Genomic DNA, 72,089 nt, shown 5'->3' with positions numbered 1-72,089 from the left:
CAAGGCCCCGGGAGTAGACAACATTCCATTAGAACTACTGATGGCCTTGGGAGAGCCAGTCATGACAAAACTCTACCATCTGGTGAGCAAGATGTATGAGACAGGCGAAATACCCTCAGACTTCAAGAAGAATATAATAATTCCAGTCCCAAAGAAAGCAGGTGTTGACAGATGTGAAAATTACCGAACTATCAGTTTAATAAGTCACAGCTGCAAAATACTAACGCGAATTCTTTACAGACGAATGGAAAAACTGGTAGAAGCGGACCTCGGGGAAGATCAGTTTGGATTCCGTAGAAATGTTGGAACACGTGAGGCAATACTAACCTTACGACTTATCTTAGAAGAAAAATTAAGAAAAGGCAAACCTACGTTTCTAGCATTTGTAGACTTAGAGAAAGCTTTTGACAACGTTAACTGGAATACTCTCTTTCAAATTCTGAAGGTGGCAGGGGTAAAATACAGGGAGCGAAAGGCTATTTACAATTTGTACAGAAACCAGATGGCAGTTATAAGAGTCGAGGGGCATGAAAGGGAAGCAGTGGTTGGGAAAGGAGTGAGACAGGGTTGTAGCCTCTCCCCGATGTTATTCAATCTGTATATTGAGCAAGCAGTAAAGGAAACAAAAGAAAAATTCGGAGTAGGTATTAAAATCCATGGAGAAGAAATAAAAACTTTGAGGTTTGCCGATGACATTGTAATTCTGTCAGAGACAGCCAAGGACTTGGAAGAGCAGTTGAACGGAATGGACAGTGTCTTGAAAGGAGGATATAAGATGAACATCAACAAAAGCAAAACGAGGATAATGGAATGTAGTCAAATTAAATCGGGTGATGCTGAGGGGATTAGATTAGGAAATGAGACACTTAAAGTAGTAAAGGAGTTTTGCTATTTAGGGAGTAAAATAACTGATGATGGTCGAAGTGGAGAGGATATAAAATGTAGACTGGCAATGGCATGGAAATCGTTTCTGAAGAAGAGAAATTTGTTAACATCGAGTATAGATGTAAGTGTCAGGAAGTCGTTTCTGAAAGTATTTGTATGGATTGTAGCCATGTATGGAAGTGAAACATGGACGATAACCAGTTTGGACAAGAAGAGAATAGAAGCTTTCGAAATGTGGTGCTACAGAAGAATGCTGAAGATGAGGTGGGTAGATCACGTAACTAATGAGGAGGTATTGAATAGGATTGGGGAGAAAAGAAGTTTGTGGCACAACTTGACTAGAAGAAGGGATCGGTTGGTAGGACATGTTTTGAGGCATCAAGGGATCACAAATTTAGCATTGGAGGGCAGCGTGGAGGGTAAAAATCGTAGAGGGAGACCAAGAGATCAATACACTAAGCAGATTCAGAAGGATGTAGGTTGCAGTAGGTACTGGGAGATGAAGAAGCTTGCACAGGATAGAGTAGCATGGAGAGCTGCATCAAACCAGTCTCAGGACTGAAGACCACAACAACAACAACAAGAGTTGAAAGGTATCTACAACGTTAAACTCACTAAGTAACAACGAAGGATTAGATTTTATGTAATATTTTAGTATCTGTATCCATTTTAATTTAAATCACAGGTATATATAGCATGCGGGAGGAGAGAAAAAGCTACTCTCTATAATAAACAGTAATTTACTTACTGCACGTACTCTGGCTTTCGTGTCGGCGAAAGGGCTCTGTGGGCCCTTGTTCAGGACGACCAATGACAGTCAAGCTGACCAAAATCTGTGACCTCTAGTCAAGTGGTATATCTTAGTCGCAAGTAAAAGGACTTAGTGAAAGTGGGTGGACAAACGCCCGCTGACACACACTGGGCAGAAACTCGTGAGCCCACTCAGGTCGTGGACGCTGCGTGTGGTAGATATGACTGCCGTCGATGTCGAAGTACTTGGGGGTGGTATGATGCTGGCTGGCATGAGAGACCGAGAATCAATTTTTCCTTTGAGTCATTACCTACCTCCTCTCAGTTTTATTAATGAAATTTCTCTTTAAAATCTTTCCAGTGATGTTTATTAAAGGTACTCAGCGACTAGTCAGCTTTAATAATGCCTTCTTCGTTTATTTCATCAATGTTTTGCCCTGCAGTGTTCAATGTGTTTCTGTAAATGCAATGTTTCGTAATTTTGCTTTGGAACACGTTACTCAGAGTTCTGTGTCAAGTCACTCTGTGTGAGTTCACATTCTTTTATTGTGATCACTTCTCGTCCGCGTATTTTGGAACTATTAGAGACTTTTTTATACTAAAATCTGTAATTTGCTGGTAACTACCTAGAACGAAAATTTTTGGTAACTTCGAGATTTTTCGTGCAACGTGGTGGTCAGTCAGCTCCAGGTATTTTGCATTTTTGGGTAGTGGTTTATAACTCCAAAACTCGTGCAGCTTTTAAAAGATAAAGATACTTTTCATTTGACACCCGAAGTTTTTGTTATCTGGTCAGCTTCAAGGCAATTTTATTTTGTAAATGTGGGGAAACGGAGACCTGTGTGGCGTGTACACACAGACCAGCCAGTACAATATGACCATGTCACTAATAGGTGGCATGTCTACTTTTGGCACGGATAACAGAGGCGACGCATGGTGGCATAGAAGCAATGAGTTAGTGGTAGGTTGCTGGAGAAAACTGGCACCACATCGGCACACACGAGTCACTTAGCTCACGTAAATTCCAGAGAGGGGAAGATGAGCTCTGACGCCACGTTCAATCACATTCCAGATATGTTCGATCGGGTTTAGCTCTACCTAGCTAGAGAGACAGCACATCATTTAGAACTCGCCGCTGTGTTCCTCGAACTACTTCATCACACTCCTGGCCTTGTGAAATGGCCCATTATCTTGTTGAAAAATGCAAATGCCGACGGGAAATGTGATCGTCATGAAGAGGTGTATGTGGCCTGCAACTAGCGTACGGTACTATTTGACCGTCATGGTGCCTTGCACCAGCTCCACCCGACCCCAAAACATAATGGAGACGCCGGCAGCTTGTCTTTACCCCACCGTACAAAAGGACCTGTTACACTGGAAGATACGGATTCGCGCATTCCCATCGGCATGATGAAAAAGGTGTCGGGATTGATGAGACTGCGCCAACGTCCAGTGCCGGTGGTCACTTGCCCATTTCAGTTGTAGCTGCCGATGTCGCGGTGTTAACGTAGGCATATGCATGTGTGTTCAAACACACTTTTAATCTGCCCAGCATTAAAGTCTAATGTTAGTTCCGCCAGATTTTGGCACCTATCATGCTTTACCAGTGTGCTCAGCCTTCGGCGATCTCCATCTGTAACGAGGGACAGCTGTCGAATCCCACGACGCCTGGACGTGGTTTCACCTTAGTTTCGCCACGTGTGGAAGACATTCACCACAACACTCCTCGAACACCTGACAAGTCATTCGGTCTCGTGAATGCTCGAGCCGAGCCTCTGGGCCATCTCAATCTGCCTTCGGCCGAACTGACAGACTGCGCGTCATCCCAGTTCTACATATAGACAGCACGTTCACTGGTAGTGCATGCGCCGTGCATGTTTCTGACTAGCAGTCTTTCCTCACCAGGTGACGTCGCTATCGGCTGGACGTTGGTAGGTCGGTGATCATTGTATGTAGAATGGGACAGTGTCTGTAGGGTTACCTTATAATATTATGAGTACGTTTTGTATCGTGTAATTTCTGTTCTTAATTCGTCATTTTGAACACACAACTCCATGATAATTTTCTATGTGAGTTTTGGTTAGAGATTTCCATTTCTCCTGAATGCTGTCTTTGCCTTGTAGCCCTCAGTGTGCGAGATGTGATGAACACGTTTGCTTTTAGTTTAAACTTAATCGAATAAAAAATTTGCTACATACAACTTACACGGTTTTCTTAGTTTTATTAGCCAATACTGAAGATTTTAAACAGTCAGCGTAAGAAAACCCTTACTCCATCCAAGAGTTTAATAAGTGTTATACTGCTCACGTTATTTGTTTTTAATATGTAACACATATTGGTGATGATTACTTCCTGCTTAATGCTGAATACAGTCTGTACTATGCAAAGTTTTCTGTCTTATGTATGTTCTTGTCGTCGTATTTAACCAAACATATAATGTGCAATAGCTCAAAATACGCTCTTATGGGTAAAACTTTCGTCCACTAAGTTCAGAGGGTGTATAGAAAGTTTAGAGCTTCGCTGGATGCAGAACAATAGAACAGATGGTGAACGGTTATCAACGCATTTGAAACGTCATTTTTGTGTCTATTTGTGTTTAAATAACAGATAATTAATGTCGTTTCTCTTAGTTAATCATTACAATCAGGTGCAGACTCATTATCAGTCACTTCTAAATTTCTATTCAGGTCATTGCGTTAGTATATTCAAGATTAATTTTAGTCAGATGTGCTTCACAGTCAGTATGATTTACATGCATTCCTAATTTCTTCTCGTAGCAGTTTACGAACAATTAAACCTCGCAGTGAGTGCGATATGACGAGCGTGGGTTGTGGATGGCGGTTTCGATGGCATTGCTGACAAGAGGATCAACTTGGCGGTCAACGGGTCGCAGTCTGTCAGGGACTGTAATCGCATAATTTTTTTCGACCGTCAGTCGTACTCAGAATGCGAGAGATTTATCCACGCGGCACATGTATAAGTACGACATTTCCATTTCTGAATACACAGAAACTTTAATGCTGTTTAAAGATTTCTCGTGTTCATTCAATAAATTAAGGCAGTACCCTACAGTCTAGCAATATTACCTCTACAATAATTAAAGGCTATGTCATCTGTGAATGGTGCCCCTATCGCGCTGGTTATACCTACCGCCCTTCTGTGCAGCATTTAATTACTTCACAACGCATTGCAGCAAAATGTTGCATTGCAGACGTTCCCTAGCGGAACAGCGGATACCAGGAACACAAACATACGTTAACGATATTAGTTTAACAGACTCCCGTGTTTATTAACGTGGTTGTAGTTGCTCGAAGTATAACAAGCAATATCAGGCGTTTCTGGCTTTCATCATGCTTACCGGTGTGAACTCAAGAGTAATTAAAGTCAATATTTAAAAATATCCCTGCTTTTCTCGGTGTGAGAAATGTTTTAAAACATACAGATGATGTTGTAAGTACGCCTCTAGATGTCGTGTTCCACTGCCTGTAAACTCAAAGCGTTCTTATTGAGTGTGTTTCTCAGGTGAAAATTATTCATGTGCTCTTCTTGTTTTGTTTACTCATGTGATTGGTGATGTCTCGTAAATTTCACATACTTGACCAGCGTCTACTATTACTCACACTTTCTATTTTACTTTAATGAATAATATTTCGATTTGTAATTTAATTGTTAATTGTTGAAGATAAAATGTTAATAATTCTTGTATAAATGTTTATATCATGAAATGAAATTACAATGAAATAATACAGAGAACATTTCGTGCCAATGTAAAACACAACTTGCCCATCAGATCACCCAAGTCGAGCACTGTCGCGCTGAGCTATTACTTCAATGGGTGACCGTCCGGTCTTACGAGTGCTGTTGGCGAGCGGGGTGCACTAAGCCTTTATGAGGCAAACTGAAGGTCTACCTGACGGGAAGTCACGGCTTAGATCACGAAAACTGACAATGGCCGGGTGAGCGGTGTGCTGACCACACGCCCCTCCATCTCTGTATCCAATGACGCCTCTGGGCTGGGGACGACACGGCTGCCAGTCGGTACCGTTGGACCTTCATGGCTTATTCGTCCGATGTATTGAATTCCACGGTACACTCGTAATGTGAGAAGCGTTGTGGTGTCACTCCAGTTAGCCGCCCTGTTACTTGGCGTGGACAGAACCTGCAATGAGCACACCTAATTACTCAGTAGTCTGAGGAGATGGACTAATCAGGTACAAATGAGAGTACGTACAATCAAACTCTCGTGGCTGACAGCGCGGGCTGAAACGTGACCACCACAGTGATTGAGGTAATATGGCGCCTCCGTACTACTTTCAGTACAGCGATTAGATTCGGATAATAAACATCGCCCCCCCATGAACCATGGACCTTGCCGTTGGTGGGGAGGCTTGCGTGCCTCAGCGATACAGATAGCCGTACCGTAGGTGCAACCACAACGGAGGGGTATCTGTTGAGAGGCCAGACAAACGTGTGGTTCCTGAAGAGGGGCAGCAGCCTTTTCAGTAGTTGCAAGGGCAACAGTCTGGATGATTGACTGATCTGGCCTTGTAACAATAACCAATACGGCCTTGCTGTGCTGGTACTGCGAACGGCTGAAAGCAAGGGGAAACTACAGCCGTAATTTTTCCCGAGGGCATGCAGCTTTACTGTATGATTACATGATGATGGCGTCCTCTTGGGTAAAATATTCCGGAGGTAAAATAGTCCCCCATTCGGATCTCCGGGCGGGGACTACTCAAGAGGATGTCGTTATCAGGAGAAAGAAAACTGGCGTTCTACGGATCGGAGCGTGGAATGTCAGATCCCTTAATCGGGCAGGTAGGTTAGAAAATTTAAAAAGGGAAATGGATAGGTTGAAGTTAGATATAGTGGGAATTAGTGAAATTCGGTGGCAGGAGGAACAAGACTTCTGGTCAGGTGACTACAGGGTTATAAACACAAAATCAAATAGGGGTAATGCAGGAGTAGGTTTAATAATGAATAGGAAAATAGGAATGCGGGTAAGCTACTACAAACAGCATAGTGAACGCATTATTGTGGCCAAGATAGATACGAAGCCCACGCCTACTACAGTAGTACAAGTTTATATGCCAACTAGCTCTGCAGATGACGAAGAAATTGAAGAAATGTATGATGAAATAAAAGAAATTATTCAGATTGTGAAGGGAGACGAAAATTTAATAGTCATGGGTGACTGGAATTCGAGTGTAGGAAAAGGGAGAGAAGGAAACATAGTAGGTGAATATGGATTGGGGGACAGAAATGAAAGAGGAAGCCGCCTGGTCGAATTTTGCACAGAGCACAACATAATCATAACTAACACTTGGTTTAAGAATCATGAAAGAAGGTTGTATACATGGAAGAACCCTGGAGATACTAAAAGGTATCAGATAGATTATATAATGGTAAGACAGAGATTTAGGAACCAGGTTTTAAATTGTAAGACATTTCCAGGGGCAGATGTGGACTCTGACCACAATCTATTGGTTATGACCTGTAGATTAAAACTGAAGAAACTGCAAAAAGGTGGGAATTTACGGAGATGGGACCTGGATAAACTAAAAGAACCAGAGGTTGTACAGAGATTCAGGGAGAGCATAAGGGAGCAATTGACAGGAATGGGGGAAATAAATACAGTAGAAGAAGAATGGGTAGCTTTGAGGGATGAAGTAGTGAAGGCAGCAGAGGATCAAGTAGGTAAAAAGACGAGGGCTAGTAGAAATCCTTGGGTAACAGAAGAAATATTGAATTTAATTGAGGAAAGGAGAAAATATAAAAATGCAGTAAGTGAAACAGGCAAAAAGGAATACAAACGTCTCAAAAATGAGATCGACAGGAAGTGCAAAATGACTAAGCAGGGATGGCTAGAGGACAAATGTAAGGATGTAGAGGCCTATCTCACTAGGGGTAAGATAGATACCGCCTACAGGAAAATTAAAGAGACCTTTGGAGATAAGAGAACGACTTGTATGAATATCAAGAGCTCAGATGGAAACCCAGTTCTAAGCAAAGAAGCGAAAGCAGAAAGGTGGAAGGAGTATATAGAGGGTCTATACAAGGGCGATGTACTTGAGGACAATATTATGGAAATGGAAGAGGATGTAGATGAAGATGAAATGGGAGATATGATACTGCGTGAAGAGTTTGACAGAGCACTGAAAGACCTGAGTCGAAACAAGGCTCCCGGAGTAGACAATATTCCATTGGAACTACTGACGGCCGTGGGAGAGCCAGTCCTGACAAAACTCTACCATCTGGTGAGCAAGATGTATGAAACAGGCGAAATACCCTCAGACTTCAAGAAGAATATAATAATTCCAATCCCAAAGAAAGCAGGTGTTGACAGATGTGAAAATTACCGAACTATCGGCTTAATAAGTCACAGCTGCAAAATACTAACACGAATTCTTTACAGACGAATGGAAAAACTAGTAGAAGCCAACCTCGGGGAAGATCAGTTTGGATTCCGTAGAAACACTGGAACACGTGAGGCAATACTGACCTTACGACTTATCTTAGAAGAAAGATTAAGGAAAGGCAAACCTACGTTTCTAGCATTTGTAGACTTAGAGAAAGCTTTTGACAATGTTGACTGGAATACTCTCTTTCAAATTCTAAAGGTGGCAGGGGTAAAATACAGGGAGCGAAAGGCTATTTACAATTTGTACAGAAACCAGATGGCAGTTATAAGAGTCAAGGGACATGAAAGGGAAGTAGTGGTTGGGAAGGGAGTAAGACAGGGTTGTAGCCTCTCCCCGATGTTGTTCAATCTGTATATTGAGCAAGCAGTAAAGGAAACAAAAGAAAAATTCGGAGTAGGTATTAAAATTCATGGAGAAGAAATAAAAACTTTGAGGTTCGCCGATGACATTGTAATTCTGTCAGAGACAGCAAAGGACTTGGAAGAGCAGTTGAATGGAATGGATAGTGTCTTGAAAGGAGGATATAAGATGAACATCAACAAAAGCAAAACAAGGATAATGAAATGTAGTCTAATTAATTCGGGTGATGCTGAGGGAATTAGATTAGGAAATGAGGCACTTAAAGTAGTAAAGGAGTTTTGCTATTTGGGGAGCAAAATAACTGATGATGGTCGAAGTAGAGAGGATATAAAATGTAGGCTGGCAATGGCAAGGAAAGCGTTTCTGAAGAAGAGAAATTTGTTAACATCCAGTATAGATTTAAGTGTCAGGAAGTCATTTCTGAAAGTATTCGTATGGAGTGTAGCCATGTATGGAAGTGAAACATGGACGATAAATAGTTTGGACAAGAAGAGAATAGAAGCTTTCGAAATGTGGTGCTACAGAAGAATGCTGAAGATTAGATGGGTAGATCACATAACTAATGAGGAAGTATTGAATAGGATTGGGGAGAAGAGAAGTTTGTGGCACAACTTGAGCAGAAGAAGGGATCGGTTGGTAGGACATGTTCTGAGGCATCAAGGGATCACCAATTTAGTATTGGAGGGCAGCGTGGAGGGTAAAAATCGTAGAGGGAGACCAAGAGATGAATACACTAAGCAGATTCTGAAGGATGTAGGTTGCAGTAGGTACTGGGAGATGAAAAAGCTTGCACAGGATAGAGTAGCATGGAGAGCTGCATCAAACCAGTCTCAGGACTGAAGACCACAACAACAATAAACATCGTTAGCCGTTTCGTTTATGTAGACTAAACGTAATATATAAGGTATGTTTTTGAAAAATTAGAGTGATTTACCATCTGCAAGAGTTCGTCTGCCGTGAAGAATAATTTTAAAATTTACAGCTGCTACAAAAGGTTACCAGACGTATTAGTAAAAGTTACAGTACTACTAAAAACAGTTTGACCAACCATGTAGCTAGGCACTGGGTCTGCAAAACTTTAATGTCACTGCTCGTTACTGAAATATTTGATGTTATATTCTTCGTTTTCAGATTTAGTTGCCATATATGTTTCATTATGAATTACGTGTAACTGTGCTGATACATAGAGAGACATACCATATTTGCTGATGACATGGTATTAGAGGCAGAAAGTGAGCGGGCAGTGAATAACATGCTGAAAGATATGAATGAGGCTTGTGTGGAATATGGGATTCAAATAAAAACAGCAAAATCAAAGTGTATGGTCATCAGTACAAGATGCTGACTGTCCAATATTAAAATAAGAAATTTCTACCATTAGCCAAGTAAGTGCATTTAAATATCTTGGGAGCACAATAAGTGAAGACTTGAGATGTCACCAGGAGGTGAAAGATCGAATTGCCATAGTGAAGGAGGCTTTCAACAGAAAGAGGAAACTGTTATGTGGCCAATTAGATAAAGACCTAAGGAAAAGACGTGGCAATTGTTTTGTCTGGAGCGTGGCACTGTATAGAGCAGAAACATGGACGCTGAGACGAGAAGATTAAAAAAGATTAGAAGCATTTGAGAAGTGGATGTGGAGGAGAATGGAGAGCATAAGCTGGATAGGGAGAGTGAGTAATGGAAGAGTATTGGAAAGGTTTGGTGAGAGAAGATGTCTGCAAAAGGTTATAAAATATACGAAAAACAACTGGTTGGGAAATTCATTGAGAAGGGAGTGCTTGCTAGCAGATGCTTTTGAAGGACTGGTTTGTGGGAGAAGACAGAGAGGAAGAAGGAGATACAAGATGATAGACGACATAAAGGGAAGAGGATGGCAGAAGACCGGACAGCCTGGAGAGCTACCACGTGAAAACCTGCCTTTTGGCAGAAAATGATGATGATGATGTGCTGACACGATTCCTTGATTGAACGTCCCACGTTCCTATATATTTGTCAATTTCATTTCTTGAAGTATAAGTGGATTCGACAGTCTTGCTTCGATATACGGCGATGTGTCCAGTAATCACATCTACATTAAAGATGAGATGCATAGTTGACATTGAAAGTTTTAGTCGTGTTGTCATAGTTAATTTGGTATTACTTTTGTGGAAGTCTAAATGTACATATGATATACTATATTACGTACATACTAATAATGTTGCGAAATAATGTCGGCAATTTCAGCTGTACAGGGATAAACCGAACAGCACCTACAAACATTCAGATGTTGTTCGGTGATACGTTCTGAGTTCTTTGGTACAAGGAACACACGGTCTCTGGTGGCTCGTCCCATTTAGCTTGTAAATGCGTCATAGTCAGCTCGGTCAAAGGATATGACAGCAACAGGCTTCTTCTTCTGGTGCCATGTGAAGAGCCTAGTGTGATGTCGATAGATATTTCCACGATCGATACTCGCAAGGACGTGTTCGCTAGGATTATTACAACCGCAGAAGTAGTACATCAAAGTCATGGAATTCTTGAGCGTGTAAAGAGGTCGATGGTGCTTGATGTACATTTTTTTGCAGCCATGTTTCCTGAAATCTGTAACAATACCTGTAAAGGAAAATGACGGATCCAAAACACTGTAACAAAAGTGTTTTTCATGTGATGATTGTTGCATTATTGCACGTACTGTCGAGAAGGCATCTTCACACAAACAAGAGTAGTGATTGCAGCTAAACAGCCGAATAGTTCACAACTGAAAGCGTTGGTGCAATAACCAAGTAAGTCAAATTTACATAATTTCGAGTAAAACAGAAAAAAGCTGTCCACTATTCATTAAGCACATTTATCAGTATATCCTTTCCCAATCTTTATTTAGGCCGCCAGCAAACAGCATTAGTTTATTAAACAAAACTTTACTATGATTTATAGTATTTTAAAGGAACTGACTTCTCTCTTTTACCAAACAACTTTATCTTATGAATATGATGTAAAATTAATAAACAAGCAAAAAAGAAAGTTGCAGAATATTATGAGGTATCTGAAACTTACAAAAGAAGGCTGTTTTAATAATTCATAGCTGTGCAGGGTTAATTTCATTGTCCGTCTCCTTCTGGTGAACTGGATGATGTATCCGCAACTGCTGTATCGGAACTGTTATGAAATTCCATGTCTGGGACTGGCACATATTTATTGGCAAGCTTCATGACATCTTTATAATTCTCAGCCTTAACTGGCAGGCGTAGTTTATATAGTTTTTCTCACGAAAACTCAACGTAATTGCTTTGTTAACGACGAAATCATATACATTACTGATCATTAAAATTGCTACACAAAGAAGAAATGCAGATGATAAACAGGTATTCATTGGACAAGTATATTATACTAGAACTGACATGTAATTACATTTTCACGCATTTTAGGTGCATAGATCCTGAGAAATCAGTACCCAGAACAACCACCTCTGGCCGTAATAACGGCCTTGATACGCCTTGGAATTGAGTCAAACAGAGTTTGGATGGCGTGTACAGGTACAGCTGGCCATGCAGCTTCAACACGATGCCACAGTTCATCAAGAGTAGTGACTGGCGTATTGTGACGAGCCAGTTGCTCGGCCATCATTGACCAGACGTTTTCAATTGGTGTGAAATCTGGAGAATGTGCTGGCCAGGGAAGCAGTCGAACATTTTCTGTATCCATAAAGGCCCGTAGAGGACCTGCAACATTCGGTCGTGCATTATCCTGCTGAAATGTAGGGTTTCGCAGGGATCGAATGAAGGGTAGAGCCACGCGTCGTAACACATCTCAAATGTAACGTCCATTGTTCAAAGTGCCGCCAATGCGAACAAGAGGTGACCGAGACGTGTAACCAATGGCACCCCATACCATCACGCCGGGTGATACGCCAATATGGCGATGACGAATACACGCTTCCAATGTGCGTTCACCGCGATGTCACCAAACACGGATGCGACCATCACGATTCTGTAAACAGAACGTGGATTCATCCGAAAAAATGACGTTTTGCCCTTCGCGCACCCGGGTTCGTCGTTGAGTACACCATCGCAGGCGCTCCTGTCTGTGATGCAGCGTCAAGGGTAACCGCAGCCATGGTCTCCGAGCTGATAGTCCATGCTGCTGCAAACGTCGTCGAACATTTCTTGCAGATGGTTGTTGTCTTGCAAACGTCCTCATCTGTTGACTCAGGGATCGAGACGTGGCTGCACGATTGGTTACAGCCATGCGGATAAGATGCCTGTCATCTCGACTGATGGGGCCGTTGGGATCCAGCACGGCGTTCCGTATTACGCTCCTGAACCCATCGATTCCATATTCTGCTAACAGTCATTGGATCTCGACCAAAGCGAGTAGCAATGTCGTGATACGAGAAACTGCTATCGGGGTAGGCTACAATCCGACCTTTATCAAAGTCGGAAACGTGATGGTACGCATTTATCCTCCTTACACGAGGCATCACAATAACGTTTCAGCAGGGTACCCCTGTTAACTGCTGTTTGTGTATGAGAAATCGGTTGGAAACTTTCCTAATGTCAGCACGTTGTAGGTGTCACCACCGGTGCCAACATTGTGTGAATGCTCTGAAAAGCTAATCATTTGCATATCACAGCATCTTCTTCCTGTTGATTAAATTTCGCGTCTGTAGCACGGCATCTTCGTGGTGAAGCAATTTTAAAGGCCAGTGGTATTGTAGATAAGTTGTGATAACGAAGCGCTCCTGCGAATGTTCAACAATGTGTGTGAAATCTTATGGGACTCAACTGCTAAGGTCATCAGTCCCTAAGCTTACACACTACTTAACCTAAATTATCCTAAGGACAAACACACACACCTATGCCCGATGGAGGACTCGAACTTCCGCCGTGGCAAGCCGCACAGACCATGACTGCAGTGCCTCAGACCGCTCGGCTAATCCCTCGCGGCTGCTGCTACGAAGTGCATGTTAATATTCAGTGGAGTACTCAAAACCTCGTATTACGAAGTAGTAAACTTCTCTCATTATTAGCCGTCTTAATGGTTCCTGTAAATAACTGTTTTAGGTGGGACGAAAATTCTGAAAATATTCTAACATCAGTCGCAGTGAACTTCTTGTGTGTATTTTAGATATGTTGTTTCCAGTCACTGCGTATTTATAACTGCTTGTGGCAAAGAAGTTCCCAGATATGTCTGGTTCTTGCACTAAACTACCAACGTTGAAAAGTACAATGAGTATATTACCCCGAATTTGTCCTACAGATAAGCCTTATTCTTGTATTATGTGGTCGGGCAATTTTAAACTATGCAATGGTAGTAACATCTCATTTTAGGTCAAAAGTGCATGTATCTGGTAATTGCATCAGTGTCTTCAGTTACGCCGGCTGGAGTGGCCGAGCGGTTCTAGACGCTTCAATCTGGAACCGCATGACCGCTACGGATATCCTTAGGGTAGTTAGATTTAAGTAGTTCTAAGTTCTGGGGGACTTATGACCACAGCTGTTAAGTCCCATAGTGCTCAGAGCCATTTGAACCATTTGGACCTTCAGTTACATTATTGCTCTGTAGAGAACCACCAGGGACCAAGGTTCTTTTACACAAAATTAATCACGAGGTGTGAAAGTTTCATTTCTTGGTGGAATTCTGATTCGCCCAGTTTGTGCAAATCGCCTGTGACGTTCTACAATTGCCCATGGACGTCGGTTGCCCCTTTGTGAGTCTCCCGTAATTGTGTCATAGTAATTTCACTTGCAGATATTCATAAATACAAGCGTTCAAGGTGTGTTGGATTGGAAGCCAAAGCAAATGGATTGATTTTACTGATTTGTTCATAAACGCTATCAAACGATGGGCGTTGAATAAGTAATGCAATACTTTTCTGTGTGAAAGGAGGCAGGCCTTATTCAGGATTCCAATACATCATATTATTCAGCACTCTTCTGGCTACAAAACACTTCTCTTAAGATAATTTCTGTTCAATGCGGCGGCCTTCGCCCCCATTCTGGGAGGGCTTCTACGCTCGCACGGTACCATTCCACTGATCGATGTCGGAGCCAACGTCTTGCACCATCAATAACCTCCCATCATGAGCGTACTGCTTCCAGCGCGGTGTATTTTTCATTAGACTGAACTGATCGAATTCGGAAGGTGCGCGATCTGGGCTTCAGAGTGGATGAGGAAGAACGGTACACTGAAGTTTTGTGAGCTTATCTCGGGTGCGCAGACTCGCGTAAGGCGTTGCGTTGTCACGGCGGGGAAGTTCGTTTGCATTTCTCTGGCTACCAACACGCTGAAGTCGTTTCCTCAGTTTCCTGAGAGTAACACAGTGCACTTCAGAGAGACTGTTCTACCGTGTGGGAAGACATCAAATAGAATAAGCCCTTTAGAGCCCCGACAGTCGCCATAACTGTGTGCTTCCTGCCGGCGCGCGGGAGATCGGACAGGTTTGCGCGACCTTATTGCGATGATGGCAGACGCCTCGTCCAACAAGTCACGGAGCTTTTGTTCACTGCCAGATGGCCATAGACATTCTGACATTACCTATGAAAATCTGCGATGTTCTTATTTTCCGCCAAAAGAAACTCAGTGACACCTCCTGTCATTAGAACGCACCTCTGTTACAGGTGCACATTTGAAGACTACGTAGACAGCCACCTCCTATCGGAACTTCATGAAACTATAAGGGCTGAAGCGGGTAAATTCGAAGAGGTCAAGCAAAAAAGTCCGCAATTTTTCTATCGAAATTGGCCGAGAAAAAACAATGTGTTGCATTGTTCAGTCCCAAGAAAAAAATTTAATAAGCAATAGTTGTAATACTTGTCAGATCAAATGAAAGGAGACTTTGCTAAGAGGCACAAGCCCTGACGCTAAAGGAAGTTTTCCAGTATACGTAAGTGGTTACATCGAGTGGAAACATGTAAGAGAAATCGCACATTAAAGTGTTTTCGTGTCGAAGGAGCCAGCTGATGGAAATATCCCGAACGGCTATAATAGAAGGTCAGTCTCTACTTAAAACGGTATACAAGCAAGGGATTCTGAGAGAGGACTCAGAGGAAGAGCAGTAGTGGCCGCTTTGAGGAGCCAACGTGTAGCTACGCCAGGCAGCAGCAGAAGGATGCAGAAGTAATATTCTCAGCGAGAAGTCGGTGACCAGATCTGGTGACACCCACATCAACTGCAAGATAATTAATCATTATCGATTCTGGGGAATAGCTTTGAACATAGACTGTCTGTCATTGCCTCAAGGAATAGATAGCATTTGTAGTTTTGTAATTAACAAGAACAATTTACATAATAGTAATTGTCTATTGCAAGCTTAGGCGATTGGCCAGTCGATAAGAATAAATTGAGTCTGACATTTATTAAACACGGGGTTAGGAACTGGCACCTCTTTTATAAGTTATCATAGAGATAATAAATGAATTACTTAAGTAAATACTGAACGCTTCAGCATACCGATCCTGCCATTAATCCTAACAGATTACCACTGGAACCAATAACTACAGTCCTATCTCGGAGAGCTTTCTCCCTCTGATCTCCGACAACAAAGGTTGACAACCCAACAACCCTCAGATTGTCCACAACGTTCCTATTGCACTACAAAACTGTGCTGGGGAATAAGTACTCGTAGAATAAACCATTCCCGTCTGGTGTGTGTGTGTGTGTGTGTGTGTGTGTGTGTGTGTGTGTGTGTGTGTGTGACAGCATCGTCTTGTTGTTTCTCAAACATACGTTTACATAAAGATCTACCAACTATTGTGTCGCAAATGCACTTCGTCACCAACGTGTTTTGACAACAGTATCAGGGTGACACTGACGTCAATGTAAACAGGGGCGCTACTCCCAACCAAACATGAATACACATAGCTATAAGACAATTACTGAAATAACGGTAATTCTATTTCTAAAGCACGATGACATAAATACCCAACTTCAAGAGACATTTCTGCAACACGCCTAGTGCGTAACAGTCCTCCTCTAAGTCCAGTTGGTGCACAATACAGTCCTCTATCTGTAATAGGCACTGCTGCGGCGGACCGTGCGTCGCCGAAGGATGGCGAACCCTTCTTAGAGAAGGTGAGCAATGATGAAACTGTTGTGGATGAGGTGGTGGTCACTGGCGCTGGAACTCCTCCGATTGGCTCTAGCTGTAACTCTGGGAGGAACCCCTACCGAACACACCCTGCCGGCTGAGCGACGAAGCGCGACTTGTGTCCTGGCGTGCGCTGATACCAGGCACCGCGCTGCTAGTTCCACCTGAAGCGTGACGTGAAACATAGTTCCGCTCTACTAGCGGCCACAGCGACAAGCCGCTAGAATTAGCTGGTGAACTTGCTTCGCCGTTCGAGTTAGCCATCCAGTGTAGCTTGCGTTCTTTGACAGATGCCTAGCTTGCTGAAGTTGCAACGCACAGTAAGAACACATTGGGTCGGTGCCTATTCAGAGCTGATTTACTTTAATTTCATTCTTCACGTTAAGCCTGTTTGTCAGGTAAAATATTAAATCCTATTTCAATATAAAGAACAGATTGGGGAGGTGCCGACTGACAATGTTGCCTGACAGTAGCTTTTATTTCATAAAACGTTTATTAGCGAATCTGTCACCATTTGCAGTACTTACACTGCCGGAAAAAAGTTCACCTGGAAAGACGACGTCGATTTTGATGCGTTGACGTCATATGCCACCTGGGGGATAGTAGATGATCTCAATGTCGTTTGCCAACAGATAAATTAATTGCAGAGCTACGAGAGCGCCATCTGTACCTGCACTTTAATAGGGGATGCTCACAAACAGAAGGCTGGTGCAAATGTCTGAAGTAACCAGGAAAACATGCCATGGAGACGCACTCGTGCTTCCTAGAGCCGACTGAGGGAGTTTGAAAGGGTCTTACGATTGGCGGATTCTCCTTTAGAGAACTACCACAGAAGTTTGTCGTTTTGTAAGGACAGCAATGGCAGATCGTGCAGCTACCACAGTAGAGAATAAGAGGGCTCTTAAGTCCAGACGTGTCAACACGAACTGTTGCGTACAGATTATTAGCGGTGGCACTAGGGGCATGTACACCCCTAGCCCGTCTTTGACTCATGCCACACGTCGTCTGCACGTACGACGTAGCCATCGTGAGAGCTGTTTCGTAGAGTGCATTCGTCCAAGACACATTGGCACCCCCTAGGCCACATGGTCTTGACTGCGATAAGCTACAGCTCTCATTCACCTTAGTTGTTTATGAAGGGGACGTTAACCACCGTCCGGTCCGTGACAACGTAGGTAGACCCTTTCCTTTGCCTTTCTACACTACTGGCCATTAAAATTGCTAAACCAAGAAGAAATGCAGATGATAAACGGGTATTAAGTGGACAATTATATTATACTAGAACTGACATGTGATTACATTTTCACGCAATTTGGGTGCATAGATCCTGAGAAATCAGTATCCAGAACAACCACCCCTGTCAGGAATAACGGCCTTGATAGGTCTGGGCATTGAGTCAAACAGACCTTGGATGGCGTGTACAGGTATAGCTGCTCATGCAGCTTTAACACGATACCACAGTTCATCAAGAGTAGTGGCTGGCGTATCGTGACGAGCCAGTTGCTCGGCCACCATTGATCAGACGTTTTCAGTTGGTGAGAGATCTGGAGAATGTGCTGGCCAGGGCAGCAGGGAACATTTTCTGTATCCAGAAACACCCGTAAAGGACCTGCAACATGCGGTCGTGCATTATCCTGCTGAAATGAAGGGGTTTCGCAGGGATCTAATGATGGGTAGAGCCACGGGTCGTAACACATCTGAAATGTAACATCCATTGTTCACAGTGCCGTCAATGCGAACAAGAGGTGACCGAGACGTGTAACCAGTGGCACCCCATACCGTCACGCTAGGTGCTACCCCGGTATGACGATGACGAATACACGCTTCCAATGTGCGTTCACCGCGATGTCGCCAGACGCGGATGCGACGATCATGATGCTGTAAACAGAACCTGGAAAAAATGACGTTTAGCAGTTTGTGCTCCCAGGTTCGTCGTTGAGAACACCATCGCAGGCGCCCTGTCTGTGATGCAGCGTCAAGGGTAACCGCAGCCATGGTCTCCGAGCTGACAGTCCATGCAGCTGAAAACGTCGTCGAACAGTTCGTGCAGATCGTTGTTGTCTTGTAAACATCCATATCTGTTGACTCAGGAATCGAGACGTGGCTGCACGATCCGTTACAGCCGTGCGGATAAGATGCCTGTCATCTCGGCTGCTAGTGATACGAGGCCGTTGTCATCCAGCACGGCATTGCAAACCCTCCTGAACCCACCGATTCCATATTCTGCTAACAGTCATTGGATCTCGACCAACGCGAACGCGAGCAGCAATGTCGCGATACGCTAAACCGCAGTCGTGATAGGCTACAATCCGACCTTTATCAAAGTCGGAAACTTGATGGTACGCATTTCTCCTCCTTACACGAGGCATCACAACAACGTTTCACCAGCCAACGGCGGTCGACTACTGTTTGTGTATGAGAAATCGGTTGGAAACTTTCCTCATGTCAGCACGTTGTAGGTGACGCCACCGGCGCCAGCCTTGTGTGAATGCTCTGAAAGCTTATCATTTGCATATCACAGCATCTTCTTCGTGTCGGTTAAATTTCGCGTATGTAGCACGTCATCGTCGTAGTGTAGCAATTTTAATAGCTATTGTTCCAGTAGGATAATGATAGTCCACCCGCCGCCCGTGCAAGTCAACGTGCTCTACAAGACGTACAGCAACTTTCTGGCTAGCACGTTTTCCGGACTCGTATCCAATCGAGCATGTGTAGGATATGATGAGACGAGAAGTCACTTGTGCGACTCGTCAACCAACTACTTTTACAGAATTTCGCGAACAGGTCAAGCAGGTATGGTATAACGTATCCCGGCACAGTTTTCGTTATCTGTACACTGAGGGGACCTTAACAGGCTCTCGGTAAGTGAAGAATGTTGTTAGACCAGTTCCTTTGCCTTTCTCGCAATAGGAAAAAAATGGTTCAAATGGCTCTATAGGACTTAACTTCTGAGGTCATCAGTCCCCTTGAACCTAGAACTACTGAAACCTAACCAACCTATGGACATCACACACACCCAGGCCCGAGGCAGGATTCGAACCTGCGACCGTAGCAGCAGCGCAGTTCCGAACTGAAGCGGATAGAACCGCTCGGCCACACTGGTCAGCGACAGATTAGTTAACAAAGGTTTTATGAATTACTAAAGTTTCTGGTTCCCGGTCAACAAAAAGTTGAAACTGAACGAAAGCTTTTACTTTCATTCCTTTTCGCTTGTGCCGGCGATTGAGGGGAAATGCAATACAGTGATGTGGTATTTTGCTCCCGTGGTGCTCGGTGGCAGTCTGAGCAACTGCACGGGTTACTTGCCTTCGGCCGCTATGTCTATGCCACACTCGACATGAAAGGGGAAGGCTTTCGAACGGTATCAACCCGCGTACGGCTACTGATTACAGTTAAGACGATAGGAGACTGTACGTACTCGTCGTCACGATTCACGTAAGTAGGTTGATTCGCAGTTTCAATGGTCTCTAGTTTCAGTATGTTAAATATAAATGGCTGACAAGCTAGTACTTGAGCTTCCTACAACTATATTCTTTTGCCGCCCTCATCACGTTACTCTCCCACTGCTGACTTACTGGGTTGTCTGACCCACATGACCACATGTGCCACTCGTAACCGGTTAGGCATGGGCGAATAGGGCTCCCCTTACGTATATATTTCCGCACTTCATAGGGCTCCCCTTACGTACATATTTCCGTACTTGCTTCTGACTTCGTACACTTCAGGAGTGTGTAGCTTGAAGATGCCTTCCTTCGCTGAGGATAATACATACAACGTATTCCGCTCGTTCACTGACTCCCTGCAGATGAAGTAGGAGATCGACGTGCTTTTTTACCTCATCATTTTCCACTTCATTTTTATTTTGCGGTGCCAAACTGTTAAGTATTGTTCTGCTGTCGTAACCATTGTCTCCGCAACCTAGATCTCAGTTTCTGCAGTACCTCCACCAACTGTCTAGAAGTACCCTCTTATTTGTACACGGAGTTCCCTTGCTCTGAGTGGTAGTAGCAGGCAGCTTGCAATTGTCTGTCAGTATTTACAAGACTTCTGTTTACTACGTGGCCAAGTGAGCCATCAGGCACTGTACATTCTCCAATTGTGGGTTAAGCAAGGACGCCATTCTTCCAATTTCCTTTGTGTATTAGAAACCGACCTGCTCTTGACTAATTGTTGTTGTTTGTTTAGAGCGCTCAACATCGTGGATACCAATGCTTGGCTGTACGTGAACCTGGTGAGGGAGGTTCTGCAGTTCCTCTTCAGTGGAAGAGGCGACTATTGGGAAGACGGAAGAAGAGATGGTACAGTGTCAGGAGGTACTTTCCCGGTTTCCTCCTTGCCATGTCTATGGAGAATGGTGGTGACCTGTTGTTGCTGGTAAGCGGAGTGAAAGAAGGTTCATAATCAGTTATTTATTTCCATAATCCAAAGACAGTGCCTTGACTCGCTGTAGACATCGGCTGTCGATGCCCGTCGAAGATTCGCGTCGTAGGCGGCATCCAGCTCGCTCAAGTTAGCTGACACCGAATTCGCCGTTCCTGGCCGAATACTGTTATGGTGGTTTGTCGCCAGCGGTAGGTTAGCCACTGACCCTACCGCGATACCGCGCCAGTAAGTGAAGGTGGTGCGTGTGTTCTACTTAAAAACGACTATCTGGGAGGTGCTCTGTACCGTCCCGCTCACCGCTGCTCTTTTTCATGTGTTGAATCGCGATCACGGTTGCCATGTAGACGTGCGGCACGACGATCTTGGGTTGACGTTCAGACAGCCCTTGGTAAGTTCCCGAAGTATCAAGAAGGCTGACGTCCTGACCTGGGACGATAGGGCAGACCCCCACGACCAAGCATCTGCGACAGCAGCAGAGTGTGGTGCTCAATTCAGCGACTGGAGATAATGGCGAGGTAGCCATTTCTCTTAGTAGGTGCTGTCTTTGCTCAGCATCGTGCAGAAAATCTACAACAGACCTGTGCCAGTCGTTACTTTACTCAAATCAGGGAGTGGTGTGCGAACTTTATGCACATCATCGATCTGTCTGGCAGATTGCAATACGACCTGAAATGCTATGGTATTTATGAAGCGAAGTTGTGACTAATATTTAGCCGACGTCAGATGTCTTGGCCACATAGGTCAGTGTGTTTCCAATCTTACTTACTGTTTGTAAATCACTTCATTGTTGCACTCCTTACTTCTGAACTAGGAGAAACTGGACGACTTTAGGCTGCTGTTAATACTTTGTGTCTAACCACACTGATAATAATAATAACAATAATAATAATAACACTGTGTTCAGCACTATAGTAGCCCTTATGTATCTACCGCTGTGTTGTGTTTAGAATGAGAAATGAAGCAATCTGTGGACTATTAAAAGTGCTGTCTACAACTTAACACATTTTCTTGAGACAGTTAACATTTGTTAGGTATATGTCTCACTTATCAGCAGAGATGTACCGAAAAAAGCACAGCATATGTGTATAGTGGGTGAACTATGTGAGGAACCTGTAATGTCTACCGCATTAATTCCGCTAATTGAGAGAAAGTAATTATTGATAACTTATACAATCAATATCGAGTCGCACAAAATTGGTTATAGTAAGGGTCTTCCGAAAATAATTTAGTTTCGTGAGTGAAACAAAGTCGAATCATTTAGTTTTCACCCTCAGTGGGTAATTACCTCCAGGTAGTGAACTACTAACGTAGGTCTTGCTACTACGAAGGTGTCGGCGATTCTCACTCTTCCGTGCTTGCTTAAATAGTTTATTACTGTACAGTAGCAATAGCATTTCTTTCATCATGTAACGAATGTGTCAGGATCCTGCCTAGCTTCTCTACCCCAGAACATTTCTGCTGAGGTCAGCTCTGTGGCTTGCCACAAGCGCCGATTTTGTTTTTTTCTCTGACGCACTCTCCGTGGTGAAATGATATTCTTCGTGCCCACCTCTAGTTGACACCGCCTAATAGCGAGCGAGATAGCTTCGCTCTGGAAGTTAAGGAAATTTAACTGTTTGCTACCTTGTTAAAAGGTTGGCATGCGAAAGTGGGACCACATGAGCAGGTTTTTATCTACATATCGAAGTCAGCATTCACAGCTCAACGATACTTGTCTCAGGGTGTTCCTTTATGATTTTCTAGTACTGGGTTTTCGCCGATATTGAATTGTTAGCTGATTGATATTATCTAAAATAGTTCAAGCTGAAGTTTCCATAAAACGGTTGCTGTAACAAGTGTAAGACAGGATTCACCGCTGCTGGCTCCTACGAGTTCCACTCTCGCTGTCTCCCTGGAGGACGCTTCCGTCGCGGCGACTGCCACGCGCCCTTCGGCGGCTGAGTGGTAGTGGCGTGGCGCTGTTTGGCCGCTGTTTTGGCCGCCGCTCCGCCTGAATGGGCGCGCCGCCCACCGCGATACGGCCTGGCCGCCCCCGCTTTACGACCCAATAAAACTAAACTCGGTCGCACGCCGCGCCCAGGCGGGGCGGCCGCCGTTGTTGGGATGACCGGCGCTGAATAGCGGGGGCGGCGGCCCGCTGCCACGCCCGGCCCCGCTTCTTAACAGTTCGCTTCTTTGGCCCGCGATTTATCTGCAAACTACGCCTGCCTAGCCCGTCCTGGTGCGCTGCGGTGACTTCCAGACCTCCAGTCCCTTAAGCTCTGGCAGACAACATGGACGCAGGCGGATACCATTCACTACATTTTGGGCGGGGTTACTAATGGGATGGTGACGCGAATATGCAGCCTCTCTCCTCCAGCTGTTCAAGTCATATGCCAGTACGTAATATATTGAAACAGATAAAGGCGTCGTTCTGATGTGTGCGCAACCAGCTTTGGTGACTTAGTACACCATTTTCAGCCCTTAACTGACGGTCAGTGGACGAACTTCAATTTTGTACCCGATCCCATCAGTGGTCTACATACATGACAATTGCAGCTGGTAGTTGGCACTTGATGGTTGATGGCTGTGGATACAACATAACTTCTACAATATTCTACGGGAAGCAGTTCATAGATGGCAGCCACCAATGAAATCGTTTATGCTCTAGGCGTCCACCTACTCAGTGTCAGTTATGGCCTGAAGATGGAGAACTGAGTCACCGAAACTGGTTGCAGTGTAACAAAATCAGATCAGAACGACGGCTATAGGTGTTTCATTTTATTACGTAAGTGAACGTTTAAAAATAAGCACGCCATCAACCCCAAGATGGACATAAATATCACCTGTCAGTGGTGTACCTGTCCAAGCAGACACGTACTGGTGGTATAACCATAACATGGAGTGCAGAGGAAATGCCCTACCATACTCTCTTTTTACGAGATGTGGCTGGAAAAGCTCAGAGATGGTAGACCGATCACCAGTCTTACCGGCGGTGGCCTAGTAGCTCATTTAGGGCGTCAATAAACATACTAGCCTCGGAAACTAGATTGATTACTGGGATATGTCATGGGCAAGAAATAGCTACAAAAGAAATCGGTTTAGTGAACCTTGGCAAGCTGCCACCTAGAACGTTACTGGAATTTCTCGTAAGGAAGTCTAATCAGATAGCTATTTGAAAGAAAAGGAAACAGATTTCTAGTAGGAACAGAAACAAAAAAGAAAACTTCTGAAACTAAATATGTATACGACTATATTATTATTTATAGCTGTGTACAACATGGATACAACGAAAGCCAAGGCGTTGCTGTTTGCATTCATAGAAAACTGGAAGATAAAATACTGGACTATGTATATGTAAATGAACGCATTGTACTTGCAGGAATCAAATGTCCAAGGGAAATCGTAAGAATAATATCAATTTACGTCGCCGACGCTTCCAAGGCATATTACAAACAATTACGAGTGATACCAAGCAGGTACAGTAAAAGTAATATTTTACTTATTGTGGATATTAGTGCTAAAATTGGAAATATACTGATTCCAAAAACAGCAGGCGCATTTGGAGGAAACGGAAAGGTATTTAGAGATTTTGCTACCTTTGATTATCAATAGCTTCTTCACACAAAATTACCTGGAAAGCTAGCGGATATAGATCAATTATCGATTACATAATAATAAATAAAGAATTTCCTCGACAAGTTCGAGATACTATAGTTTATCGAGGAGTGGATATTGGATGAGAAAACTTCTTATTGTTGTCAATAGATGAAATATATAGAAAATGGAGAAAATCTAAGAAGCCAATTAAGGGTCAAAAGGAAGAAAAAGTTTGTACAATTTATGTATTAGAAGACAGAAGCGTCAGAGATCCTTACCAATATCGTATGATATAAGGATTTACAAGTTTGGAAATGGTAGAAGACTTGGGAAATGAATGCAAAAACGTAAAATATATAACAGACAGATAATGAAATGTAGGAAAGGAAGAGGCGTCAGGATTTGAACAGAAGAAATGCTAACAGTATTTACAGGGAAACAAAAAGCTTTCAACATATGCATAAATAATAGCACAAATGTAAAGTGTAAATAATGAAGAAAGAAAAGAAATAATGAGATTTATAACTCAGAAATAGCACGAAGAATCAAGACAACGCTTTATTTGCATTTTGTGCATGATCTACATGGCACCCAAACTACCACTTATAAAACGATGAAATTACTCAACAGGCAAGATCATAATCGTATACGTATCAATAACATAGGTGAGAAGGAACATGTAGACAGAGCAAGTGTAGTAAGATCTCCTATAAACTATCTCAATTATAAATGCATTGGTAGAAGAACTTTCGGAAGACCATGCAAGAAATAAAGTATCCTAACAGACAAGTTGCTTAATACACGAAGCGAAGAAGAAGAGGAAATTTGAGATGAGTCAGAATATAATTGCTTGATTACATTAAGTAGTATCTCAGATGCGAGAGCTCTAGGTTCAGTCATTGTTACGTGCCAAAGTGTTTTCACTGTGGCTCTCATCAGTGTACCTATATCTCGAGTGTGTCTTTTGCAGATTAAATGAGTACGCATTGAACTCTAGTGTAGCTTCTTGTTTATGGTGCTGCTACGAGTCCCCACTAATAATGTATAAAGTATGAACACCACTGAGCCGGCCGAAGTAGCCGTGCGGTTAAAGGCGCTGCTGTCTGGAACCGCAAGACCGCTACGGTCGCAGGTTCGAATCCTGCCTCGGGCATGGATGTTTGTGATGTCCTTAGGTTACTTAGGTTTAACTATTTCTAAGTTCTAGGGGACTAATGACCTCAGCAGTTGAGTCCCATAGTGCTCAGAGCCATTTGAACCATTTTGAACACCACTGAAAGATTATTCTGGTTCCGACAGGCCAGCTGCTGCCTGCAATGTGGTGAGAGGAGTGATCAATGATTGTGAAATATGTGATCAGCTGTTATTGTCAGTAGACGAATCCTGATGCTGTCAATCTACTTTATTCATGGAGCTCCTCATTTATCATCACGAGACAGTGTGTACCCCATTCCAGACCTCCCTAACTCATAAAAAATCTCTGAGGAAGTAACCATAATCCAACCCAGGTCCTTCCACACTGAGGGCAATGACGCTAAGGATTCGGCAACGCCGACGATGCAGATCTACAACTCATCTGAATATACTTACACTGATGAGTCAAAACATCATGACCATCACATTAATAACGTGTTGTTCCATTTTTTAAACATAGCACGACGGAGATTCTTCCTGGTATGGCTTTTACAAGTCCCAGACAAGAATGCAGAAGTGTGTGGCAGGAGATGTCTGCGAAAAGGTGAAGCAATTCTCTCAAATTACGGGATGATGGTTTATGGGCAAGCAGCTGGCACCCGATATGTTTTCCAGTGGGCACAGGACAGGGATATTTTATGGCCAAGACATCACGTTTAGTACACGATAATGCCCCTCAACCAAAGTAGGGCGATTCTGAACTTTCAACGCGGACAGTTATCCACCAGGAAGATGTCATCTCTATTGGGGGATACTTCACGCGTGATGGTACGCAGGTGATCCGCTATAACGTTCACGTGTTTTACTGCCGGCATGATGCCTTCGATTAGTGACACAGACCCCATGGAAGCCCAATTCAATGTACCCTATAGCATAATTCTGGCCCCTCCGGCTTGCATCTGTGGCGCGGTACGTGTTTCGTATTCCCATTCGCCTGGATGATGGCGTTTAGGGACACAGCTACAGCCACCGTCCTGGTGTAACAAGAAAAGCAATTAATTGGACAGGTGACGCGTTTCTATTGATCCTCGGTAAAAGCTCAGTGATCCCCACTGACATCATAACTGAAAATGTCGTTTGGTCCACAGAGGACCACGTAGGGGTCATATGGCCTGGAGTCCCATCTCCTACAATGGTCTTTGAACGGTGTGCTCGGAAACACTTGTGACCGCACCAGCATTGTACTCTGTACTGAGATCTATAATGCTATCCTGAACTACATAGTGGAGGACCCTTCGGCCTCTACATTTGGTGATGAGACGTGGTCGTCCAATACCATACGGCCTACTCGTTAGTTCACCATCCTTCAACCACTTTCCACAGGTACTCATGATAGTAGTACGGCAACAGGCGGCGAGCTTCGTCGTTTTAGAGCTTCTCGTTTCCACCCTCAGCGCCACAATAATATGCCATTTGTCAAAACTGCTTATATCAGTGGATCTCCGCAGTTGCCTCCCTTATCTTTGCTATAATGACTGCCCACTCGTCTCTCTTCCACTTACGTTCTTTCGTTACTGCGTCATGTGCCCGCAACACCACCAGGAGGCGTTAACCCTAGCGGTGGGCAATGGCCGTAATGCTTTAGCTCATTAGTGTATCTTATGGCCGTTGGTTGTCCAGTGGTCCGCAGCTCGTGATCGCGCGGTAGCGTTCTCGTTTTCCGCGCTCGGGTTCCCGGGTTCGATTCCCGGCGGGGTCAGGGATTTTCTCTGCCTCGTGATGACTGGGTGTTGTGTAATTTCCTTAGGTTAGTTTGGTTTCAGTAGCTCTAAGTTCTAGGGCACTGATGACCTTAAATGTTAAGTCCCATATTGCTCAGAGCCAATGTTGTCCAGTGTTGCAAGTCGTTAGGCCCATTTCATTATCGAGTTGATCTTGACCTCTTGGATAACAAACAAAAACTGCCAGTATCGCTTGGTTATTAGTGTTCACTACAAAGACAGATGCACGAATAGAATGCACTGAAATATCTCTCTGCATCAGTGTTCACACGTTCACATGAGGGGCAAGTCACACAGCGCCTTCTTCAAAACATGCAGGTCTGTTGCTGTTAATGCATCTCCTTGCTTCACGCGCTGGTATCGTTCCAAGACGGTTCCTACTGCTGCTACAGCCGCACGATTGCCCACCTTCAAGTGAGGCTGCTGCTGCTACTCTTCTGACGTTATTGCCAAAACTTCACTCAGATCCTGAGTCAGAATCATTGCGTCTTTTAAGAATCAAACTAAAATCAGCAATTTTCTCGTGTGAAGCTTTGCAGGGTCAGTTTACGGAAACTGTCCCACACAAAACCTACTACGTCACTGTAATCGAGAGGTGTTTCTTAGTTTCAATACATCTTTAAACTCCCGGTGTCATACTGTACAGTCATACTCAAAAGTATTCGAACGACCTGAATTGCATTTCGCCTGATTCGCATGCAACCGGCATAACGCAGCTGTCTAGCAGGTCCTCTAATCGCTCATTGGTACAGTGGTTTGACTATTGGAAATGGTTCCAACAAGTCACCACTAGAAAACACTGCTCTGTATCGCAGTAACTCATGATGTAAATTAATACCACGATGCTACAAATATCAGGGAACACCTTATAACAGATAAGAGTGCCCTTAAGGCTTGTAAGCTCACATTTATTACAATAAATGACATACCTGAAATGTTACCACTCTCATTATTACGACAGATAGGTAAAGCACGTAGTAAGTTCGTCGTATTCATGATTTCCTCTTCAAAGTAACATACAGTACTTATTATTTAACACAAAATGATATTAAAAATTTAAGTTATCCACGAGCTGCTAGTTGAGAATATGTATGAACTTCAAATGACACGACGAACCGTCTCTTTCTGCATATGGATTCAAACCCAGGTCAGACCAAGCAAAGATTTAGTGACTGACGCAAACTAACAGTCATTCCTGATTAGGCATACAGAGAGTGATATACCTCGATTTTAGACAGTATCAATTAGCAAATATCAACTTTAAATTACATAACACAAACATTTTTAACGGACGCGAATTCCTCCCCAGCATCTCTTGTCCCTGTTAACGAACTACGAGAGATGTTAAATATTGCTCCTTCACAAGTAACTTACTAGAAATGCCGTGTGGTAAAGCTTTGTGTGGGACAGGGATTCGAACCCAGAACCAAGTCGGATTGATGTCGAAACACAACCAACTGTGATATATCAGATTTCCTTGCCTGTAGCTAGATGTTTTAACTGAAATGACGAGAAGAAACATTAATTTTTTCCTTCCCAGGGCTCCAACCTGGCACCTCTCCCTGTTATATTCTAGAGAAAAGAACGTTAAATATGGGTTTGTTGCACCAGCAGCGACATGTGAGCATGTTTGAACTAGAAATAATATGATGAACAGTACAGTGCTCACTGGGAATAGAGCCACACACACATAGTTGTTGAATACACACAAAGAGACGTCAGTTACCGAATTTTTCTCCACCAGTAGCTCGGAATAATTTCTTGAACTTACAGTGGTCTCGCAAATAGTCAAAAGCGTCACATATCGTTAGTGTTGACAACGAATCAAAAAACATTAAAAATCAAAATTATTATCCACCAGTAGGTAGGTGTTCTCAGGCTAGAGTTGGTAATAGATAATGAAATCTTTAGTGCCGGGCCAGGATTCGAACCCATTCACACGTAATATGTGGAGATGTTGAGGAATCTGCAGATTTGAACAAACAACAAATTGCCACGAAGGGATCAAATTCCGCGTTAAGGGCGGTCTGAGTTGCATTCTCAGTTCAGGACCAATTTTATCGACATACAGAAACTCAGATAAAACATGGAATAAGTGTCCTGTGACTCTAAAATAGCGTTTGTTTCGTCACTAGAAATAAATAACTAGTATAAGAAAGGTTACTGGTGATAGAGGTTCTACATGTCGCCACTCCAGACTTTATTATGGTTCAACTTAACATCTACCTGGTAGAGAAGGAATATCATCTGCAGTCTGAATTTCAGACCACACTGCCTTTATAGCTGCTTCACTTGGTGTAGTCAGTAGAGAATGGAATCTTTCTCTCCGTATCTAAAATAATTGACAGAAGTGGGAATCGAACCCAGACCATAGGTATAAGAACCTACCATCAGTCCATCAGACCACCAAACCCTGATTTCTGTGATTCATTTTTCTATTGTAACGCAGTTGCGCCACACTGGATGAGAATTCTGAGAAACAGGCTCCCTGCAGTAAATTGCAGCATTTACTTGGTTGACCAAATCACCGTGAAGTAACTGCCTCGGCCACCCAGTGGATACATTCGACTCTATTTTGTAATCACCGAAATAAAATCACGTAACTGCCACGTACACAGAACTGCCAACAATGTAGGATGCCGAAATTCATATAGGAAGTGTTCCTTTCCACTTGAGCTATTCTATTGCTCTATCTGTTTGTAAAAATCGTCGTGCAGCGCAAAAGAAAAGCTGTAACTGTTTCTCTCGTTGTCAGAAGTCTGGACCCGGCCATTTACATTATCTCGCGGCGCTGTGGTATGCAGAAGTTCTGGAGGAATTGTTGTTTGATCTGGAGCTGTGGGAGCGATGTGTCAGCTAGTAGCGTAATGTAAGTGCTGTGCACCCTAGATAAGATGTCGCGAGTCCAAATACATCTACTACTAAATTTTTTAAAAACGCAATTCTGCTGTCTGCTGAAGTTACCAATCTAATGGAACTTTGCACATAATTCCCTTCACTTCTCAACCCAAAATAGTCGCATGTGGAAAAAGGGCTAACTTCTGTGACGTTTTGTTCTTTTCAGGTTTAAGGGACAGCCAGGCAGCAGATGCATCTCGAAGCTTTTGTATTATGTATGGGGAGAGCACATCGTACCCAAATACTTGAGAAAAGTATTTTCTACATTAGCTGTCGTGTGGTAGTCGCATTTTATTAACTCAGAACACATTTTCTACATGCATGTAATCAATAAACTGCATGTGCATCGTCAGACTGTTATAGATAACATCAGAGAGTTCGCACGTATCGTTGATGATTAATTTCGCTCTCATGTCTACTATTGTTTCAACAACACTAAAGGAAACCTTACGAAAACTGTGCACTGTATTATAAGAAATGAAATAAAACTACCCACGATAACCATACGAAGAAAGTCTTTCTCTTGAGGTTACCAGAGGTAAAATAAATCCGTTTCTGCCTCTTAAAAGTAAATTCCGGAATCCACGCAGTGCACCTGTGATAATTCGTTCAAACAGACCATTGTGGCCACATTTCCCAGCCTCAAAAGAGTGCTGAAACGGATGATGTGCTTCTGTAAAAGAGCTACAGGCAGTCAGATCAAACATCAGTTAGGAAATCGCAAGAAAATACTTTCGGCTCATAGTGCAATGGTGAAAAACTTACAATGCTGCACAACAGGTAACGCCTCTTTTCGCTGATGACGAGCAAATTTTGGGTTTCTAGAAATACATAGCTATATCTATGAAATGCCACATTTGCATACCTCTTGAGTATGACACAGCATACCAATTAAACACAAACTCAATCAAAATCTAAGTGAGTAGTATTTTACTAATTCGATAGAGGCATGCTTGTGTACAGATACTCAGTTTTAGTAAAACAGACTTTCTTCGTATGGTTATCGTGGGTAGTTTTATTTCATTTCTTATAATACAGTGCACAGTTTTCGTAAGGTTTCCTTTAGTGTTGTTGAAACAATAGTAGACATGAGAGCGAAATTAATCATCAACGATATGTGCGAACTCTCTGATGTTATCTATAACAGTCTGACGATGCACATGCAGTTTATTGATTACACGCATGTAGTAAACGTGTTCTGAGTTAATATAATGCGACTACCACACGACAGCTAATGTAGAAAATACTTTTCTCAAGTATTTGGGAACGATGTGCTCTCCCCATACGTAATACAAAAGCTTCGAGATGCATCTGCTGCCTGGCTGTCCCTTAAACCTGAAAAGAACAAAACGTCACAGAAGTTAGCCCTTTTTCCACATGCGACTATTTTGGGTTGAGAAGTGAAGGGAATTATGTTCAAAGTTCCATTAGATTGGTAACTTCAGCAGACAGCAGAATTGCGTTTTTAAAAAATTTAGTAGTAGATGTATTTGAACTCGCGACATCTTATCTAGGGTGCACAGCACTTACATTACGCTACTAGCTGACACATCGCTCCCACAGCTCCAGATCAAACAACAATTCCTCCAGAACTTCTGCATACCACAGCGCCGCGAGATAATGTAAATGGCCGGGTCCAGACTTCTGACAACGAGAGAAACAGTTACAGCTTTTCTTTTGCGCTGCACGACGATTTTTACAAACAGATAGAGCAATAGAATAGCTCAAGTGGAAAGGAACACTTCCTATATGAATTTCGGCATCCTACATTGTTGGCAGTTCTGTGTACGTGGCAGTTACGTGATTTTATTTCGGTGATTACAAAATAGAGTCGAATGTATCCACTGGGTGGCCGAGGCAGTTACTTCACGGTGATTTGGTCAACCAAGTAAATGCTGCAATTTACTGCAGGGAGCCTGTTTCTCAGAATTCTCATCCAGTGTGGCGCAACTGCGTTACAATAGAAAAATGAATCACAGAAATCAGGGTTTGGTGGTCTGATGGACTGATGGTAGGTTCTTATACCTATGGTCTGGGTTCGATTCCCACTTCTGTCAATGATTTTAGATACGGAGAGAAAGATTCCATTCTCTACTGACTACACCAAGTGAAGCAGCTATAAAGGCAGTGTGGTCTGAAATTCAGACTGCAGATGATATTCCTTCTCTACCAGGTAGAAGTTAAGTTGAACCATAATAAAGTCTGGAGTGGCGACATGTAGAACCTCTATCACCAGTAACCTTTCTTATACTAGTTATTTATTTCTAGTGACGAAACAAACGCTATTTTAGAGTCACAGGACACTTATTCCATCTTTTATCTGAGCTTCTGTATGTCGATATAATTGGTTCTGAACTGAGAATGCAACTCAGACCACCCTTAACGCGGAATTTGATCCCTTCGTGGCAATACAGCTCGGCTACGATTTGTTGTTTGTTCAAATCTGTTCAGAGAACATGAAAATTTAACGCAACACATTTGCTTTAATTGTTCCCCTATCTGCCGAGCCGTGGTTTGTATACCACCGTATAATACAGTGGTGGGAGACGTGGTATTATAGATTCGATCTGGTCCTTGCCGTTGGTTGCTGTGCAGGGTTTGTACTTAGTATGTCTATAAATACCGTTTCCACAGTGGACGTAACACACCGTCCGCTAACGGCTGGGGCTGAAGCAACTTCAGTACGACCCACAACACGTGTCGAGTTTCCTGTTCTGTCAGGCAGAAACTTAACTCAAATATTCGTTCGTAAAAAAACACTTCAGTGTGTATCACACTGCACAGGGGAGCAATGAATCGTCACTATGCTTACAGAGAAACGACGTAACTGGTCCCTTGTGGCGAAATTAATACATTGGAAATGCTGACTGTGAGATTCTTCACCGACACTCTTGTCAGTGAAGTCACTTTGTCGCTCCGTGCAATGTGTCCTCCATCGACACCCGCAGGAGAGTCCTCTACACGCCGTACGCCGGTTTTCAGCAAGGTTCGTTGCATCCGTGTCTGCGCTTCCTGCAAGGAATCCCAGCACCTGTTACAAAATCAGTGCCTCCTACTACATGAGAAGCTGCCAGTCAGTCGCCTGCATTTCGTTACACCACATAGAACGCTATTCTACAAATTTCTAAATCTCTACCTATACCGAGGACACTGCCAATCAAATTCCCTCCTCTCCTTTTTTGGCCGGAAACGTCGCTCGTCATTTATTGTTAGAAGATCTGCGAAAAGTCAACTCGCATTCGCTATTCGTTAACCACCCGTGCATTCCGCCGAATTAAAAGGATTGTTCTTCTCTTGTAAGATGTTATATTTCTTCATCACCTACCCTGTCCCACCCCCACCCCCCAGGTTTCAGCACAGGGAGACCGCCCGTAGGGCTATAAGGCCGTTTCCTCCACACACAAGACACGTCTACTTCTAAAACAATCTTTGTGCCTATCGCACCCTTCTCAGGAACACATAACCACCACACTCGCTGCTGTCGACGTCCAGTTGAAATTAATTCCCAGGAACGTAATACTACAGAAAAATGTTAGTGCATGGTGTTACCCATTGTCAAAGAATTAATCAATTATCCGTTAAACAGTTGTCAATCGCGATCTCACATCGAATAAAACACGCAAACGAGCTGGTATATTGTTCCATGTATGGAAGGAAAACATTTCCGCCTTACACATGGACGCATAGCTGGGGGGAATTTCTGAAAGAGAAACTAAATACGAAAATTATAATCACACGAAATATACTGATGAAGTAATTAAGAGTTTTATGGGAAGGGACGGATAATTTCAAGCAGTTTTATGTAGTAGCTCAAAGTGACTGTTATGTTATATCAGAACCACATTAGCCTACGTAAAAATTTTGGTACAATTTATAAAGTTCTTTTCATTTGGAGCAATCTATTTGAAACAGATCGAATAGTCGCCTTCGATCTTTGGTTTATGAATGTAGCTTCGCAAAAGTAATTTCACAACACAAATCCAAACAAGCAAATCTTTTGATCGTCAGATAGCAGAGCCTATGAGTGGGAGACGGCTAGGGTGCATTTGAAAGAAAGAGTCGGGTTTCGAAATTTCTTTCTGCATTACGTTACACCCTGCAGGTCAACTGGCCTCAGGTTATGGAGGCTGCTCTATGATGAGAACTCCCGTTTGGTGTTAGATAACAAATACAATGTTAGGTTCCCAAATTGGCCGAAGAACATAAATACTAAATAGATAGTGACAGTCTGGCTCAATAGCTGGAAGAACTTCTCTGGAAATTGGAAATTTTGTGGTACTATCCTATGGGACCAAACTGCTGAGGCCATCGGTCCGTAAGCTTACACACTACTTAATCTAACTTAAACTAACTTCCGCTAAGGACAATACACACACCCATGGCCGAGGGAGCACTCGCACTTCCGACGGGGGGAGTCAGGCGGACAGTGACAAGGCACCTAGACCTCGCGGCTACCCCGCGCGGTGGATTTCTCTCAGAGACCACGGAACCAATACTTGTTATCGTTGGTTTGGGACTCTCTTCATATGCATATTGATCCCTTGTTATATGGTGGTGCACTACAGTGCAGTTAAGATCTGATGGCAGTCACTTGTGGAACCGAAATCATCACTCGAACTGCGTCTAGATATGCGGTCTAATTATCACATCAAAAATATTAGAGTACGACACACTTGTTTCCTAACATACGCCTTCATCACCGTATTTATTATATTTCAAGAAGCACAATAACGTAGGAACCCGTTAGAGAATCCAAAGTAAAATAGCGCAGCCCACTGACGAAGTGGACACGGTAATTCGTCAGAAAGCAGAGGAAAAGCTGGAGCTGTGTTGGGATCAATTGAGCTCATTTGGTTAGCCGTCTTACCTTAATGACGATGGCGAACGCAGCCTGGTAACGTTCGTTCTATCTGAAGACTCCACAAACAGTAATGTTCAACATGGAGCTGTACGCATAAGGGAGACGTTTATCAGAAGACGCCGTGGTGCCACTCTTATGTGGACGCACTGCTGTACGTCAAGGGAAACCACAACTGTAGCGCAGTGCTGACGATCTGTGGTCTTCCAGACGTCCTCGTGCGCTCCGTCTTGATACGTCTTGCATCAAACGATCCCATTTCCTGACGTAAAATACGTTACGTGTCCCTAGGATGACGCAAGTGCAAGCGAACAATATTTCCGTCCTCTCGAGCTCAAGTCCGCATCGTTGTTCGGATATTAAGCTGTGCTGAGTACGATCATCCTCACCTCTCCATTTCCGTGTTGACATGGCAACTGCTAGCAGTAATATCGCGGACCAATAAACCATATTCTCGAGAGGCCACGATATGCCACTTTCACTTCCGACACATGCTGGTGGGCGTAACATGAAGTTTTTGCTAAATATCAACATTCAAATGAGATATCCGAAAGGGAAACCCATTTCGTAATGGTTCATTACATAGAGTAGAAGGTGTAAAAACGGAGCACAGGTGTAAATTTGGGCATTTCTTTCCAGGGAGCTAGAGAAGACGCTGCAGATGCATCCAGGTCTGGAAACGGTGGCGCTTGGTGATGGAATTAGCAGTGAACCGTTGAAATCATTGTATCATGTAATGTGTCGGAAATGGGTCTCTTCTGAGCTGATATTTGTTGGTGAGTATGTGAAATAGGTTTTTTATGTCCTTGTTAGTTAACAGTAAATTCGCAGTAATATCTGTAAAGCAGGATCCTAAAGTATAACGGTAGGGATCTAAGTGTTGCTGTGGTAAGTTACTCGTCAGAATTTAAATATAAATATACTCGTAGTTTCGACGTCAACTTATTTCCCATAAATGAACAATAACGCAGAAATTCGTTTATTTATTTATTTTTTTGACACAACCTCTTCACTGGCCAATTCAGAACACTTAAAATATTAGGTAGCGACCAAGAAACTTCCAAAACAAATTTAAAAATAAAAAGTTATTACAATTCTCTTAAAGTGTGAGTTCTAGGATACCAAAGTTTAGAAAAGAGAGAACGCACAGTACTGAAGTGACAGAACATACTGTACACAAATCGCCTTCAAACGGCAAAATAAATTTTGACCGTTACGAATGATATGTAAGAAATGTCCAGTCTCTTAGGCAAGTCAGCTTCCAAAACGTGAAGGCTAATTTCGTAAGCGGCAACAGCCAGTTGCTTACATGCAGCAACTTTGAGAAGGAACGACCTCCTCATAACCACTTTTAATTTCAACTATTCTAATGTACAATACAACACCAAAATTTATAAAGATAAGAGCAATACACAATAGATGTATCAAATTAAATTAATTCGAACATCACCATGAGAGATAATTTCATCATTCAAAGATTGAATAGTTCAATGAGTTCGACCAATATTTGAGGTGGCCAACAGAATCACCCCTAAATAATTAACAAACGCCTGAACAGCTTAAACAAGTTAAATGACATTTTAAATAAACCTAAATAGTTCTTCTGGAAAACTTGAATGCATTTATACTAATCACAACCAGAACACAACTTTCTGAGTTGTTAGCTTACTAGACCATAAATAACGATTTGACACAAATTAATCATTTCCTGCTTGCATGATAACACCCAGCATGGCTGAAAAAGAAGTCGTTCCTTCAAGTTATTTGAGCCTAGGACTGTCGACATGGGTTTTGCAAAGTGTGAAGGGTTCGAATCACAGTGCACTATACTGACAACCAGGACATTACATTACAAGACTGAGAACTCTCACTATCGCAGGGTAATTATAAGTCAGATGTTCACCAAGTCAAACAAACAAACCGTGCAGCATCTGCGCAAGGACAAGCGGTCAAAATTCAATCCTCTACAGGTCACAGAGTAATTCGAGTCTTGGCCTCAGAACGGTACAAGTGGCAAGCATCGGTTCCCACCAAGGGGCAGCAGCCACACCGGAGGTAAACACGTCCGCAACACACCAACAAGCCAACCCTCTCGGGGAACCAATCCCTTTGCCGCAATGCGCAACCACAATGCCCACCGCGACCCACCAGAAGCCGCACTGCCCTGTTGTACCGCAAGCCATTTCCGGCAACGTAGTCAAGCGTACATCCTCCATTAGGGAGAGCGTGTTGAAGCCTTGATACAAGCAACTCGCACGTCGCTGCCCGTGGTGAAGAGCCGACAACTGGTGAAACACTGTAACACCACAAGACAGGAACTGATACTCCCTGCACCTCGGCTCGTAACAAGTCTTGTCACCCCTGTCCTCAGGTTAGACGTGACAGCAGCCATCTTAAGTGCCAAACCACGATTCGGGGCCCATAGCAGCAAGTATCAGCCCCATCACTGGCACGTCGAAGAGGTTGCCAGGTGACTTGGTCGACGGACAACTTGTGCGATGTGAAGTCAAAAAGAGTTCGAGCTTTTGAGGGTTAGAAGATTGATTCCATTCTTAGGAAAACCACAGGCCTTCAGAAAAAGAATATCCTACCCACGAAACGATCACGAGCTTTTTGTGAAACTTCATTTTCGAGTAGACATAACTGACTTAAATCATGGTTTGCCGCACATCGTTTAGTAATCTTGGTAAAGTAATTAATGAAGGTAAAAAATGTAGAATTTTCGAGAAGAAATCATCTGTAACTCGAAAACCAAAGATGTTGTCTACATAGACATATTCTCCTCGGATAGCTGTGTGTGGTGTTACACCTACTTACTTTAAGCTGTTTCGCTGAAATACTATGATTTACCTATGCAAGCAGGTAGTGTGCATCATGCCAGTTTGACGTTTGTTGAGCCAGTCCCTTGTGGCCGAGAGGTTCTTGGCGCTTCAGTCAGAAACCGCGCTGCTGCTACGGTCGCAGGTTCGAATCCTGCCGTGGGCATGGATGTGTGTAATGTCATACTAGATTTTCCCCACTATTCTCTTTGTAAAACTGAAATGGGATTCCATCTGGACCTATTAACTTATTTGCTCTCAACTCCCACTTTTTCCTCTACACTAGGGTACTTTAATAACCATGTTGTCCATACTTCAGGTGTTACATTCCTCTGGAAACCTACCAAGGACTTCTTAAGTCCATGCCATACAAACTCATTGGTGCATTGCATTCCCAAGTTGCATCAATGTGCTATTAAGCAGGTGGTCAGAGTGCTTCAGCTGATCAATGTATCTTTCCGTTGATAGTTGTGCAACCTCAAGTAATGTGCTTGAATTTTGGATTACACGTTTATTTTTCTCTGTTGTATATCAAAACATGCAATACACGCATACTGACATTGAATTTAAGCCTCCTAAGTAGTTAAAATTTCAAATTTATGTTTTCGTTTATAAGGGTGACCCATAACTGTTGCTTATATCTTTCTTAACTGAATTGTCACTATCTGTTACTGCCGCAAATACAGAGACGCAGCAATGCGTTGTATGGCTCATTCTTAATTTGTACATTTTCATTTCTATTTGCCTGTGGCACATGATTTTAGTCTTGCTATAATTCTTCTGTTGTGGCAGTATCATGTCACGAAATTTCAATCAACAACTTTCTTCTCAGAATGTGAAAATATTTAGCTGGTACCCAACCAATTTGGGAGGGACGATCATCATAAAGAAATACGAAAAATTCAGAGCTCGTACAGAGAGATTAAAGTGTTCGTTTTTCACGGGAATTTTTCGAGAATGGAACGGTACAGAAATGGCTTGAAGGTGTTCGATGAATCCTCCGCCAGGCAGTTGTGGATTACAGAGTATTCATGTAGACGTAGAGCACATATAAGAAGTCAGAAAGGACCGAGAAGACGTAATGGAACATCGGCAGATAAAATGCACGCTTGAACTGCATGACTGGATACAGTTGAACACTGTAAAACAAGGATAACTCCACAGGAGTCCTTTATGTAGCAGTGAATCTCGACGTTAATGTGTGGAATGAACTCTAGGATCGCGCCGTAAATGTGATACATGGGGTCACCGCAAACAGCGTGTTTGGACACTTTATTTTACAGGTCCGTCTTGATCACACAAGATTTGACAGTTCACTGTTAGCGTGAGAGGTGGCATGAGCCCCCTCTATCTGACTCTGAGTAATTCGATTATCCTCTCTAATTTCATGCGATGAAAATTTGCTATTCCTTCACACGCGGACTTCCCACACAGTGTCTCTCGTCACCTGGGTGGTCCGCTGACAGGCGGGTTCTGCTGGTCTTGAAAGGGTTAAGCCGACGGGTGTGAGGGAGTCGAGTGGATGCTTTCCAGACGTCGACATTGTCATAAGAGCGGGAGCGACACGCTCACAGGGGCCTGAAGGAGCGGCTGGGCTAGAGATACCGTTACTTAGCAGAATACACTTTCTGGCGAGCTACCAGCGAGGCGTGGGAATGACTTGTGTTGCCAGGCAGTCTTGGCGGGAAAATTCCCGCGTTTTCTGCAAAATCGTAACTGTGATTGGCTTGCTCAGGGCACAGCTCTATGACGTAGCAAAATCGGCGCAGAAATTGGCGTCAAGAATCTCCATTGGTGGAATGGTAGTGCTTCGGGAAGAGAGTAAAATTTTCCGCCGGTTTTCGAGTTGCTGATACGAACGTTTAACCACGGCCACTGTCGTGGGGGTGGGAATGTTCTGTGTTCGGCTTGTACGGGTGCTCTTGAGGGAGTCGGCTCTCGCCTTTCGGTGGGCCGGGTTACAAGACTGAGCTCTGGCTGCCCTGGACAGTCTGCCTTCCGTTGGCTGTCTAATATATTTTCATTTAACTGTAACTGTTTGACGAAGTTGCTGAAGTTTCGACTTTAACGTAACTTTCCGAGTACAGTTGGCAATTGAGCGTTCTGCGTACAAGCGGCCTATATTGTCCGTCTTGAGCAGTTTTGGCTAACGTTGACTGTATCGGAGTTACTGTATGACTTCGCCTGTTAAAATCAATCACTGTACCATTAGTGATTCTGTGGCGAGCCTTCTTCGTCTCTCTCAGAAGCGCATTTGTATTGATAGGAAGTCTTTAGTCTAGAACGACCAGACCAGGATAATTTGTGTCGGACTACACTCGCGACATCATCGTCACCACGACGGGACGTCGAAGCAACCGGCTATCACTTCTGGTACGCCAGATCGTGTCCTTGCAGTTAAGAAGACAGCTTGGTAATGTATGTCTGCAGCACCGGCAGATTAGGGAATTTGCCCTGTGATAGAGTTCAGCAGAGCGCGCCTGTTCCCGTCTTTTCTTACGTGGTTTTGTCTTGGATGTTCATTGCATGAGTTCTCACTAATGTAGCAGCAATTAATGATGGGTTGGCCTGGTGTTTCTCTTAAGATTTGAGTTGCAAGGAATTGGCTCCACATACCACTTGGTCATAAATGTCACAATCAAGTTTATGGACAACCTCACCTTCACAGCATTTATTTGAGTATCCAATTTGATGTATTGTAAATGTTTCATGTGTTTTGTTTACTATTTTGAGTTTAGTCATAATAAATCAAATTGGTATTTTGGACAGAACTTTCATTCTGTTAATCGGTAGAGCAACCCTTTCATGTCTCACTGCGTTAATGAAACTTTCCTTTATCTAATTAATTTCTATGAAATTAAATTATTGCAGGTGCCAAACTTTTTTCTACTCCCCTTGCAGGGTCGATTACAGTAAGTTCGCGTTTCTTCTTAATCCATGAGCAACGGAAAAAGTTGGAGTTAGAAAAGGGGTGGCTTAGAGCATCATTTCCATATGAAGATTCTAGAAGAATTTAGTGTTAAATACACTGCTAGCCCCGGCACCCCGCAACCGCTTTCGGCTACTGTCTTCTTCAAATGATTCAAATGGCTCTGAGCACTATGGGACTCTACTGCTAAGGTCATTAGAAGATGGCAATAGCCGAAACCGGTGACAAAATGTGAAGTGTAAAAGATTGTGTGATCAAGACGGACCTGTAAAATAAAGTGCCAAAATGTAACCATGGACTCATTTTCAGACTTTATGTCTTCAATTTATGAGCGTGTTTTGTTCCCAGGCGCGTTTGTAGGGTTGGCAGGCGTCGCTGGCTGTTAACGCTACGGGGACCCGACGCCGCCTGTGCTGCGAGGCGGCCCTTGACGGAGGCGCTGCAGCTGTCGCAGAAGTCTGCTGGGAGCTGCGCTGCCAGACGAGAGCCTGCCCGCCTGCTGGCTGGACACACAGACTGCTGCCGCTGCCGCTGCCGCCGCCTCCCCAGACGGCGACCAATCCATTAGGCGGCGCTACAAAGGCCGGCCACCTGCCCCGCTTCCTGCGCATTGTCTCCACACGCCCCGCGCCCGACGACTCCGACCTCCGCAAGCACACTGGCCCCGTGAGACGACCAACGTCCACCTCTGTCACGGCAAATTAATTGCAATGTCTGCGAGACACAGCCATTGCCTTTACGTAGAAAATCCATGCCACTGAAGCCTTGTCGAGCACTATGTGTCCAAATACAAAAGTAGTGATACAGAAACAGAAGATGAAACAGGCGCACACTAACAAGCTACAATGTCTACTAGTCCCAATTTTTGGTATGTATAGGGGTTGGCCCTCAAGTGACAGAAGTTGGAGGTTCAGATGGCTCACCGGTTAGAAAAAAAGAGCATCTTTTGCGCAAGTCGTGTGAGGCACAAGCAATTCACACTGAGGTGACAAAAGTCATGGGATGCCTCTTAATATCATGTTGGACCATGTTTTGCCCGGCATAGTGCAGCATCTCGACTTCGCGTGGATTCAACAAGTTGTTGGAAGTCCACTGAGGGAATACCGAACCATACTGTCTCTATAGTCATCCGGGCACGAACTGACCTCCCGATTACGTCCCATATATTTTTGAAGGGATTCATATCGGACAATCTGGGTGACTAAATCATTTGCTCGAAGTACCCAGAATGTTCTTCAAATTAATCGCGAACCGTTGTGGCCCATGGACATGATGCACAGCCACCAAAAAAAGTTATATTGTTCTTTGGTGACATGATGAATAGCTCAAAATGATCTCTAAGTAGCCAAACATATCCGGGGACTCGGTCAGTTCGATGTACAGTCCACACCATCATGGAGCCTCCGCCAACTTGGAGAGTGCCTTCTTGATAACTTCTGTTCAGGGCTTCGTGGAGCCTGCGTCACACTCGAACCCTAACCTTTGCAACTCAAATCTGGACTAATCCGACCAAGCGACGGCATTCTAGGGGCCTATACTCCAACCGCTATGGTCACCAGCGCGGGAGAGAACGCTGCGGGCGATGTTGCGCTGTTAGCAAAGGCACCCACATCGGTCGTATTCTGCCGTAGACCATTAAAGACAAATTTCGCCACACTGTACTAACGGATACCATCTTCGCAAGTCCCACATTAATTTATGCGGTTATGACACTCAATGTTGGTTGTCTGTTAGCACTGGCAACTCTACGCAAGTGCCACTGTGCTCGGTCGTTTAGTGAACACCGTCGGCCACTGTGTTGTCCCTGGTGAGAGGTAATGCCTGAAATGTGGTATTGTCGCCACACTCTTTACAATATAGATCTAAGAATATCGAATTACCTAACAGTTTACGAAACGGAATCACCCATGCATCTACTCGCAACTCCCACTTCTCGTTCAAAATCTGTTACTTCCCGTAGTGTGGGTATAATCAGGAACGGAGACCTTTTCACATGAGTCTGCTGAGTGCAAATGACAATTCCGCCCATGCATTTTCCATTTATACCTTGTGTACGCCATACCACCACAATCTGTATATGTCTATATTGCTACTCCATGACTTCTGTAACGTCAGAGCATTAGCGTGTTTTCCAGGCAACTGCTGGCGCAGCGGAACAAGTCCAGAAGGATAGGCTAATCCGGGGGTCTAATATCTGTGTTGAAATCTATTTGTTTTTCATTGTTACGCCACACGAAGAGTCATCCTCCACTTCTTCATATTCCCCTCGATTGTTGAATTTTTCGGACCACATCAACTCAACGTTTCATACAAACGTGAACGCCAATAAAATTTACATAGCTTTCTCGTTTTACTTACATTTTTAATATTTCCTTCAGTTACTACCGCGTAACTATTTGATTTGATGGCATTGTTCCCGGCCAAATGATGTAAAATGTAATCCAGTGCCTGTTTCAATATTGGTTTCGACGTTTCGCCACGGATGCTATCATTGTGTGACTTCTGTTTTTCTTCTGCAAATGTTCCATCATCAATATTTTCGCTTGTACTATAAGATATCCTCTATAAATTTACGTTACTTAATCGAGAGCTACCAATCAGATGTTCCCAACAGATGTATTTACCTGCACAGACAAATAGTTATTCACGTGTAGCTACCTAGGACATCTCGAAGGTCAAAACGAAAGTAACGGAATATAAAGTCTTGTCCACTGTAATTAAAAGCGCTTCTTGGACAATTATTTGCAGAGGCCCCGCGGACGTTGTAAGTACAGTTCTACGTCGGACACTTAATTGCATTCCAAAATTGACCTTTGCTTTTCCGTTTCGTCCGCCTTATAAAATATTAATAAATACAATAAACTGAGCATCACTTCGGTTTACGTGCAGTGCAACTAACGTAAAAGTTGAAAATAAGGAAAATGTTTCCGCATAGGGACTCGATCCCGCAGCTCTTCGATTACCGTTCTCTACAACTGTCAACAGCCGCCTTGAACCCAAGCAAACGTAAGTTATTCAATCCTCGTCCGACCGGCATCAAGAATGCTTCCTTTTCTGAGCGTTTTCCAGTTTGGAGTACCCAATTGACTCACTTTCATTTCTGGCCAAGCACTGCCCGTACCGTCCCAGAAATTTCGACGAAAACGTTGAAGACGAGCGGGCGCGGTCCCTTTGTAAGACAAGGTAGCGTAGAGTACAAACGTAGCAGTAAAACTACAATAAAATGTAGTACAGTATACAGAGACTGAATTATGCAAAAATATAGCAATGAGATTGAGGAAGCGTTGTGACTGATACTTTTATCCAACAAAGTTTTCATATTTTTCAAACAACAGTAGTGTCACCTTCAAAATAGTTCCCTTAGGCAGCTGTACACTGGAGAATTCATTGTTCCTAGTCTTGGTAGCAGCGATGAAAGGCTTCAACCTGTAGGGCCTCTTCACATATCGGCTACATTCCTTTGAATGTTCCGCAGTGCACCTACACGACATTCCTTTAAGAAATTTTTCAACTTCAGGAAAGGAAAAAAGTAGGCTGGGGCGGGGGCAGTTGAACAAATTCCGTGACGGAAGTGGCCGTATGACATGGGGCGTTATACGATGCAGCATTCATTTGTCTGAAATGTCTGGTCTCACCCGATTCACCCTTTTCCTGAGCATTTCGGGAACGTCATTGTAAAACACTTGGTTGGCAGATTGTCCTGGAGAAACAGATTCTTTGTGTGAGATATCCCCACTTTGAAAAGTCAGCATTGTTTTGATCTTTGTTTTGCTCATTCGAACCTTTCGGTTGAAGAGATGCCTCGGTGTGCCACTCCTCACTTTGCCACTTTGTCTCATGATCGTAATCAAAAATCCATCACCTGTGATCTCAAGACTGAACCATTCGTGGTCATTGGCAATCCTCTAAAGATGTTCAACGCACATGTCTATTCAACTGTGTTTCTGTTCAGTTGTGGGGTTTTCCTGAACCATTTTGGCACAAACCTTTCGCAGGTGCAAAAGTTTGAAAAAATCAAAGGTACGGTCAAAATATTTAAGTTTATCAGGCCACCACCATCTTTACTGTTAAAGCTCAGTCTGATCTCACAAGAGCACGCACACATTCGACATTTCCGTCGGATCTTGAAGTTGACGGTCTCCCTCAGCGGCGTCCATCTTCAGTGCCTTCTCGGTCTTCCAAAAATGATTTGTGCTAGCGTAAAACTTGTACTCTTGATAAGGAATGTTTCCCGTAGGCCTTTTCCCACATTTCAACGGTCACGCCCGTGGATTCTCTAAGTTTAACACAAAACCTGATTCCTTAACGATGCTCCAAATACCGTTTCTCCGCTTCCGTAACACACAACGAAAACACAACTTCACTGATGGCGCTCTTTCGGCCGTTGTGGCCGAGCGGTTCTAGGAGCTTCAGTCCGGAACCGCGCTGCTGCTACGGTCGCAGGTTCGAATCCTGTGATGTCCTTAGGTTAGTTAGGTTTAAGTAAATCTAAGTGTAGGGGACTGATGACCTCAGATGATAAGTACCATAGTGCTCAGAGCTATTTGAACCATTTTGATAGCGCTCTGAAAAATTACATTATGGCTGTACCCAGCTCAAACTCTGAGTATCTGGAATGGCTGAACGCACTGGTTTATACAAGGACAACGACACAGCATTGCCAGATCGCTGATATGGTATTGTCAGTCTTATTACATTTTATAGAGACACTTACACGTAAATCTGGAGGATGACTCCAGTCCGTGATCTGCCGTGCTGACAATCGCCGTACAGAACTGAAAACAAACACTGTTATAATAAATGTTTATAAAAGATATTTTAGTACAGTCTGCGAACAGTGACCGGGAATTGTTGCCTAAAGTTCACTTTAAATCTGTAATTAATTAAAAGCATTCACCGCACCTTGTGTATAATTAGTTTGTAGCTCGGTTTTTTTCTCGCGCGATATCCTGCGAAATGTGGATGAAGGGGAATCGCAGATTTCATAATCCTTGACATCCGGAAAGCGCTTGACACCGTTCAAAACTGTTCACGAAGTTCCGAGCATACGAAGTAGGTTCCGAAAGGGACTCGCTATGTGGTCCAGGAGGGCAGGTGATCGCTGGAGACAAAGGTGTCGTCAGTATACTCCAATGGAAATGGATGGCGCCTCTCTTGTTCTTTGTATACGTAAACAATCTGACGGACCTGATGTCACTGTTAAGTAACAGTTAAAATGACGTCGTCGTCGTTGGCTGACTGTAGGACACAGAATGACTTGGAAAAACACCTGGCAGATTGCACTAAATACGGAAAAATGTAAAGCAGTGCAACTGAGAATTTTCTTTTCCGACAGTCATTCCGCTTCTCCGCCTAGCACAGACATGGACATGTCAGAGATACTAAGGCTGTGAAGGGCGGCTGCGTACCGCCGTCGTAGGGGGAGCCACCGGCGAGGTGGGTGCGTCACGAGGCGCCACCCAATGGCGACTGATTGCCGCTGAACTTGTGGCCGCTGGTCCCAGAGCGGCTCATTCCGCGGTATACTGCGTAGCCGTCCATAGCGCGACACTGCACAGCCAATTAGACTCTGCTCCCTCATGACTGGTTACTTATTGGAACTACGCTGTGCAGACTTGGTTTTGACCCTGTCTTGTCCTTCGTTCACTTCAAAACCTCAGACTATGGCGGTCTTATAAGAACTTGTGCTGGTGTCAATTTAGTTTCGTGTACCCACCGGAGCAATGCCAATAAACAGTTTCTACCCACGCCACGCAGGATAGAAAACATAGGAAAAATATTCCTGTATTGAAACTTCCTGGCAGATTAAAACTGTGTGCCCGACCGAGACTCGAACTCGGGACCTTTGCCTTTCGCCGGCAAGTGCTCTTCCATCTGAGCTACCGAAGCACGACTCACGCCTGGTCTCATTCTATTCCCGTATTATTCGAGTACAGTATTGTTGGTGTGCAGCTTGACACACGTTAGTTAAATACCTTTGTGTAACATTGCAAGGGAACATAAAATGGAACGAGCACAACAGGTCGAGTGTAGTGAATGTTGCGAGGAGCCGGGGTTGAGCGGTGGACAGGTAACCCAAATTCAGTAAAGAAATCCGTATTATTTAGGCTATGGAGGAAGTTATGATATGATCCCAATTGTGGCCTGTTTACAATTTACGTCTTAGACGTAATCCTATTCACAATAATTTAATAACTAATCATTCGTATCTTACAAATGGTCGTCATAGCAAAGGTCAAATTCAACTATTAAATAACACAAAGATTTTGGTATTACGAAATGATTTATTACGAGAATTAGAAAAGTATTACACAAATATTAAATGTAATAGAAATATGAACAATGTAACTAGGGCGATGATATCTTGGCTGAATTCGCGTGCAGGAGTGGAATCAACTAGCACTTTACACAGCCCTAAAACTTTGTGAGTGAGGGTATACTTTAACACGTTACCCCTGAGTATCAATATTTATCGGGAATGAGAGCCTTTGATACAGATCACACATGCGAGCCGTGGCTGTGTTTAGCGACAACACGACAGCATAAACGGGAAGGGGCAGTACCTACTGCGTCGGTGTGGCAAATACATTACCAGCTACAAGACAGGGCATACGCCTACAGCTCGGAGCACAGGGATAATGTTCCAGCTGCTCTCAGTGACAGTCCGCGCCCTTGGATAAAGACCCGACGAAAATAGAACCAGCGTGAAACGACGAACAAAACTGATTGTTGTCACCAAGTGATAAGAGACCCGCTCTGCCGGACTACCATTACAGTAATATTCTCGATTCTTGGGATCACCTTCACTCTTGCTGAACAGAAGTGAAGCACTCCAACATTCGCAAGGCGGTCCAGAAGCCAAACACGGCCGATCTCTCAGGCCGTCCAGATGCGAAGCCGCTCAACTCCTCACACTGCCTTCTCACCAGAAGATTAGCACTTTGTCCCTACCGCGCAGGAAAATCTCCCGTCGTGGGACTAAACATAAAGAGCTGCGAATCATACTCTTACATTCTGCCACTCCTTTCCTCCAAACATTGCAACAAGTTTCCATCCTGTAACTGGCGATACCGCTAAATTTGGAATGCGCAATTCCACATCAGCACACGTCACACTGGTCTACCAATCAGCTGGCGGATTTCGGTCCATGCGCTGGAAAGCATAGGCCTAACACTGCCTCTAGCTGTTGGACAGCATTGTTCTATGTGGGCGTCGTACTGTAGATCCGCCATGGAAACAGACTTTACGAACGTAATCCTCCGAACCGAAGCAAACGGTGTAGCCGTCCGGTGTTGTCTGGTATCTGAGCTGCGGGCTCCAGTGCTCTAAAACAGTTTGTGAAGCCCTGACCCCGACGCTGCCCCCTTCCCTCACACCCTCCTCACCACGCTATGAAGGGCAAAATCGTCGGACACCCCCTTTGGTGCGACGAGTGGGTCGTACTTTGTTATTGTGCGAATCTGACCGACCTGTCCCAACGTGACGCTTACCTGCCGATTTCCCACCGAGTCTTGTCTTTCAGTCAGTTGTGCCGCGACATATCGCCTCACACCCTAATAAAGTGTGCCAGCTTCGGTACACAGATCCTATCTGAAGAGAATTGCATCTCACTCTGACTGCCATCTAGTGGCTGCTTCCAAACTGTGCAGGTCAGACTGTCCAGTACAGTCTGCTCCCTGTCTGGAGACGTTGCAACCTACGCGCACAAGTGGATCTCCCAGGTCCTTTGTACGCGCAAGTAGGATTAGCGGTTGTAACGTCCGGGTAGGTAGCTTCGAGACTCGTGTAAGTAGGCTGTTTTGGTTTTTATGTTGGTAACGCCGAGTATTGCTCTGTATTAAAATCGCTGACTGCGCTGTGTGCTGTCTGGCCGGTTGGACTCGTTGTTGGATTATTCGTTAGTGTAGTGTTGGACAGTTGGATGTGAACAGCGCGTAGCGTTGAGCTGTTGCAGATGATCCGTCAGCAGTGGTGGATGTGGGGAGAGAGATGCTAGGGTTTTGAGATGTTAATATGACAGGAAGATCTGGACGTGTGTCCGCAGAAAAAGGAAATCTGTCGAACTGGATGTCACTGCTCGTCTATAGCTCGGAACCCAGTGGTGATGTTGCACTGCTCTCAGCGGTGGCCCACACCCATGGATAAATACCTGATCGAAAAAACCAGAGCACGAAACGACCGGTTCACCAACCATCTGACATTTTCCAGTCAATTCGTGGGAAATCATAGGCCTGAAATTGCCGCTGGACGGCAGTTGTCTTTAGTGCCGATCTCCCGTGGTTGCAGACACTAAAAGTCTCTAAACTGATGCAGACAATGCAGCCGTTCCGCATCGTCTGGTAGGAGAGTGGCTGGCACCAGTGCACTAAAACGATCTGCAAGTCGCTGAACTCCACGTTGCCCATGTTTCAGACACCATTGTCGCCTCGCTACAAAAGGCGATAACGCCATGCACCACCTGTGGTGCAAAGAGAGGGTCATACTCTGCTACTCAGCGGATCTGGCTGACCTCTGCAAACACGGAACTTGCCCCTGTTCCTCGGGCTCTTATCATTCAGGTAACCGAACTGCCACACATTGAATCTCGCCGAATAAAGTATACCACCTCCATCACATACTTTCTATCTGAAGAAGATTAAAGGCTCTCTCTCCAGCTTTCGTTGCTGCAAATACCTTAACAGGCATTTTTTTCAATCGGGAACTTATGGAGAAAATGTTGAATCAAGGCCAAATGTGGAAGGACACAAGACAAAGTGCTTGGCGTCTTTCAAGGTGAATGGTCGACTTCTCTTTATTTGGAGAATTCTAGAAAAATATACAAGCGGCCATCAAAAAATTTCCATTCGCTGGCAGTAGACTCCACAATCAAAATGCCGATCATGGGAAATCGCCCTAGCTCGTGGCAATCATTCCACCTACGCAACAAGTTGAAGGTACCTATGTGATAAAACACTGTGTCCTGCTGCGTGAAAAATTCTGTAACAACGTGTTGCACATCCTTGTTTGATAGGATTCGTAGAGCTTTAAAAGGTTTTATAAGGGACTGAAGGTACGGTAAAGACATGGGGAGAGATCAGGACTGTAGGGCGGGTACTCGAGTGTCTCCCACTTGGGCTGCCTTAATTTCAGTGTTACCACTTTTCCGATATGGGGACATGCGTTATCACGAACCTGGCACACCTCTGCTTAATAGAGAGTATCGACAGACATGCTGCCCCATACATTTTCTTCATGGATATCTAACGGTGTTCGTCCTTCAGCAGCCAAGCAAAGAATAAAATCACGATGGTCCTGGTTGAAAGTATTTGCTGATAACGTTGCTCTATTTAGTGTTACCTTATTTACCGAACGCACGTCGGAAAGACACTACAGCCGCATTACTGTCTTGGCTACAAGTTTTTGCTTATACAATTGCATCGCAGTAGGGACAGGTTGCACTTTTCTGATTTGTTTGCGTGGCTCACCACGAATTCCCTTCTGTGCCAAAAATTTTCATCTCAGAGTAGCACTTGCAACCTATGTGCTCAGTTATTTGCTCAGTGTATTCCAGTCTTTGTCTTTCTCCGCACTTTTTTCTCTCTACACCCTCCGTTAGTACCATGGATGTTATTCCCTCAAGTCTTGGCAGGTATCCCATAGGGTTGTACCTTATTCTTGTCATTGTTTCCCATGTATTCCTCGCTGATCTTTGTCTTTCTCCGCACTTTTTTCTCTCTACACCCTCCGTTAGTACCATGGAAGTTATTCCCTCAAGTCTTGGCAGGTATCCCATCAGGTTGTACCTTATTCTTGTCATTGTTTCCCATGTATTCCTCGCTGATTCTGCGGAAAACCACCTCATTCCATCAACCTAATTTTCAACATTCTTCCGTAGCACCACATCTCAATTGCTTCGATTCTCTTCCTTCCCGGTTTTTCCACAGTTTATGTCACAGTACCATATAATTATTCTCTGCTCCAAACGTACATCCTCAGAGATTTATTCTTCATATTACCGCCTATGTTTGATACTAGTACACTTCTCTTGGCCAAGAGTACCCGTTTTCCAGTACTACTCTGTTTTTTACGTTCTTATTGCCCGGTCTGTCATGAGGTATTTTGCTGTCTATATAGCGGAATTCTTTGACTTCGTGATCTTCAATTCTAATACTAAGTTTCTCGCCGTTCACCTTTTTGCTACTACTCATTTATTTCGTCTTTCTTCGATTTGCTCTAAATCCATATTCTGTATCCATTTGACTGTCTACTCCATCAACAGGTCGATGCACAGATTCAACACTAGGGCTGAAAGACTACAGCCTTGTATTAGATCACTTTTAATCCGAGCACTTCGATCTTCGTCTTCCACTCTTACTGTTACCTCTTAGTTCTCATACATATTATACAATGATCAGACAGAACATTATGATCACCTACATAGTAACCGATATGTCCACCTTTGGCATGGACAGCAACGACGACACGCCGATGCATGGAAGCAATGAGACCTTGGTAAGTCGCTGTAGGGAGTTGGAACAAATAACCTAATTTCCGTTAATTCGGGGGAAGCGGGCGATGAGCTCTGATGCCAATCACATCCCAGATGTTCAGATCTGGCGAGTTGGTGGACAAGCACATCAATTGGAACTGGTCACTGTGTTCCTCGAACCACTATCACACTTTTGGCATCACCTTGCTGAAAAATGCCACTGTAATGGGTAAAGATGACCATCATGAAGGGCTGAATTGGATCTGCAGCCAGTGTACGATATTCATTGGTCGTCATGATGCCTCGCACGAGCTCCACTGGACCCTTGAACGTCAACGTGGATGTTCCCCAGAGCATATTGGAGACGCCGCCATCCTGTCTCTGTCCTGTAGTAAAGGTGTCAAGGAGCAGTTCCCCTGGAAGACAACGGATTCGCGCCCTCCCATGGGCATAATGAAGACCGTCATTAATCAGACCACGAAACACTCTACCACTATTCCAACGTCAAGTATTAATGGTGACGTGCCCGTTTCAGTCGTAGTTGTCGATGTGTGGTGTTAACATTGGTACTTGCATGGGTCATCCACTAGAGGCGCGCATTGTTAGGAGAGTTCGGTGAAATGTGTGTTCAGACACACTTGTACTCTGCTCAGCATTATAGCCTGGCGATACTTCCACCACAGTTTTCGCCTGTAATGTCTTACCAGTTTGCCCAGCCTACGACGTCTGACATAGGTAAGGAAAGGTGACTTCCAAACCCCGGGATATCTGCACGTGGTTTCATCTAGGTTTCGCCACATGTTGAAGATACTTACCGCAGGACTCCTCGAACACCCGACGAGTAGCGTAGTTTCCGAAATGCTCGTGCCGAACCTCCGGGTCATCAAGATCTGCCCTTGGTCAAACTCAGATAGCTTGCGCGCCTTCTCCACTCTACACATGCATAGGACACTCACTGATGCTACATGCACCGACCTTGTGTCTAGCAGTCGTTCCTCGGCAGGTGCCGTTGCTATAGCCTAGATGGGTTTATATTTGTAGTAGCTCGATGATCCTAATGCTATAACTGATCTGTGTATATTACCCGCCTTACCCTACAGATTAACCCTGCTTGTCTCAGAATGTCAAACATCCTGCATCATTTTACATTTCCGAATATTTTTTCCAGGTGCCTTTGCCTTTCCTAAAGTGAAACCGATTGTCATCTGACAGATCCTCAACTTCCTTTCCCTTTCTACTGTATATTATTCCTATCATCAACTTGGCTGCATGAGCTGTTAAACTGATTGTCCAAAATTGTCGCAATTGTTGGCTGTTTCTGTGTTCGGAATTGTGTGGATGATGTTTTTCCGGATGTCTAATGGCATATCGCCAGAGTAATTCATTGCAAACACCAACTTGAGTAGTAGTTTTTTTGCCAATATACCCAATGATTTTAGAAATTGCCATGAAATGTACCTATCCCTTCTGCTTTATTTGCTCTTAAATCCACCAAAGCTCTTGTATATTTTGACCCTTATACTGGATCCCCTCTCTCTTTTACAGTTTCTTGTTTCTTCCTCTAACACGTCATCAGACAAATCCTCCCCTTCATAGAGGCATTCAGTGCACTCCTTCCGCCTTTCCGCTGTTTCTTCTGTATTTAACTGTGGAATTTCCATTGCACTCTTAATGTTACTGCCGTTACCTTTATTTCATCAAACGTTCTTTTGCCTCTCCTGTATGCCGAGCCAGTCCCTCTGACAAACATTCACTTTTCGATTTCTTCACATTTTTCATGTTACCATTTTGTCTTAGCTTCCTTGTATTTCATATTTATTTCATTCCTAAGTGACTTCTATCTTCGTGTTCCTGAATTTTGCTAAACGTTTCTCAACTTCTTTTCGTCGATCAGCTGACGTATTTACTCTTTTATCATCGTTTCCTCATAGTTACATTTCGTGTACCCGTATTTTTCTTTCCATCTTCTGCGATTGCCCTTTATGGAGACGTCAATTCCTCTTCAACTTAGCTGTCAACTGAACTATTCATTATCGCAGTACCTAAAGCCTCAGAGAACTTCAAGTGTAACTCTCCATTCTTTAGTAAATTGATGTCCCACGTCTTCGCGCACTGCTTCTTGATGACTTGTCTCTTAAACTTAGGCCTACTCTTCATCATCACTAAATTGTATTCCGAGTCTATATCTGCTGTTGGATATGTCTTACAGTTAAGTATCTAATTTAACAATCTCTGCTAGACCATGATGTAATCTAACTGAAATCTTCTCCTCTCTCTTAGCCTTATCTTGTTGTGATTCTTCAAAGGAATATTCACTATTACTAGCTAGAATTATTTGCAGAAATGATAACGATGATGCCGTCCGCTGTGGCTGAGCGGTTCTAGGAGCTTCAGTCCGGAACCGCGCTGCAGCTCTGGTCGCTGATTCGAATACTGTCTCGGGCATTGATGTGTGTAATGTCCTTAGGTTAGTTAGGTTTAAGTAGTTCTAAGTCTAGGGGGCTGATGACCTCAGATGTTAAGTCCCATAGTGTTTAGAGCCATTTGAAAATTTTTTTGTTAATGATGATGATGATGATGATGATGATGATGTTTGGAGGTTATGGGCGCTCATTGGCGAGGTCATAAGTGACCTTACATTTATTAAAACAAACGTATGTGGTTAAAACCTCGAAAATTGTTCTATACCCATGCAATCGAATGGAGCACAGAATCATTCCCTCTTACATGCTTGAAAACGACGGAGAAAGAGTAAAAGTAGTTATACATAAGATTAAAACAAAAGTAAAATGACAAAGGAGATAAAAGAAAGACACAGGTAAATGTGACTGGCTGACCTCTTATAAAAATATGGGTGAGCCAGTCACCCTGTTAAAACATTAAGACAATCGCCCTAAAGGCTTGGAGAAAATGTTGGACAATTCACAAAGCCTGGGAACTCGACAGTAAAGTCTTGAGGCAGTTGAATCTTGCGGACCGGTCAGGGAAAACAACAGAGCAACTAAGAGTGCCCCTGTTTCGACCAATCTGTAAAGACAGCTACATAGTTGTGGTGCTCAGATAAAATGTCAGAAAACATCTCATTACAAGCAGTAGGAGGAGTACCACGCCTTGAGAGATCGGTCTTTCATAACTCTAAGGTGTGCCTACCAATGACAGTTTGGAGTAAAAAAAAATAGGTCTAGAAACCTTAGTGAGTCTCCCTCATATGAAAGTCAGATAAATTTAAAAGAAAACAACAAGGTGGATTGAAATGAACGTACACTTACCTGCAGAAAATCTTAAAAGCTGTCTTTGGATCCCACTCCTCTAACGTCCGCACTAGAACTTGCAACTGACAGCTTGCTGTTGCAACATTGGAGGAGGAACAGAAAACAGCGTAATCGTCCACAAATAAGGAGCACTGTACAGGGCTCCTTACGATAGACATGACACTGTTTGTTTCTATGGCAAAGAGGGTAATACTTAACCCTTAACTGCTGTAGTGCCGGCCGGAGTGGCCGAGCGGTTCTGGGCGCTACAGTCTGGAACCGCGCGACCGCTACGGTCGCAGGTTCGAATCTTGCCTCGGACATGGATGTGTGTGATGTCCTTAGGTTAGGTAGGTTCAATTAGTTCTAAGTTCTAGGCGACTGATGACCTCAGAAGTTAAATCGCATAGTGCTCAGAGCCATTTGAACCATTTGAACTGCTCTAGTGGGGTCCTGGAGAACCTCAGACGATACGATTACAGTACATAGTATGTGAACGAAACAACAGATGGGGCTTGTGATCTTGGTAGAGATGTGAAGTGGTACCGTTTAACGCGGAATGTTCGATGTGGTGTTTTCGGTAATATTTCGTGAGATAAAGAGAAAGAGGTCCCAGAATACCCCACCAGAGTATTAATGTAAGTAGTTTTTCATTACCTCAGTGTTTTACGCGACTGAAGTCTTAGAGTACTTCGGAAAGAGCAAAATTTCAATGGTAACATAAATTTTTAAGGTTATGTGAGTACGACTGCATTAGTTTTCAGAATGGCATCATCGAAGTCATTAACAGATGACGAGTTGGAAAGAACAGTGAATGATCCTACGTTTTTGCAATCTGATGAGGAGAGCACAGCAGATGACGATGAATTTGTACTAAGTGATCATGATTCCACCTCTGAACTTAAATTAGGAAGTAGTTGTGAAGAATCAGACGAAGAGGGGTGTATTAGGCCTTCCACTGACAAATATTTTTTTTGAAAAATGCAGTGCTATAGGTGGCCAAAAAAACCTCCTCCTAAAACTCGTACCCGTGCACAAAATATAGTTAGTCGCCTTCCAGGCGCTAGACGTGAAGCAAAAGCGCTTGATTCAACTGACATATTATCTGCTTGGGAATTGTTCATTACTGAAGATTTCTTACTAGTAATACTCACCAATACAAACGTCAAGATACATGACATGTCAAACAAATACAGAGCTCCTCAACCAGAATTCATAAAGCCGCTAGGTACAGTAGAACTGAGAGCATTTAAGGGTCTTCTTTATTTATGTGGAGTAATGAAATATAATCACGAAAATATTGTTGTACTTTTTGCTAATGATGGAACTGATCGTTATGTGTTTTATTCATTTTGTCTCGTTTGCGTTTCAATTGTGCTAGTACAAGAGATGCTAGGAAGGCTGATGACAGACTTCGAGCTATTGGAGATGTCTGGGAACCCTTTATGGACAAATGTCAAAAGTATTATACTCATGGAGCGAACGTGATAATCGATGATATGTTAGTTCCCTTTCGTGGTAGGTGCAAATTTCGCATGTATACGCCTAAGAAGCCAGCCAAATACGACCTCAAAGTTATGTGCCTTTGTGATTCACGAACATTCTATTTATGCAATGCATCTGTCTACACAGTTGAAGGGACAAATAAAAGTATATTATCAATTCCAACACAGGATGTTTTGAAATTAATAACACCAATTGAGGGAAACAATAGAGATGTGACAGTAGACAAGTGGTTCATGTCACTCCGTGATCAACCAGAAGCCTAAAGGTTGACTGTCTTAGGTACTCTAAGGCTAAATAAATCGCCGATCCCAGAAGAATTCAAACCAAACAGAAAGCACCCTGTAGAATCTGTATTATTTGGGCAAGACGGAGGAAACAATTTGTTCTTATGTTCCTTGGAAAAGTCGACTGCTGTGTTGCTTTCATCTATGCAACACGATCAGAAAATTAGTACTCAATAGAGAAAACCTGAAATGATCATTGATACAATGCCACAAAAGGAAGAGTAGACGCACAGGAGCAAATGTGTGCCAGCTATTTGGTATCACGGCGAACACGCAGATGGCCAATGTTTGTATTTTATGCCATTTTAAACATAGTAGCAGTTAATGCTGCTGTTTCACTTCAGTGCACCAGTGCACGACTTGATCAGACTGATGATTTAAAAAGAAGATAATTGCTGCAGAGGCTAAGAACGGGTTTAGTAAAACCCCATATACAACGTCGAAGTGTCCTACCCTTCTCTCGTGAACTGAGAGACGTTGTTGTTAAACTGGGTGGTACTCCTCTTGCCTCAACATCTTCAGAGTCAAAACCCATGGGGAAAGCCGGATGCTACATGTGTGCAAGAAATGCGGACAAATAACTAAAATATTGTGTAAAAAATGCTCAAAACCTGTTTACCCCGATCACAGATTTTCAATGTGCCAAAATTGTTTGTATTCATATCTCAAATTCGTAAAAATATTTGTAATATTCAGTGATAAAAGTGCAATTCAAAATTTCGTTTAACTTGTTGGGGTTCTCCCAGACCCCATTAGAGTATTAGGATATGAGCACTTCACTAGGGTAGTTAAGGTTTAAAAGACTGCTCTGAGGGGCATGGTTCTCCTGTTCAAAAGCCGCACGGGGTAACTGCACCGTCTAGGGCGTCTTGTCACGGTCCACGCGACTCTCCCCGTCGGAAGCTCGAGTCCTCCCTCGGGCATGGGTGTGTGTGCCGTCCTTAGCGTATGTTAGTTTAAGTTAGATAAAATAGCTTGTAAGCTTAGGGACCGAATTAATTTGGTCCCATACTTTATCACAAGTTTCCAAATTTTTTCCTGCCAAAACGTTCAGACAGTGGGTCACCAACACGGGCCCTAAAAGCCGCTGAGAAAGAAAAGACAATACGAAGATGTGGAGGTAGCCATGAGAGCCCTAATCATACAGCTCAGCGAGAATACAGGGTCAGCAAATCGTATCGTATGCCTTACAGATATCAAAGAAGATGCCAATACAGCCATGCTTACATAGGAAATACAGCTAAACAACTGCTTCTGATTTGGGTCAGGTTGTCGACAGTGGACCGAAATATCAAGAATCCACGCTGAGATTGGCTAAGGAGTTGCTTGGTCTCTAACAATTAGACCAGGTGACGGTTAACCATTCCGCTCCAGGATCTTTCGTACATAGCTAGTCAAGGCGATACCCCGATAAATACTGGGACATGTGTGGTCCTTTCCTGGTTTGAAGAGAGGTATCACAAGTGCCTCTCTCACGAGTTACGGACGAAACGACGGATCCTGGCTGGTAGTGGCAGCAGCTTTCGCAAAATTATCTGCCAGCGTCCGAGCGGTAAGTCCAGGTGTGTCTTGGAGAAACCTCTGTTTCAGTACTGTTATCACTGGTAAATCACTGTGTTTGCTAGAAATCTTCTAGATGACCTCCCATACTTTCGTAGAAGACGTGGAACGGTTTATAGAGTTCAGGAACGCTTTCCATGACCTTTTCTTGCTCTCTTTAATTGCGCGTCAAACCGTAACCCTCGCGACTCGAAATTCTATGAGGTTTCCTGCAGTAGGGCGGCATTTAAATCGTTGAAGAGCCACACGTCTGTCATGGATTGCTGAGTGGAAGTCATCTGTCCACCAAGGTACAGGGTGCCTCCTAAGATAAACTGAGGACATTGGGATGGATAAGTTAGTGGAAAGGTGGATCACTCGTGTGATGTGTTCCACTCACTCCTGGACGCTATCACAATGTTTAACTACAGTCATCTGACTGAACACTGTCCAGTTAGCTCTGTTGACCATTTATTTTGGTTGGTTCTGTTGAACTATCCTCCATCCAGTAGGAGAATTCAGACTGGGAAGTGGTCACTGGAACGAAGGTCATCAACGACCTCCCACTGAACATTATCTGAGGGCTAGAGGGTACAAAGAGACGTCGATAGCTGAGAATGATCAAGTAGCAATACAGAAATGAGTAAAAGAGTTTGATTACCTGTGTTGTGTTTTAACAGCTCATTAGATGTCCTGAGGTTCTCCAAAACGAAACCTTGAGGGCAAGTAGAAGTTGATCCCTGCAAGACAAGATCGGTGAGAGTCTCAGAACCTGTTGTATCTTGTGAAGGTAGATACAGCGAGCAAAGAGTGATCCTGTAACACGTGAATTTCGACACGTCAGTAGCCAGTTGGAGAGCACAGGAGTGATGCTCGTTATTGACAGACACAGTAACTCATCCCTTGGCTCTGTCCGCATTCAGGTCATGCTTTAGATGAAGGATGTAGCCACATAGCACAGGGGTATCAGCAGGTATAAAATGTATTTCCTGTAAATACATGCACGAGGGGATGTTCCTGTACTACATTTTCATTTCCTGAACCCATTAACTTTCTACTTTCCACTGCAATATGGGAGGCATCTATCATGGGGAGGAGAGAGGTGCACTTTCACCCTGTCTTTCCTCCAGGGATTACTGGGTGTCAGTCTTAGGGTGAATGCCCTAGTCGGACACCAACGCCCGTTAGTTCTACTGAAGGTTCATGACAGATGGCTGATAGTATGATGACGACATCAGCGGATTGTTTGCTTCCCGACTCTGTCGGTGGTGGACACTTGGCCTTTGGTTTTTTGTCCGGGGTAGGCTTTGGAGCCAAATCCGCAGTAGTGGCTGCGACACTGCTCAAAGGCAGACCAGACTGAACCTTTTCAGGAGCAGGAGGCTCTGCAACGTTAGCGACAGCAGACTTGTCTGACGTTTTAGAGGGATGTGTAGGCTTTGAAGGAGTACACTGGCAAATGCAAGTGCTAGAGCCGACACTAGCAGTCTCCTTTAGCTAGCAGCATCAGTCTTCTGAAGTGGTTGTTTAACAGCAGACGCAAAGGAGGCAGCAAGCTTTGGCGTTAGAGGAACCTTATGGATTTTTTTGGCTTCACCATACGAGAGATGCTTAGTTGTTTTTATCTCTGTATCTTTGTTTCTTCAAGGAGGACACTGTAATCCCTACTCCAGACAGGATGATTGCCAGAGTAGTTTACACAATTTGGAGGCGATGAACAACCAACACCTTCATGGGTGGCCTTACCACATTTGTCACAAGTGTCTGCTCCCTTACCACTTGAGGGCGTGTGCCCAAAGAGCTGGCATGTAAAACGGGGCATTGTGTAGGAAAATAATGCTGCACACTGAGGTGCAGGAAATCAGCCTTTACATGCTCTGGAAGTATTGTGCCGCTGAAGATCAGTATACATGACTACGATTTCACAAGCTCGCCATCCATCCATTTCATTATGTTCTGTACATCAATGGCGCCTTCCTGGAACAACTCAGCTTCCAGTTCTTCTTGAGGAACGCCAGCCAGATACTTTCCAGTCACAACTCCTTTGCTATAATTGAAGGTGTTGTGCAGTTCACTTTCTATTGCATGGTCTCAGAAGCACAGAGGTTCCAGGAGTTTCTTGACTTGTTGGGGATTGGCTGTTTCTACCGATAGTTTCTTATTACGTAAGTGCTTGACAGATTTTAAACTTCCAGCAGTTACTACCTACAAATGTTTTATGTGTAAAACGGTGAAACTTTCTCAAAGCTCTCCTCTTAATGTTTAGTTATAAGAAACACTTTCTGGCCACCAGTATGAGTTCTGTTACTTGAAACTGACAGAATCTGTACAATGCCCTACTCTGGAAGACTGCCTAAATGAGCCCATTTGTTTTATTGTGTATTGGTACCTACCAGTGGCCCACCCTTTCCGCTGGGAGGAGGGAAAGAAGATTTTGAAGGAGCCATGCTGGTCCCATGATCAACTGTGGAAATGAAGTCCACGCAGGGAGAGGCCCGCAGCCTAAGTAAGATTTATATAACTGAGGTGCGGCAAGTACCCCAGAGCTTGCCCGCGAACGACTGTTCGACCTCAAGAGCCACCCATATCATCAGTGTGCAGCACACCTTGAGAATGAAGGGTTTTTAACATTCACGCGTTCCAGGTGGTCAAACCAAGATCTCCATTCACTGTGACACATAACGTTCCACCACCACGCCACACAATGATCGCTGAAGCATACACTGAGCTTACAGTAACTGTGGACTGGCGGTGCACTCCATACCCCAGCTCAGGAACTCTGTTCACCAAGCACGTATCCAGCAAATGAATGTTGAGCCCCTGAGGGCGCTCTTCCCACAGGTCGCTTCACCGCCAACTGGAACTAAGAGCGTTTTGACTACTCATTACATACGCCACCCCTGTTTTTGTTTATTTGTTTTTCCTCTTGAATGGCTAAAACGCTGGAATTTGTCGCACTACCGCAGAAATCGATTACCTTTCCTCCTCTCTCATTCTACCATAACCAATACAACTACATTTAAGTCCTTCATGACTATCAGATTTTCATTTCCTCGTCATGTACTGAACTACCCTTTCAATATCTTCATAAAATTCCTCTGCCTCTTCGTCTTCTGTTTGTAACATCAGCATGTATGCATGAACTATTTTTGTCGGTATTGGTCTGCTATTTATTCTGATGAAAGCCACCCTGTCACTGAATTTTTCTCAGTAATACGCTCTCTTACTCTAGCATAACATACTTAAAGAAACCTACTCATATTTTAGCATTTTCTGCTACTGTTGATATTAGGATATACTTATCTGACCGGAAATCCTTTTCTTCTTGCAATTCACTGACACCCACTGCATCCATAATGAGCTTTAACGTTTCTATTTTAAGATTTTCTAGCTTTTCTACGACATTCAAACCTCTAAAATTCCGCGTCATGCCCCATAGAACGTAATCCTTTCGTAGGTTATTCGATGTTTTTCTTATGGTCACCTTTCTCTTGGCAGTCTCCTTTCTGAGGTCCAAATGACGGACTACTCCGGAATATGACACTTTTTGAATTATAAACCACTAGTCCTGTGGGTACACACTATATGTCTTTGATGAAGTGCTTTCCATTTCCTTCTGCATCCTCATGCCATTGATCATGGCTGCTTCTTCTGCCTTTCAGGGGCAGTTTCCCCACACCAAGGACAAGGGAATTACTGAATCTATATCTGCTCCTCCAGCCTCTTTGACAAGGCCGTTGGCAGAATGAAGTTGACTTCTTGTACGGAAGTCTCTTTGACCACCTTTGCTGATTATTTTTATCCAACATTTAAGCAGTGGTGTATTTCGAACATGGGACTAAGAGCGTTTTGAACTACTCATTAAAACAGCACCCCTTCTTTTGTTTGTTGGTTTTTCCCCTTGAATGGTAGGTAAGAAGGTGAAGCGAAAAAAGTGATCCGGCGCTGATTCGATCTTACAACTTTTTCATTTGTAGGTAGACGCTTTATCACTGTCCAACTCTCCCACTCAACACCCCCCCCCCCTCTCCGCCTGTCAATGGTACCGGCCTTTCATTTTTTTAAAATTTATTTATTGACTTATTTTTGAAACCTACAAATTGTTACACGGAAAAGAAAAAGACATATTCGAACTAAATCGAGCATAGCTTCCACCACTTCAAAAAATTCCTTTCTGATTGTTGCCTGCAACAATTGTTTGTATATTTTTCATTAATTAAAAAGACACAAATACAGCCACAAAAATGAAATGTGTAACAACATACCTCAAAAGGGTCCATGATGAAAATCCCATGAGGACCCGTTAACTCATCAATTTTCTTTTCTGGTCAATTCTGGCTACATCAGGGTAACAAGAAAGAACCGCTCAAAACATTCCAATTACTGGACGATTAAATACGAGACACAGCACTTTCTAAAAAAAGCGCTTGATAGCGTGGTACCCTTTGCCCTGTCCAATGGGCCATAACCACAAACTTGTGAAAGATCAACTGTCCAGATCATACCTGCTCCCCACTACATAATGAATATAATGCTCAAGAGGGCACATACCTGTTTTGCTCTTCGTTCTGGGAAAGAAGGATGAATCGGTACCCAGGAGAATCTCACTAGAGACTGATGCTTCCATCGTCACGGCTAGAAACGCAAATTGTCAACGGGGCCCACTCCAGTGTCTGTGGATGCAGAAGATCAATCAATGACATAATTTATCCATTTCATGACAATGACTGCTTCGGTCTGTCTCACTAAGGCCAATGCAAGAAAGTTGAACGTTGGTGGGTACAAAATCATGAACAACTTGGTACCCTGAAGACGCCTTTTCCATCGGAGAAAAGGAGAGGTTGACATTGGGCCAAACAACCTTCCAGTCTGTCTCTGCAGACAGGGACTCCACAGAGCGAACGTGATTTAGGAACGTTCAGCGACATAACATCATTTTTACAGATAGATTCGATTGGGAAGAATATCAACCCCCAAATAACTGACATCAACAAAATGTTACTCAATATTCCTTAACTTATAATTAACTCTATCAGTACCTTTGGTAAGTGATTGAGCGACGCGAAGACACGTTAAAACGGTGCGTCGGAGAAATAAAGTAGAAACTCTGGCCCAGATATCAGGGAGGCCCATAGCGATCCCGAAAAATAAAGTTCCACTACAGAAAATTTTACTGATAATCGTAACTTTCGTGACATCATCGTAGGAAGGTGAAAAATAGTGCAATGGGTAAGTTTCTAAGGCCTGAACATTATGAATTAAAGAGACGGAGTGACGTTCGTGTTCAAGGATCGCTCCTTGAATTCTGTCCATGACCGACTTTCAGCTTAACGCAGCCAGCTTCATCGGGCAACCATCAATAATAACACCCAACGATCGATGGCAAGAGACCGTAACAGCCCGTGGAATCTCAGCTGCGTCAAATCCGCACAAACTGAGTAACCAAAGTTTCGGTAGTTAAACTGTGCCTCAGTAAGACAACAAAAAGCATCCAAAACTACCTTGAGCAGTGGCATAAGTACAAAGAAGTACCATGAGGTCATCGGCATTCACACGAACGATAAACCTTTCAATATCCCAATCGAACAGCTATGGGCAGTAATAAGGTTTCCACAAATAACAACAATAACGACATAGATAGGTGACTCCCCTGTATGAAACGTCGACATACTTCTATCAGGGGAGAGTACCAGTAATTAGAGAGATGAGCATCCATAGTGCAGCACCAGTGAAACCAATAGCTGTCAACACTCGCGACAGAGAATCTTAAGTAGCGCTCTCAAACGCATGATTAAAATGAAAGAAAGTAAAGCTCTCAACACAGGAATTGTGGAAGCAATCGAGACGAGATCACGTCGACATTTAGCCACAGGAGCCAGACGGTTACGACCTATGAGGCGACTTTCATAACGGCTATTTATCGTAAGTATTAATCTCCATATATGCTTCCAGTGACGCCTATGGGCTGAGGATTACACGGCGGTTGGTCGGTACCGTTGGTCCTTCATGGCCTGTTCGGGAGGAGTTTTAGTTTCTTTAGATTACTCTGTTATGATCAAAATTGCCGTATGTTTGTGAATTAAAAGAATATTCCCTTTCTTGAAGCAGGACGGGATACCTACTCTCTGCATCACTTCATTCACCATACATTTTATCGTGTCTCTTAGCAGAAGCCAAAACGGACAATAAAAGTATTTGGGAATACCATCCAAACAAAGCGATTTGCGTAAAGGAGAGCGAACTACGTTGTCCAATACTTCATCACGGCGAAGAAATGCCGATACTGCTCATGGAAAGCTGGCTTAACGACACTATCAATGAGGGAAGTAAAATCAGCAGACGGTAGACAAGCTAATGGCACTGCAGCGTAAGTATGGCAAAAATACCAGTAAAATCTACGTATTATATCAGGCTAGGATAACAACTAACGTCCATCTGCAGAACGAATGGTAGTGAGCGCATCCTTTGAAATCACGTTCGAAGCCGAATTAGATGATACAGAAACGCCAACTCATCCTGGAGACCCGAGCATGGCTGAGAACACAAACAAAGTCCATCCAGTTGCGTTCTTTTGAGTTGCAACTGTTTCAACATCACGAGTTGAATATCTGTAACTCTCAAAGTGACGTCCCAAGCCCTATCACAGAGATCACGAAGGACAGCATAAATAGACTCCTAAGTCCTCCTCAATACAACCGCTTTACCAGTGATAAAGTGCTCGACTACTCTATGAAGCCGATGTTTGGCAATTCCTGCCAACCACCTCGGAATAAGGGATAAAGCACTTTGGACTGGTTTACCCTCCCCCATCATCCACAGAGAGGCTCGCCAGATGTAAAGTATTTAGCTTCGAAATAAGGCGGGAAAGACGTACCCACAGTGAGAAGTGAGTAAGAGTAACAGAAATAGCACAGTGATCAGCGACGCTGTCAGAATAACATCAGCTGACAAAAGCTGGCTTTATGGGGAAGCAGACAGGTAAAAAGTCTCCACTCGACTACTAGAAATAGCAGTAAAATACATAAATCACACTAATGAGGGTTACCTGCGGATCCAAACATCCCTTTAGACTCAAGAACGGCACCACATCGGCGCAGATTTTGAGGAATTAAATAAATGGGATTTATCAGGATCGAGAAATGTACTAGGACCCTTTAACTAACATTTATCCTTTTGACAACATATATTTATTTTTCAAAGTAACTACAAGATCCCTTGAAGGAAACAGGCAGGAAAATTTCAAGTTAAACTGCCATGTTAAATTTACACACTTGAAAATCGACCAAATTGTGAATGACGCTTACCCTTTTAATGGCCCTAAACAAGATACAAGAATACTTTAGCAATATTGATCTTTAAAAAGATTTTAATCTGAAAATTTTAAATAGAATAGCAAACAATTAAAACTGAGCTGTACATAAGTTTTTGCAAGCGAGTTCAAAACCAAGATATGAGGTAGATCCACACAAAATAAATATTAGCTACATAATGAGATATAGCAGCTGGCCTGTACAGCTTACCCAAAATGTTTGCACCAAATAATTTACAATAGAATCTATAACAAGGTTACAGTATGTATTAAACTGAACTATAACATTACAGGGAAAATTCCCTGTGCAAAACCAATTAACCAGATAAAGGCCTCTTGCTCGACAGCAAAATATCATCTACAGTGCGAGTCAGATAGTGTGGGATCCGTACCAGATAGTGTTGATAGAAGAGATAGAGAAGATCCAACGGAGAGCAGCGCGCATCGTTACAGGATCATTTAGTAATCGCGAAAGCGTTACGGAGATGACAGGTAAACTCCAGTGGAAGACTCTGCAGGAGAGACGCTCAGTAGCTCGGTACGGGCTTTTGTTGGAGCTTCGAGAACATACCTTCACCGAGGAGTCAAGCAGCATATTGCTCCCTCCTACGCATATCTCGCGAAGAGACCATGAGGATAAAATCAGAGAGATTAAAGCCCACACAGAAGCATACTGACAACCCTTCTTTCCAATACGAGACTGGAATAGAAGGGAGAACCGATAGAGGTACTCAAGGTACCCTCCGCCACACACCGTCAGGAGGCGTGCGGAGTATGTATGTAGATGTAGATGTAAAGTACCCAACTAGAGTACAGACAGTCAGGACACACGACTGCAAAGAAATACCAAGCTGCACTAGTAAGCGCTCGTGAGCCGTTATCACCGCCGCAAGCATGCGGAAAGAAGCCGTCATGAAACGCTCTCCCGGCAATTTTGTTGATGCTGTTAACAGACACGAAACATAAGTATCTCAACGAATTAAACTACAACCACAATTGACTTATAGAATCTTCTCAATAGGGTCATACGCCCTTCGAAATAAACTTCTCTAAAATTTAAGGCGTAAAAGAGAAGTACTCAAAGGGAGCTGTAGATTCATCCAGGAAGGAATATAAATAAGAAGTAGCTAAGGTCTTACCATTAGCTAGACGTCATAATACACGAAACTTAAAGGGCTGGACAATGATAATAGTACCAGAGAACACACCAGCTTCTAAAACGTTGTGAAAACAAATACTGAAATACTGAAATACTGTTCATAAAACAATTTAAAAATAAATACAAAATTTTAAAGAAACTAGTTAATTCATAGGCCCCTGCGTGGAAGCAGGGCACATGCGTAGCCATAACAACATCAGTCATGACAAATTCTTAGAGACAACTCTAGCGTTCAGATTAACACGAGTCACTTCGTAAAACACACAGAGCAGACAGGGCAATAAAATTATCATAGAATCACACAGAGTCAAATAACAAAGGCATGCATGATGTCTCAATGAATATTAACACGAGCATCTGCTCAAAGAGTTTGCTGAGATGGAAATCGTCGCACAGAGCTGAACAACCAGATACGCACAGCGAAGGCGCACCAAACCTTTTGCTTTCTACCCGGTAATTGCAAAGAAGAGTAAACGATGATCCGGAAAAGACGTCGTGTCAGTCAGCACCCTGTGTCCGTTGCTGTAATCACTGCCACTTGCGTGAAGACTGCACTTAAAGTGCCTGCTCTGCGCCGTTCGTAGCCCCCACCCTCCCGTCCTTCCCGCCTCCAAGGCCCCTCCCACTTTAGTGGCCTTTTCTGAAGCATAGCCACAGCAGCGATAACCGCACAAGGGAGTAATACGCGGCACTTGGTGAGACAGTAGCTAGAAGCTTTTGATAGCGGGAAGATAAAATGAGCCGCCATGGCTCAAGCACTCCCACTCAAGCCAAAAACCGCTCACTCTCCCTTTTCTTCAAAAATGAGAATAGAAGGAGAGAAACCAATCACTAGCTAGTTTTTATTTGGCTCACATGTACCCTTCAGGTTTTTCTAGTCACAGGGCTGGACAAACCTAGGTGTAAGCTACCTGGTAACTACATTACTCTGATTCCCACCGACTCTAAAATTTCGAGCTAAGTCCTCTGGGAACGAGAAACATTCTTCTGCCGTTGAATGAAACATTTAAGTAATAAAACGCACTGTTTTCTTCAGTACAAAAGTGTACACAAAAATGTCAATTATCTCACTGTGATGTATATGAAATGTAGTATCGACATTTCATGATAGTAAACGTTTTAGTAAATATACTGAGAAATGTCAACAATCGAAGTACGTTTTCTTAATTATTTTCCTCTGGTTCGCATCTTCCTATAAGAAAGAAGTAGATGGAGACGGACATACCATGTAACGTATTTCTGGCAAACACATGATGGTATTGATAACCAAACCACTTATTTCAGAAGCGTTAGAATCCTTACATGTATGAAAAATTAATTGTACATCTTTTCAAAGTTAATAAGGTGCGGTATAATGCGAGTAGCAATTAGTATTGTTGGCCGCCCTTTGCAAGACACCAGATTCTGTTTCAAATTACCCCAAAATTACATGGCATAAAGCAAAGAGAGACGGATTACAATTAGTTTCTTCATTAAAGTTAAGTTACTTTACTTCATTTTCTTGATAGCGATATCAAGACAGATTCTTGTGGTTGCCGCTTCACGGCTACCTTTTGTTCAAGTGATGGGATTTTCACCGTTAAGAAAGCGCTCAGGTATGAATTAATAATAAACGTACCAGGCAAAAGGTGTTTCTCCATGCGAACCTTCTAAAGTATAAATTATTATTCATGCGAGAAGACATTCCATTACAACCCAGAGATATTTATAAAAGTAAGGTGCTTCACACTGAGCTGTTCCTAATTTATCTTACGTCTATACAGACATTCCAAAGTGATTTATTTACCGAGCCCTTGAATATAAAAAGTCTTAACAATATAATAAAAAATAAAAATAGTTGTTCACGAAAACAAGTTGTAGTGAATATGTTGTATTTATCCTCATGTTATCTTACGGCGTATTATTAACAGCTCATGTGTACACAAACACGCACACACACACACACACGCACACACACGCACACACACACACACACACATACTAAAAAATCACTACGATCTTATCACCAACTCGGCCGCAAAAGGATCTCCTTCCATCTCTCTTGAAATCGATGGGCTAGATCAAAGATTTTACAGGCTCTATCCCATTTTTATTTACTCAGACAAGGAGTAATCACATTCCACGAATTAGAGAGGGGAGAATTAAGGGACTAAGCAAACATCAAAGCAGCAGGATCTGCTTTAGAAGCCTCATGCTGTGCTGAATTGAAAGCAGCATTAATTAAAGGACGGAGGTGTCCCGTTTTTTCTGACTCTTAGCATGATGAACAATTAAGTCGGCCTTAAGTTTATCATTATCCTCTCAGAAAAGGAAGGTTGAGGGTAATATGGGTAAGTTTGCAATGTGATTAATGGCATTACCAAAACGAAACCGCCTACATTCTCGTGATACAAAGGCTGAGTCATTATTACTAACAAGCGCCTTTGCTGGACCGAACCAAAGAAATATATGAGTTAAGGGACAAATTCTTAGCGAGGTTGTAACCCCTGTACTTGGCAAAAGCCACATAAAACGAGAAAAAATATCAACAATAACTAACATTTAACGGTTCCCAACTCTTGTTCGTGGCAGGTTAACACTATAATCAATGAATACTTTATCCATAGGGCTTTGCTCCAGTTCGGAATGCAGTAATGCTTTGCGTTATTGGGATTAGGCTTTTTCATTTAGCACATTCCTGAAACAGCCTGCGAATATTCTTATACAAGGAAGGCCATGAAAGATGAGTATAGACCTTAGCAATGGTTTTATAGAGGCCCAGATGCCCCCACCTAATAAGGAACAGTGAAAATAAGTAAATACAGATGGCACGAGTACAACTCTTACACATATTTTGGGCTCAGCTACTTTCCAAAATTTACATTAAGGTATAGCCTTTCTCAACGGATACGCACAAAGTTCCTCACCCACCAAGAATGGCCTTCTTAATAGCCCTAAATGAGGATCTTGGTACTGCTTATTCCTGAGAGCACGAAGTATTTGAGGTATCACAGTTACCATTGTAAGAATGGGAGACCTGATGACTGGACAACACTCACTGGATTCCTGGGTGTTCTCATCAAGCATACGGCTGAGTGCATCGGCCACTTGGTTATCTGAGCCCCTGATATGGCGAACCTTAAAGTAAAAGACAGATGTAAGCACTGCTCACCTCGCAATTTTGCCAGTCTTTCTTGGGCGGGCCACAACCCAACTCAAGACCTGGTTGTCTCTCTAGGTCAAATTCCCTGTTTTCAAGATAAAATTTAAACTTTTCGAGAGTGAACAGAACAGCCAGAGCCTCATACCCATAGACCTAATACTTAAATTAAAGTCTCATCAATATCCTTGAGGCAAATGCAACAGATCCTCTCTGACCTGCATCTTCCTGTAAAAGGACTGTGGACACCCTGCCATTACACGTGTCAGTCTGCAGGATGAATCTCTTCTCTAAATTAGTAATGGCTAATACTGGCAGGTTACTTAGGGCTCTTAATTCCTCAAATGCTGCCCTCTCTCTGTCTCCCCAAACAACTTCCCGTCCCTTCTTGTGAAGATCATTATGAGGGCAACTATTTGAGCGAAATTAGGGACAAATTTCCGAAAGTAGTTGGTCATCCTGATTAATCGGGCGACTCCCTTTTTGTTCTTAGGAGAAGGAAATTTCTTGGCATCGGAAGGACGTTATTGGTCGAATCTAATTCCATCTTTAGAAGGCAGATGTCCCGACAATGAAATTGGCTGTTTTGCAAGAGTAGCCTTAGAAGGTTTTGACCATCAAATCAGCAGCCCTGTTGAAGAGGCGAAAGATGTTCATCAAAGAACTGCCTATACACAACAACATCATAAAGGTGATTATAGACACAATTGAGCTGTAAAACACCCAAAACATGACCTAAAAGCCGTGAAATCATGGCAGCTCCAGTGGCTAGGCCAATGGGTACGCGATGGAATCATACAAATTCTAGTCCATACAGAACACTCTAAAGGACTTGGACTCCTGACTCGAAGTTATTTCATAATAAGCCCAATTTAAATCAAGCGCAGAAAAAAGGAGGCATCAGCAAAGCAAGTAACGCAGCTACGGAGATCCAGATTCTAATATAACCTTTTCATTGAAGACACTATAATCAACAACAGGTCTAAAACCTTCGCCCTGTCCCTAGACAACAAAAATATAGATGAGGCGCATGGAGAATCTGAAAATCTAGTTACTCCATCACCAAGCATGATCTCAATCTTGGTCCTTAAACTCTTCCATTTAGGTGCTGAAAGACGACAAGGAGCACAACAAACCGAAGCATCGTCTAAGATTTTGTATTGAAGTTTGTCCTCACCTCCCCCCCCCCTTCTCCCCCGCCACCCATCAGTTATTACATCGGGAAACCCGCTCAAAATGTCCCTTAACTGAATAGCCTGAGGCTCCCTACAATGACCAAAATCCACCTCCGTCCGCTCAGTCTATGAAGTATTACTCTTAATATTATCACTACTAGTGTAACAGGCACAGAAGGATATCTTCTCGGACGGAGGAAACCTAAAGAGAAAGGCATAACCGGCAAAATCGAGGAGTAATCTAGTTTGTACGATAAAATCACATCTTCGCAATAAGGTTACAGATAATTTCTTCACAACTAACAACTGGTCAGGAAAAACCAAGAATCGACAGGCGCACTCGCACCCCATCTTTCAGAGGGAACTTCTGCCAATTGGCAACACGACATCCCTGGAGGGGAAGGCTTAAGAGAAGCCAACTTACACAAATATAAAAACTAAAGGTACCAATCACGATAAAGCAAAAAAAAAAATAGAACTTCTGGATTCAAGCGGATCCCAAATTCTTTCTATATTATCTTGGCCACATACGTAAGAATTAGCGGTTTATTACAAACGCTAATAAACGTTCAAAACCAATCGGGATTTGTCACTCAAGTGATTACTCTCTTCCAATGGTGTAAGCTGTTAGGCCTAGGCCCACTCTCAGTCGGAACCTCCTGCACTAAGTGACTCTGGGAAACACACAGAAAAAAGGATTTGCTAGATAATAATTTAACAGCTGTCCTGCGATAGTTGTCACTAAAATAAGAAGAAACAGGTGGCTCACCCTCATTTCCTTTATGCTGCTCATTAGAAAACGTAAAGACTTCGATAGAAGTTTCCAAATGAGTAAGTTGAGCGAAAGTGACTGGGTTGCGAGTGAAGATGAGCTGTGAGCAGTCCTCAGATATCATGCCCTTTAAGGTGTTTGAAATACAAACTGAAATCGAAGACAACAGTATGGGGACAATGAATGCATCGAAACAAGGATTAATCATAAGACTGCCCTTGCCAGTAATACAAGCACTCTAGTTCGTTTCTAGTACCCGCTGGCAATTATGTTCAGTTAGACAGGCCCTAAGCTGCAACGATTGTCGCCACTCTGGGAGATACACCTGACAGCAACTCGCTTAACAATCACTTTGACAAAAGATAAAGAAGAGATAGAACGACTAAAAGTGAGATCTGCAGTGCGTTATTATGTAGATCAAGCCGCTTGAACACATCACAAACTTGGTTCACTTGGTCAATCGCTAGCTCCGTGACATTTAAAAAACACGATTCAGCAGTTTAGCAAAAGAATCCGAGATGGAACCCCCAAGAGCTTGGGCTTCACCATTTCTAAGTTGGAACCGATCAACTACAGCACCCTCTTGCCCACTCGGCCTTTCACCCTCTAAATCTAACGCAT

This window comes from Schistocerca piceifrons, chromosome 5, assembly GCF_021461385.2.
Source record: "Schistocerca piceifrons isolate TAMUIC-IGC-003096 chromosome 5, iqSchPice1.1, whole genome shotgun sequence".
Taxonomy (NCBI): Eukaryota; Metazoa; Arthropoda; class Insecta; order Orthoptera; family Acrididae; genus Schistocerca; species Schistocerca piceifrons.
The sequence above is the reverse complement of the archived record's forward strand: the minus strand, read 5'-3'. Positions refer to the sequence as shown.